Genomic DNA, 72089 nt, shown 5'->3' with positions numbered 1-72089 from the left:
TTGCTACGAGTGAAAAGTTATTTCAGATTGAAGACATACGAAGGAAAAAAATCTTGCACAAACACGCTGAAAATTTAGGGTGGTCAGGTACGACAGTCGCTAAAAATGTTAATATCTCCAAAACCATTACGTGTGATGTGCTCAGATGTTGTTAACCATGCCATGAGGAAGTGTCCAAGGAAGATTAAAGTTTATGTTCATGGATAAATCTGCTTGAAATTCCAAGATTTGCCAGGAGGTTCGAGCTCTGGACATCGTTTTCTCACATCACGATTTTGACACCAAATGTGTACAAAGATGATAACCTCAAGAATCGCGTGCTGCTTTTCAAAAATGCCCACAGGTTTGAGCTACTTTGGTGAGCTATCACGACAGCCTGAGATGTGCAGTGGTGTCATCATTGTTGGATAGTGTTTATAAACAAAAAAAAAACACTCAAATTTCGCCTCATTGGAATTCACTGATGAGCCCTTAATTTCGCAAGAAGAGAAATATTTGGTAAAGTTTCTTTGGATTCCTAATCAGACTGGTAGAGGGGCTCAGGGCACTACAGAGATGACCCGATTGTTAAACAAATACGCCGAAGGGGTTGATGTTAAAATCTACTACCATTGTGCATATTTTTAAGGAAGCTATCGCGGAAAAAATGAGAAAATGTATTAAAAATTAAATTTAATAATTTTAATGATATTTTTCCATGAAACTACAGTAAATTATCTCTGTTTTGAGGGCTTTACCTTTTCTGTTTGTAATTCCACCTCTGAGATATAAGTGATTATCTGCGTCCGGATTCTAACTGGACAATGCTTTATATCCAGTACGAATATTGGAGAATTTTGGTAGGAATCTTGAAGAGAAATCTTGAAGGAATTGTGAGAGAATTTCAAGAGATATTTTGAGAGAGTTCGAGGAAAATTTCAGCGCAAATTCAGATAATTCAAAGGAATTCATAATAAAATCTAGGAAGATTTACGAGAACATTCGATGATTAGTTATGATCTATTCTCAGAAGAAATTATGAGATAATTTTTGTAAAAAATTTGAGAAAATTTACGGCGGCGAGGATTTTTGAGAAAATCCCAAGAGGAACTTTGAGAAAATTCCAAGATAAATTACGAGCAAATTCCAGGAGCAGTTCTCCTGGAGGAGTTTTGAAGGAATTCTGAGAGAATTCCAGGAGAAATTCTGAGAGTATTCCAGGAGGAATTCTGAGAGAATTCTAGGGGAAATTCTGAGAGAATTCCAGGAGGAATTCTGAGAGAAATTCAGGAGGAATTCTGAGAGAATTCCAGGAGGAATTCTGAGAGAATTCTAGGAGGAATTCTTAGAGTATTCCAGGAGAAATTCTGAGAGAATTGCAGGAGGAATTCTGAGAGAATTGCAGGAGGAATTCTGAGTGAATTTCAGGAGGAATTCTAAGAGAATACCAGGTGGAATTCTGAAAGATTTTCAGGAAGAATTCTGAGAGAATACTTGGAGGGATTCTGAAGTAATACGTGGAGGAACTCTGGGAGAATTTCAGGAGGCATTTTTAAATAGCTACAAGAAGAATTTTCAACGAATTCCAGAAGGAACTCTGAGAGAATCGCAGAAGGAATTCTGGAGGAATTCATAGGGAGAATTTCAATTTCAAATTCAAGGAGAAATTCTGAGCGAATTCCAGGAGGAATGCTTAGAGAATTCCTGGAGAAATACTGAGAGAATTTCAGGAGGAATTCCCAGAGAATTTAGTAGGAGTTCTTAGTGAACTCCAAGACATATTCTTAGCGAATTCTTGGAGGAATTCTGTAAGAATGCCAGGAGGAACTATGAGAGAGTCCCAGGAGGAATTCCGAAAAAAATCCATGGGGAGTTCTGAGAGAATTCCAGAATGATTCTACAAGAATTCCAGGAAGAATTCTGAGAGAATACTAGGAGGAATTATGAGGAAAATGGAGGAACTCTGGCAGAATTTCAGGAGAAATTTTGAGAGAAGTTGAGGATGACATCTAATAGAAGTTCAGGAGGAATTTTGAGAGAACTCCACGAAGAATTCTTAGCGAATTTCAGGAGGAACTGTAGGAGAAATTCTGAGAGAATTCCAGGAGTAATTCTAAGAGTACTCCAGGAGGGATTCAAAGAGAATTTCAGAAGGATTGCTGAGAGAATTTCAATAGGAATGCTGAGAGAATTCCAGCAGGAATTCTGAGATAATTCCAAGAGATTTTAGTAGGAACTCCAAAACAAATTCTTAGCGAAATCCTGGAGCGAAATTCTGCGAGAATGCCAGGAGGAACTCTGAGAGAATCCCAGGAGGATTTCTGAAAGAATTCCCGAGGGACTTTTGAGACAATTCCAGGAGTAATTCTACAAGAATTCCAGGAAAAATGCTGGGAGAATTTCAGGAATAATTCTGAGAGAATTCTAGGAGATGACGCGAATGACCCGCGCGGTTAAAGCGTCTTTAATAAAAAAAAATCTAGGAGGAATTCTGAGGTAACACCTGGAGAAACTCTGGGAGAATTTCAGGAGAATTTCAGGAGGGAAGTTTAGGATGACATTTAAGAGATTTTCAGGTGGAATTTTAAGACAACTTCAAGAAGAATTCATAGCGCATTTCAGGAGGAACTCCGAGAGAACTCCAGGAGAAATTCTGAGAGAATTTCAGGATGACTTCTAAGAGAATTTCAGGATGAATTCATAGAGATCTCCAAGAAGAATTCTTTGCGAATTGCATGAGATACTCTGTGAGAATTTCAGGAGGATTTTCGTGAGAATCACAAAAGTAATTCTGAATGAATTTATGGGAGAATTTTGAGAGATTTGTAGGAGAAATTCTGAGAGATTTGTAAGAGGAATGCTGAGAGATTTTCAATAAGAACTCTGAGAGAATACTAGGAGGAATACTTAGGAGGAACTTTGGGAGAATTTCTAGAGAAATTCTGAGAGAATTTAAGGTTGATAACTAAGAGAATTTTAGGATGAATTTTGAGAGAACTTCATGAAGAATTCTTAGCGAATTTCCGAATGAGCTCTGTGAGAATGCCAGGAGGAATACTGAAAGAATTCCAGGTGGAATTCTAAGAGAAATACAGAAGAAATGCTGAGAGAATTTGAGAAAAAACTCTGAGAATTCCAGCAGGAATTCTGAGATAATAGTTGTACGGTTATCTATGTTCATGCTCATACACTTTTTTGGGGAAATTTCAATGAAAATTCAGATTGTATTCAATGTATTTACGGAAAACTCTGGAAGGATTTCTGTGAGAATTTTGTGAGAATTTCCATGGGAAATCTGAGTGTTTTGGGATAAATTTCTCACAATTTTTTAACACAAATCCAAAAAGAATTTTTAGTTTAGAGCTAAGTTCACGCTAAGATAATTACAATTACAATTTTGAGACAATTTCAATGGGAATTCTGCGATAATTACAGAAGAAGCACGCTCTGCGTATATTCCAGCAAGTATTCAGTAGAATTATTTGGGGGTTCTATGAAAATTCCTAAAGAAACTCTGAAATAAAAATCCAGTGGGAGTTCTGAGGAAATTCTAATATTGTGACAGAATTTCAGTAGGAATTTTGAGTGAAATTTTCTCTGAAATAGGAATTTAGAAACAGTTCCAGTTAAAATGTTCAGAGAGTTTTCAAAGAATTTCAAAAAGGAATTGGTCAAAAAGTGCAGAGAATGTTTTCAAAGATTTTCAAAGTGCATTTGAGTCAAGTCTAGCTGTATTTTTTAGAAAATTAGAGAGGAAAAATCGTGAAGAAATCCTACATAAATTAATTCTTGTGTCATTTCTATGTTAATTGGGATAAATATGATAAAATTGCTGAGAGACTTTGGAGAGAATTCCAGTGGGGATTAGAAAATTACTGAAGAAATTCTTAGAGGACATTCAATATCGAATGCTGAGAAAATTTCAGTGAATTTTGATATAATCTCATATGATTGTGTGGGATAAGTCTGTGGTGTGTCTAGGGAGAGTTTCTGAAAAAAAAAATCTAGACGAGATCCTAGTGAAACTCTTGAAAGAATTCTGAGAAAACCAGAGGGAAATTTTAAAAGGAATCCGATCTGAAAAAGTTTCGCCCGCATAATTGTAGAAGAAATTTGGTGTGAATTTCAACAGGAAGTTCTGAAAGATTTCTAAAAATAGTTTAAGAAAGCTTGCGTTAGAAATTATTCTCAATTTTTTACTAAATTTGATAATAAATTCAGAACAATTTTTTAGTTGAGAACAGAGTTGTGCCAAGATAATTGCAGTTGTAGTTTTGATAAAATTTCGATGATATTTTTACTTTTAGATAATTCCAGGAGAAACTCTGCGTATATTCCAGTATATGTTTTGATAGACTTCTTTAGAAGTTCTATGAAAATATTTAAAGAAATTCTAAAAAAATCAGTGGAAGTTCTGAGAAAATTCAAGTATTGTACTGGATTTAAGTAGACAAGAATCTCTGAAAGAATTCCACAGAACAAAATATAAAATTGTTTTTAAAACAATTTACAGAGTATTCGATAATGAATAATATAAAACTTTTTCAAGAAATTTTGAAAGAATTTCAAATTGAATTCTTAGTTTTTTTACAAAAAGTAAGTCCAGAGTGAATTCCAGAAGCAATCGTTAAAGAAAAGCAGGGAATTGCAGAGAGTTTCATAGGGAATTTTGTAAGCATTCCATTGTGAATATTGAAATAATCTCATAAAAAATCGCATAACAAAGTTTTGAAAGCAAACCTACGGAAGATTAGGAGAGCTGAAGGGAATGCCAAAATATTTTAAAAATAATCTCGAAAGTTTTCTAGAGAAATTTTGGGGACAGACCTGGAGGATATTCCGGGAAAAGAATGGGGGAAAATCAATAATAAGTTCCAGATGAATTACGTTATAAATTCACGGGGATTTTCAAGTAAAATGGTAAAGATTTTTATTAAAATTTTGACTTTTGAGACAATCTTTTCCGATGTTCTATTAGAAACCCATTCTAAGACAGAATTTCAAAGTGATTTCTCAAAAAAAAAAAAAAAAAAAAAAAAATTGCACTAAACTCGGAGAGACTCGCTCTGGAGGTAAAGCAAATAAAGGTTTAGAGGAGGTTATAGAAATTCCGGAGGAATTTCGAGTCGAATGAATTTTCGACAGAAGTCCAGAAAGTTCCGAGAATGTTCTAAATAAGCTTTTGAGAGAATTACAGAGGGACTCCCAACGAATGCCCTCAATGAATTGATACTCTACTGGATTGAAACATTTATTGAAGTGTTATGTCGAGCTCGCCGTCCATATGCAAAACATTCCAAATGGCAATCAAACTTCTAGCCGCGACATAACAAACCTTATTCCGCCCGAGCCACCATCGACCGACTGACCGGGGGTGTCAAGTTACCATTTATGGACCATATTTACTTGAAACACTCGAACAACAGCTGTTTCACTGGTCAGCACAGAGCAACGCCGAAGGTGATAGATTTGCTATAATGCCCACCTACCGTGTGCTGTTCGGTGTTCGGTGCTCACCGGGGTGACGACAACGACGACGATATCCCAATTAGGTATAGGCACCTGAGTGCCAATCGAGGTACTTTATTCCTAAAGAAACAAGTATTAATTTAGGAATTATGAATCCAACGTCGGTCGCCGTCGCCCAGCGATCATCTGGCGGTCGATTGCGTATGTGTCCTTGCACCGAATCAAGTAGGACTGCCGGTTGTTGAATTGATAGTTACGGGTCTATGTGGCGTCGTAGCAGCCTAGACGGGTGCCATGGGAAAACTGTTGCGATTGAAGGGTGCATTTTGTCCTGAAAAGGAAACATATCTACGACTGCCAAGGGCTGCTGACTGGCACTGGCTGTGGCTATCGGTCGTCGTCAAGTTCAACCTTAATTATCATGACCGTGAATTTGAACTGCTGTACAGTGGGAAAAGAGGATCGGAATTGCAATTTTCAGATATCGTCATATGTCGAGTAATCGTTGAGGGAATTTCAACGAAATTGTAGGAGGAAATTTGAAAATATTTCAATAAATTTCAATAGAAAAAAAAACATAAATTTCAATAAATTTCTTATCTTGTACCGACTTTTTGAACCCTCTAAGCAGAATACCCTTAACGAATGAATGTAATCAGTTTTGTACCTTTCAATTCCACCGTATTCTGCTTATCCTTTGACAGATATGCGTATTTCTACTACCACTTGTAATCTACCTCAGTGTCAGTTATCCACTAACGGCTAGTGGCACGGACTTTAGCGACAACTTCAGTTGATGAAAATTCTTGAAGAAATCCTAAAAGATTTGTAGGAGAAATGTCAATGAAATTCCAGAACGAATTTTAAAAAAAAATTCTGGAGGCATTATATTCTAAGAGAAATTCAGCAGAAACTCTGAGAGATGGACAGAATAAATTCAGAGAGAACTTCAAGAAGGAGTTTAAGCAAAATTCCGAAAGGATTCCCTTAGAGTTCCAGTGTGATCTCTGAAAAAAAAACTCTAAGAGGAGCTCTGATAAAATTTCAGGAGGAATTCTGGGAGAATTCAAGGAGGAATACTGAAAGAAACCTTGGAGGAATTCTGAGAGCTATCATGAAGAAATTCTGGCGAAATTTTGAGAAAATTCCAGGAGTAATCCTTAAAGAGTTCTAGTAAAAATTCTGAAAGGATTTCAAGAGAAATCCCGAGTAAATTCTGAGAGAATTTTTGGATAATTTCTGGAGGAATTGTTAGCGAATTTCTGGAACAATTCTGAGAAATTCAGGCAGGAACTTTGAGAGAATTTTCAGGAAGAATTCCGATAGAGGAATCCTTAGAAAATTTTAGAAGGAATTCAGAGAAAATTCCAGGAGGAATTCTGAGAAAATTCCTGGAGGAATTCTAAGTGAATTCCTGAAGGAATGCTGAGTCTATTCCTGGAGGAATTCTGAGTGAACTCCAGGAGGAATGCAGAGTGAATTCCAAATGGAATTCTGAGTGAATTCCAGGAGGAATTCTGAGACAACCCCAGGAGGAACTCTGTGAAAATGGCAGGAGAAATTCTAAAAGAATTCCAAGAGTAATTTGAGAGAATTCCTGGAGGAGTTCTGAGAGAATTCCTAGAAGAATTCCGAGAGAATTCCTGGAGGAATTTTGAAAGAATTTCAGGAGGAATCCCTGAAAAAAAATTCTGAGAGAGTTCCAGGAAAAAATCTTAGAGTTTTACAGGAAAAATTCTGATAAAATTCCAGGAAGAATTCAGAGAGAATTCCAGGAGAAGTTCAAAGAGAATTCCAGGAGAAATTCTGAGAGAATTTCTGGAGGAGTTCCGAGAGAATTCCAAGGGAAATTTTCAGATAATTGCAAGAGGAATTCTGAGAAAAATCCAGAAGGAATTCTGAGAGAGTTCCAGAAGGAATTCGTAGAGTGTTCCTGGAAAAATTCTGAGAGAATTTCAGGAGGAATTCTGAAAGAGTTCCAGGAGCAGTTATTCGTGAATTCCAGGAGAGTGAGAATTCCAGGAGGAGTTCCGACATAACTCCAGGAGAGAACTCCAGGAAAATTCTGAGAGAATTCCAGGAAGAATTCTGAGAGTATTCCAGGAAGAATTCTTAGAAAATTCCAGAAGGAATTAGGAGAGAATTCCTGGGGGAATTCTGAGAGAAATTCAGGAGGAATAATGCGAGAATTCCAGAATTGCAGGAGGGATTTTGAGAGAATTCCAGGAGGAATTCTGAGAGTACTCTAGGACAATTTTGAGAGAATTCAAGGAAGAATTCTGAGAGAATTCCATGAGAATTTCAGAAGGATATCCGAGAAAAATCCATGAATAATTTCGAGAAAACTTAAGGAGAAAATCTGAGAGCATTTCAGAAATTTGCGAATGAATTTCAGATGGAATTCTCAGAGTATTTCTGAGTGGATTCCATGGGGAGTTCTTAGTTACTTTCAGTAGGATTTCTGAAAGAGTAAAAGGAGAAACTCTGAGAGAACTCCAGAAAGCATTCCGAGAGAATGTCAGACGAATTAAAAAAAATCTGAGAGAATTTCGGAAAGATTATTCCGATTCGTAACAAAAACTTCTGGTAGAATGAATTGCTGGAAGTTGCTATTGAAGGAACTCCCGAAGAAACTTTGAAAAAAATTTTTATTTACCTTCAGTAAGAATAAAAAACTGAACGTCTTTTCACTTTTCCAAGTTCAAAGTCTGTCCAATTTACACGCTTGCTACTGAATTGACCATTTCTATGCAGCACTGGCTCCGTTTACAATCGAAAGCTCAGCTGAGGAGAAATTAGCCGATCTCCAGCCAGGTTGAACCACTTGGTAGCTCAGATATGGCACTTGCAGTCCACACTGACTCCGTACGTAACCGCTGCGTCAGAACTACGGAAGTGGAAAATTAATGCGTGAAAATGGTCATCAGGTGGCCGATGGTGGTGGGCAGTGGAGTTTCTTGCGCTGTGTTTATACCCCTGCCCGTCCATCCGTGTAGCCACACCACATCAGAAGGCAGAAGCTGAACCTAACCGGCGGTGGTGGTGATGCGGTGCAGCTGATGCATATGGATCAGTGAAAGGAGCCCTCCGACGTTCCGACTGATGACCCGACTTGCACGAGTAACTAGGCCCCTAGTACCTAGGTAGGTTTGTGCTCGGTTGGCTGGTTATCCACCCAACTCCTCCTTGGGGCACCTGTCTGTATAGGCAACCGGACTACTAATGAGAGTTGGCGCTCGAATAGAGCTACCCGTTTCGGATGAATCCTCCTCGCTCAAACAACGGGTGCAGAATGGGTTAAAAAACGGACGCATTAGGAAAACTAATTTTCCGAAACTAATAATTGGGCGCATGTGCGCGGCTCGGTGTGTAAGGTTTGTTTGCAAGGTGCGTGAAGAGCCCTAACGATCGATAATCACACTCATTGCCGCAATATGGGCGCAATATGATTAGAGCTATTTTACGGCTGGTATAGAAATCGAAATCAAAGGGCTGATTTTGTAATAAACGTTATGGATTCGATAATTTATTACTGCGCGATAGCGGGTCGAAGAACTGTCGATTGTTATTGGCAGTTAAGGGGTATTTCCGGATGCGGCGGTTGCCACGCGATCATAAAATTGTAGATTAAAGACGAGGAAGCTCTATTCAGGAGGAAAATTAGTGTATGGAACTTAAATTGTTTTAAATGTTATTGAAACTCGCCCTGGAATTGTTTATACAAGTACATCAGAATTTATTCTAAAAATCTCCCACAACTTCTCATGATATCCTCAGATTTCTAACAGAGTTCTTTAAGCAAGTCTTAGAAAGTCTTTTAGTATTGTATTGGTGTTTCACTATAATTGTCCCTGAATTACTTCTAGAATTATTTCAAAACTCTCTAAGAGTGTATTCATCCGGAAACTCATCACTGGCTTGAAACCCATCAGAGACTCCCTGAGGGATCCGTAAACAAACCTTGAACTCTACTGACGCCCCATGAAACCCTCTGAGTTTCGCTGGAACACCTTTGAAACACTGACGAACCGACGCGACAGTTAAAACAAAAATAATCAAATTTGTTGTCCGCGACGCCATAATGAAAAAATAGCTGAAGCCACCTCTTTAGCGATACGCGTTAATTTTCTACCTGGACCCCAAACCCCCTGTGTTCATATGGGAAGCGGTTCGACAGAAGCGATCGCTCGCATCGTTAGTCGACCGGGGGACAGTTTTGAAACACTACTGTCACATCGGTTCGTCGGTGTTTGAAGCGCCTTTAAAATCCTCGGAAAAATCTTTAAAGTCTTGTAGACTGCCCAAGTAACCATATGCATTAATAATAGGCCTCAAATCAGCACCAGAAGTGCTCTTAAGTACCTATTCAACATTTTGAATGCAAATAAACTCGTTGCTAGCGTTTGAAATACGTAGAAGCCTTTTAATTCTATTATTGATACTTATAATGTTGGATGCATACAAGCAATCACTAAGAACTATATGAGCATTATATGTGCATACAGGACATTCATACGTGCTATCCAATATTTTGACAGATCAACCACGTGAACAAAATGTTGAGAACGGCATAGAAACATGTCACTGGCTATAACTATCACAACCGCTTGATTGTGCTGAATTACACTGCAAAAATGATCAGGTTCCCACGGCTACTCAATAACACGAACGAATTAATCTTCATTGAAACACAATGCTACTAAACTGAACTTCTATGAACTTGGAAGTTCCGACAAAGTTCCGAGTAGAATCTTAAGCAGCTTTAAAGTTCAGCGAAGTTCAGATAAAGTTCCGAATGGACTTTCTGGCTGCTTAAGAGGCTAACAATGGGCCTTGCCGGAACTTGTGACCGATGTTCCAGCAATGCTCATCGTAAGCCTCTTAAACAGCCAGACAGTTCCATTTGGAACTTTATCTGAACTTCGTGGAACTTGAAAGTGCATTTTGCAATGGGAAGCGGAACTTTTGTTTACTTGGGATTAGTTTATTCTTGCTTATTGAATTGAATACGACATACATATGGCCAACACAGCTCTTATTGTGGAAGAAGACAAGAATAACATAACCGAATCGTCTCCCAAAGGCGCAATCGTGGTCAAGTGCATTCGTTTGACATTTTTGTTTCATACGGTATTTTGATTGCTTGTGTTGTGAATGTCCGAGACAACCCAAGTAACATTTTATGTTTTGTTCGGCTCTATAAGAGATCTTCATAACCAATTTTATAAAACTTGCAATAAAACTGATTTATGCATCAAAACCTCTTGATAACCTTTTTAAGAGCATCTTCCGGCTAAGTGGACCACTCTCGAAGAGGTTTTGCACGAAAGCAAGTTTACTTTTATGATGACCACAATAAACCTAGCAATGTCATAATTTCTGCTTTTCCACCAACAGATGTCGTTACTGACGAACGGATACCCAAGTAACAATTTTAATTTAATCAAAGTTTTTTAGCGATTCAAAAATCCTAAACATAAAACCATTGATGCCGACTTGAAAATGCTCTCGAGTTCTTGTATGCCTCAATAAGCCCACGTTCTGGCTAGTTGGCCCAGTCTTATTAGGATCTACAGAACTTCGTATGCAAACCGGCTTAGGATTTCGGGTTGTATCATAGTTTTATCAATCTTCTAAATAAAACCATCTCCTGACTTGTCAAATAATTGTTTTGATTATTTTTCACTCTCAATGTTCGATCGTCAGAATAAATTATGCTTGGTTGTTTATCCAGCCATCAATTGGAAAGATGCAGATATGGAATTCAGATTTGTTTTCCTATTTAATACGTGTCAGGAGATATGCCACGGAAAATTTGTGGTGAATGTAACTGTGATAATGACAAAAACTAAGTGCGCCACACAAACTATGCATAATTTGGAAGTTAAATGCATTTAATTTACTCGGTGGAATTGGGTGCAAAAAAGGTTTTTTCAACACAGCGGAGTTTAAAAGACATTATGTAATTTTTCAGACAAAATAAAATGACGGAAACGTGTTGTATGGTTTAACTTGATCTTAAGCTGTACGTGAAATCATAAAATTGAGTAATAATTTTTCTGTATTTACATAAATTATATTTTTCTGATAAAACTCTGTGTTCTTGATGATTCCTCCAATAGGGCTAACCCTCCTGAGGTAGTCATAACTGAGCTCATGATAGAACTAGCGGTTTTATCACAGCATTTTTTTGGTTTATGTTACGGCCACGAAATCTTTTGTTGGTTTTATGCATTGCCTCACAGTTTTGTGTATTTGTTTACAAAAAAAATCTCTCCGACAACAACCGCAAATGCAAGCTTTATTGAAATGGTATATGATAGGTGATAAAACCAATTCATGTCTACTTGAAAGTCTTTAACTGAAGATGTTTATAGCAGAAGTTATATGATAGTTTTATGGAACGCAAAAGGTTCAAAGTAAAAAACTACCACATAAAACTAGTTTAGAACAACTAGCTTTTTGACATGCTCGTATAAAACCAGGATAAAACATGAATAAACCTTCAAGGCATGCTGATTGTTACTTGGGATAGCCATCTGTTGAGAGTTTGAACTGTTTTATTTTGGTAATAATGAATGCCAAATAGTTTCTATATCGGAGAGTTTTGTTTACTCTTAAAATCTGGCTTAATGGATTCTTCAAGTATACTAAAAACATTTCATCAATGGTTTTCTTAAAAGTAGTCATAATACTGTGAGTTTTAATCATTGCTATAATAAAACCCTAATAAAAATCAAACAAAATCAATCAGCAATGGAATTGTTACTTGGGAAAGGCAGCCGAATATTGACAAAAAGGTGTCAATGACTGTGATCTCTAACAAGACTGGAAGGGGTTGGTGCTAAAATTTACTGCAGATTTTTAATGAGGTTAACACGGAAAAAGTGAGAAAATGTATGAAAAATAAAATCAAATAGTTTCAATGATATTGTTCCATGAAAGTACAATAAATTATCTTTGTTTTGAGGGCTTTACCCGTCTTGTTTGTTATTTCAACTCTGAGATATAAGTGATTATCTCCGTCCAGATTCTAAATGAGCAATGCCTTAGCCCATTAGTCCAGTTTCCTAATGATTGAAAGTTTAACTGAATGGTTCCAACGTACCTCTGGTTAACACTTATCCAGTAACAGATGTTTGGAGTACATAAATACCGATTTTCTATGAGATGCTTCCAGCTGTGTAACTGTTTTTCGACAGTTGTGATTGACGCTCCAGGTAGTAGAACATTTACTAAATATTTAAAAATATTACTTCAAGAGTAATAGACGTCTAGCATCTTTCGGCTCTAAATCAACGGATTTATTCGCTTATCAGCTTTGAATATCTAACACGGGTGCAATTAGTCGAACCACCTGCAGCAGCATCATTACCTTCGCCTTCATCTCTTCGACAGCACGGCACGCTACGCCTTTTACCATATTCCATCACGTCCTCGCCGCCATTATCATGTGTAATGCACGTATCGCATGCAGAATACATAAAAATCGTATGCTCGCGGTTCCGCCTTGAGAGTTTTCCACGGAACACTCACTCCTCGCAATTACAACAACAGTTCTTGGATTTCGCAGGAAATCAATCTTACCAGTTGACGACAAACGCACAGAAATGCCACTGACTGCTTGCACACCATTCCATCTTCCTCAAACTGTCAGAAATTCACACTTTCCTGCTGCGTTTGATCCATCTGTATCTAAGTCGTCGTCACTGCATATGGATGCATCGAGCGAGCGCTTATTATGCACGGAGGTGAAGCATGAATGTGGAGAAGATCAGCATATCAACGGCGATGGCGCGGCGTGGCGGCGCTGCTGCACTTATGGGGCTGCAGCAGCAATTGGCCCATTAAGTCTCTCACGCGCGCGCGTTCATCCATCGGTAACACCATCACCGACCGCCGCCCGCGACGTGATCGTACTTGGTTCGTTTGTTCTTCGACTCGGCAGGCACGTTTCAAATTAAGTTCAATTTTCCAGACGATAGTTGCACTGGCACTGGAGCGATGCACCTCCCAAACCGTTTTTTTTACGATGGTCTTTTTTTTTTTCTGAGAAATGGTTCTGATGTTGGTCCCAGGTCTCCGAAAATACGGTAAGCTAGGTAAATAATGGGCCGAATTTGGTGAAAGAACCTTTCTCTTTACTGTGAGTACGTCGCATGGCGTTTCATGATTTTCGTTTAGATTCAGTCGACCGACGCAATGTGTTGCACTTTATGCTGCAGTTTCAGTTGGATTGTTTGTATCGTCAACAACTGCGGAGCAAACATTCACCTACTACTTTTCGTTATTTGCTGTGTATACTGGAGTCTACTGGAGGCTGTTTCACAAGAAGTGGCATGCTCTGAGGTAATTTGATAATTGAGTTCAAATTTTGGGTGGGTTGATCCTACAACTAAATCGAGATATGAAGAAATTTTTGGGTCCACGCGTTTTGAAAGCAATTGAATTCATAATATTATGCATTACTTATTTCTTTATCTGACTTAGAGGTCTATTTTTACCCTCATCGAAGGAGAAGTTTATAGCAGAGTTCTTGGAAGAATTGCAGGCACAGAGCATAAACAAACAATCATATATAAATACTTGGCCGATTTCCTGAAATACTTTTGGTTGTGCTTTTGACAGGAAGCTCGCACTTAAGCCCTAGATAAAAATCCACCGATTTTCACCTCTATTTTACGAAACCCATGTGAAAATGTCATAGAAAGCACGATCAGCTTGACAAACACCCTCTTTTTTCAACATTGTACAAAATTTATACACGTTTTCAATATTCTTAATGCGGCAAAGCATGCCTTTGGCATCTATTTTGAAGAAAAGCGGCAGATTTACCCTTGGATGTAACAAGAAAATGAGACGCGACACATTACTGTATAAGGTGAGTTTATTTTTCCAAAATGCATAATTATGGAGAATTCAGAATGCGGGCCATTTTGGTAGAATTTCTCGCTGAATTAAAAAAAAAACTCTGTGACTACATTTTTAGATGAATATTTTTCGAATTCCAAGATTGCTGATGTTTTTTTTTGTATTTGATTGAGTTTGTTTTACGGGATTCTTGAAAAAAATAATAAAAAGTTGCCTTGTTAAATATGTACGCAAGAAAAAAAAATCTAATACGATGTTTCAGGAGTATTTTTACTAATCTGTCACGCCCGTTGTTGCAGAATTTTACCATAATTTATAACAAAAACAATCATCAATATTGTATGGAATTGGACTAAAATTGCTTCAGAAATCGTGAAGTAGTTACTAAACAGTTCCGCCAACAGTTAACAACTTATCTGCCGTGTGCAGCATTGTTGTCCCATGTTCTATGGGAATCCCTATTCCCTGTTGCTCTTCGTTCTACCATCGACGTAGTAGAAGAGAAGCAGCATCGAAACTATCAGTGGCAAGGCGCCAATCAACAGTATTAGTGAAAGTAGAGAGTGATTCTCAAACTCAGCACGGTTCTGCCTAAATAACAATTGCAGTGCTAATTGGGTTTGTTTGATTTTTCTAAGGGTTTTACTTCTGCAATAATTAAAAACTCACAGTTTTATGACTACTTTTATGAAAACCATTGAAGAAAGGCTGTATAGTATACTTGAAGATATCCATAAAACCAGATTTTAAGAGTATACAAAACTCTCAAAACCTTCTGGCATTCATTGTATCCACAATAAAACTGTCCAAACTCTCAGCAAATGGCAGTCCGTTCGATTAGTAACAACATCTGTTGGTGGCAAAGCTGAAATTAACAAGCTGGTAGGTTTATTGCGGTCATCATAAAAGTGAACTTGCTTTCGTTCGATTATCGCTAATTAAGGTTGTCGCCATATTGAAGAATTAGACGACGTGAATGGAAAATAATTCATTTTATTAAAGTGAGCAATGAATTAATCATTTGCCGTCCTTGCCATAGTATGTTCACATAAATAGACTCTCTCAGCAGAGTTTTCTTCTAATTTGAGATAGTTTTACTAAATTACCAGATTAATTTATTTCATTCCAAGATAAAAGTATTCTCCATTTCCGAGGCGCATTAATTTTATGCTTTTACAATCCCAATATTCACGTTAAAATTGAATGCGCATACGCCTCGTAGCATAATAACTAATAAAATATTAGAGTAAGGTGGGCCAAAAGTTCGACCCTAGTTGAAAATTCAACTTTTTCAAGAAATCGAAGCAGATAAATATAAATAAATACCGTGTGGTGATTCTACCATCCATGAGCTAAAAGTTTGAAGTTTGCTGAACAAAGTGACGCCAAATGTCTTTTCAATTTTGAGTTACAACATTTTTTGTATGTGTGTGTCTAATTCGAACTCGAATCTAGTGTTTATGGTATTTCGCTAACCGTGGCACACTATTTCGACACTTTGGTAATTGAAATACCTAAAACCAATTAATATTTGATGTTGAAACTGGAATACACTTCAACGTTCGATCTGGATTTTACCTAAATCAGGGTTAAATTTACTTCACCAAGAATCATTAGTTTTCTGCCAAATTTAGATAAAACAACATTTTTTTTCAACTTTGATCGAATTTTCTCACTAATTTCATCATTTTTAGAGATAATATGGACATTTTGCAGAATTTTAGGTTTAGGTTTTAGGTTGTTGCCACATGACTCGAACTTTTGCCCCACTATGTGTAAAATATGATTTCCAAATATTTTTTGCAAAAAGTTATACATGCTAAAGCATCTTTAAAATATACCTAGTAACGCCCCAAAATAAAATATCGAATTCGATTTCATTACAATTCCATTCCATGCGTTGGAAGGACCATCGCATATTACAATTTTTCGATAAAAAACCAACATTTTGTCATAACTTTTCGAAATATTGATCAATTTTCATAATTTTTGGAGTGAAGGACACTTTTTCAAAAAGGCTTCGAACAACCTTGACACCCGAAAGATATAATTTGAATTGAGCTCAAAAACTTCAAAAGAAACTCTTGCCCCACTCGAACTTTTGCCCCACTTTACTTTGAAATCATCGCTTTCTACTTGTGAATGGTACCTATCTCTTCCTGAACTTTACGTGCCATTGAAGAACCTTCTCTGCATCTTGAGCTGTCATAGTTTGTTGAAAAAAAAAACAACAATCATCCTAACCGCTTTTCGAGTCATTCTTTCAACTAGGTTATAAAACAGTTTTATTGCTCCTCTTAATACGGTTTGCAAAACTTCTCCAAGAGTGGTCTACTGAGCCGGAAGATGCTCTTAAAGAGGTTATCAAGAGGTTTTGATGTGTGAATCAGTTTTATTGCAAGTTTTATGAAATTGGTCACGAAAATCTCTTATAAAGCCAAACAAAACTTATATAAAAATCGTTCAATACGTTAAATTAAAGACATCAAACGTAAATTTAGTTAATTATCTTTGAAATGAGCAAAAAAAAAAAATTAACGATAGATGTCAAAGATGTCACCAAATCACTTTTCCATGTTTTACGATAGTGACCCCAAACTTTTGGTCGATGACATCAAGGATTAATTTACTGAATAAATTTTTTTTCTAGATTTTTTAGCTAAGTTCTGTAAAAAGCAGTTGAAAGCTAATAGGAAATGGGTTATATTAGCGCTCTCACCTTAAAATTTGATCGACCCAATTTCCAGCGACCTGCCGTAAGTTTATATTCATTTTTTAGAAAATTTGGCAACTTTGGGTTAAGTTTACATACAACACTTTTTGAAAAAGTTTCTTTTAAATCATGTTTAAAGTTTCTTTGACTTATTATCTTTTGAATGAGACCTAGGGTTTTGAAATCGGACGCAAATTGGCGGAGATATGGGCCTAAGAAAATGACATAGGGGTGACCCCAAACTTTTGATCAGGAGTGTATCTGGAGAATACTTCCATATCAAATGTCTTCGAATTCGGATTGCCAGTGAGACATTTCAGCAAGGAAACCTTTTCAGTGTCTCCTCGATATTTGTGGTTCATGCAAATATGTCAGATGAGATATGTTAGCATCGAATTTTCCCACGAATTAGTTTTAGGTGTGGAGAAAACTGTACGCTCCGCAATTTGTGTCCGTTTTCCCGGTGGAATAAATAATTATTGAAGCTTCTACAGTATGACCCATAAAAAATGCGACATTCCACTTTTTTGCGGTATTTGATGATTATTAATGAAATAATCCTAATGAATTAAACTTTTTTGGATTAGGATACAATAAGGAGGTCATTGTCATACAGGATCTCTATTTTTTTGTCCAAATATTCATTGGTTACGTATATGGGATACCTTATAATTGTTAACAATTTCTAAATAAAATCAAGTTTTCCTCTAATTTTCAGAGCAAAATGAACTATGTTAAAAACATTGAAACACATGTAAACCATGAAGAAATATGTACTCTTTTATACGCCCATGTTTGAAAAATATTTTAAAAATAATTTCAAATGTTTAGGAAACAAAAACTAAAAAAGGTGCTACATATTAAAAACCGTATTTAAGATAAATTAATAAAAATCTTAACACTGTTTGAACATTTTTCAAAACATATTTTTTGTCGATGAAGGCATATAAACCTACCTTTATGATGATAGGTACAAATACTAAGTACTTAAAAACAATTTCATCTTGTATCGACTTTTCGAACCCTCTAAGCAGAATACCCTCTTCGAATGAGTGTAGGGGTATTAGGGGCATAATGGACACCCTAAGCAAATGAGTATGTTAGGCCTGTATAACAGACAAAACTTAACTAATTATCAGTTGGCTTACAACTTTAACTTGTTTTCTACGTATTTCAATCATTTACAGCAGATAGAATGTCATTAATGTGAAGAAATAATGAATTGTAAACCGTGTGTATTTTGGGGCTGGCAGGAAAAGTACGGGGCGAAATGGACACCCATCGGGGCATAATGGACACCCTTGCATATTGTATGCTGTATCTATGAGAATATCGACCAGTTAAGTAATTTGCCAACAGATATCAATACCACAGATATAATACTCCATCTTAGACGAGTTTACATAACTTCAAAGTTAATTAAATAAATTATAGGCTAAAATAATCGGTTTAATTTTTTTCAAAATCTCTAAAACGCCTAACAGTATGCAACGTGCGTATATCCATTCATAATTGCGAGTGTTCATTTCGCCCCGAATAGACTACAACATTGAAATTGCTATTTTCAGTGTGTTCTGATCAAAAATATAATACTTCATCCATTGCTAAATCTACGTATACATGTAGATAAGCTAACAATTCACTTGTTTGTATGGTGGACACACTCAATCACTCGCAATACCTTATTTGCTGCTGCTTCGAAATTATAAGAAATCCACCATATGAAAAACATATTTCAATTTCAATGATATTTTGGTTATTTTGAAGGAATATAAATGGTACTTTTGATAAATAGAACAATGATTTGTTCCTTTACACTTATGCGTTGAAAGTTTTACATAAAAGTCAACGGTTTCGGCAAAAACAGTGGTGTCCATTTCGCCCCGGGTGTCCATTATGCCCCTAATCCCCCTAATCAGTTTCGTAACTTTTAATTCCGCCGTGGTAGTAGAAATACGCGTATCTGTCAAAGGATAAGCAACATAGGGCGGAATTAAAAGGTACGAAACTGATTACACTCATTCGAAGAACAATTTCATGCTTAAAACATAATATATTCTAAAAATTATCATTTGTCAAATAATTCAGTTTTCAGAAAATGTTAATATTTTTTTCGTTCTTGTCCGACAAACCAACGAACTCCTGAAGGCCTTATCCAGTCATAAAAGTATTGTTTTGAAAATAAAATTTGATTGAACATGATTGAAAGCAATTGAAAGAAAATTATATCCTTCAAAAACGGTTTCTGTCGCGTGGACGATTTCGACATCCTTCCCAGACAACCAGTAATCGTATAACATGTTACATAAGATGATAAAGTGGAGGCCATATGCGTGTATGCCTGCTTTTAGGCGCATGTAAAATGTACGCATATCGCCTCCACTTTAACATCATATACAACATCTTATACGATTACTGGCTGACTGGGATATGTTCAACGTTATAGTTCCAAAGGTATGTGCATGAAATCAGTCTATGTTCCTTTACCATTATCAGATTGGTGGCTCTACTATACTATCCAATAGATATGTACATGCAAGGTTAATCAGTTCCAAGTAGGGGAACGATGACTTTGAAACCGTCGCATTTTTTTATGGGTCATACTGTACTTGCATCAGCTTTGGATACTACTGCTGTACTTTGAACTATTGAGGATAAAGAGATGGATGTCAAGGCAACCATTTTAACAATAACCAAAATAAATAATAAGTAAATTTCACTAACACTTTGGAACTTTTAGTAAAACTTTTTCAGTTGAATTACTAATTTATATTTAAAAACATTTATCTACTACTTCACTTTTGCAAAAAAAAAACTAAAAAAATATTTATTTAAAAGAAGAAAAACTAGAAAAGGACGAGCAAATTCATTTCAACTCCACTACTTTGCTTATCATCGGACATATAGGCCTATTTCGTCTGCGACTTACTAATTTCTTGAACAATCATTAGAAATTCCATTTCAGATTCAAAATTTAACTTTTATTTAATTTTTATGTTTTTTTTTATTTTGATGATTTTTTTTTTGCAAATCAATTTCTGTTTTCATAATACTTTCTGGATTTTCCACAAATCTTTGAACAAACTATCTCAGTTTTCAAACAACTCAACGTACATATGTACAGACGGATACATTATTAGTGAAATTGCTAAAAACTCCACTGCTCAGGTGAGATTTGAACTAACGACCCTTAAACGCTAGAAATGTGCTTTCCAATTAAGCTGATCATAAGAGATCGATATATTTACGGTGCAGCTAAGGGAAAGATGAAGCATGATCGGTGAGATTTGAATTACCTTGTAACAATTAAAAAGCCGTGTCATTAATTGACTCGGTAGCTTAGGTGGAAAAGCACTTGCCTAGCGTATAAGGGTCGTGAGTTCTAATCTCACCTGAGCTGTGGATTTTTTTCACAATTTAACTAATAATGTATCCATCTGTCCATATCTCGCGCTCAGTATCATACGGGCGTATCTACAATGATCGATTTCTCTTCATCGATTTTCTCTTTGGTTAATAACTTTGCCGGCAAGACATTTTCGGTTCTTTTTGGTGTTTTAGATGTTAGTCCTAGTCGTCCTTCACCGAAACACACCGAGAGGTCATCCGAAAATTGGTCGTATTTTCCGGCATAATCCGAAGAGAAGATCGATGAAGAGAAATCGATCATTGTAGATACGCCTGTATGATACTAAACGCGAGATATGTACGTTGAGTTAATTGAAAAATCATTAATTTACAGATTGAAGAAACATTTTCTGGATATTGAGAATTTTATAAGAAGTTTTCATCGATCATTTTTTATATTTTTTCATCTTGAATCAACCATTGTAAAACATTTGGAGAAAACTGCTTACGAGAGCTTGTCTTGCTCCTGTGAATTTGAGATGGGGTCTAGGGAATTTCCAGGAAGTTCACAGATATCCGAAAAACAAAAGGTTTAAAACCCCGTCGGACTCTATGATCTGAGGGATGCGGACTCATCTTTTTTGGTCATTCAATTTGAGCACGTAATTTTTCTTCCAGTGCGCTCCGTTGTTGAGTTTCTTATCTCTATGGAGATCAATTTCAAATTACACGCACAAACTACTCCACACATAGTATAAACCAAGGCTTAAACATATCGATTATACCAAAAACCACAATAAAACGTATATATTCAGCTGATTTGGTCCTATATGGTTTTGGAATAATAATTTGCAAACTTTGGGCAAGTTTTACACATAATTTTCAAACAGATTAAACGTTGGAAAAACGCTTTCGTATCTGATGGCAAAGTGTGTGTGTGTGTCATTGAACGTTTTACTCGTTTTAGCGTGACTAAGCAAATCAAACTTGTATCCAGGCACACTCTGATCATTTTGGAGGTTTGGCAGCAGCCTGGCTGCTGTCAAATTTCAGTCCGCAATCCTCAGTCTATGATACACAACTGAGACCCTCCGAAACAAGGTTGTTAACCGATAAATTATCGACAGTTAACTCAACGCAAACTCAATAACGATAAAGGTTGCTCGATAATCCCTCGATAACGATATTCAAACGATAAATCAACGCGAAGATCAACGTTCCTTCGATAATTTTGCGATAAATCTAGTTACCGTAGTGACGGCATCAACAACGGTTCAGATCGCGAAGAAAATTTTCTGGAGACGTTATCGAGTCGATAATTCCCACAGTTAACTGTATCGCCGATGACGAATCCGTCTGAAGACGTTATCGTTATCGACGATAAACGATAACAGACGTTAACTTTATCGGCGATAACGATAATTTATCGATTAACAACCTTGCTCCGAAACCCCTCGGAAACGCTTCAATAACGCCTAAAAGAAACCGAAATTTCTCTGAAACTTCCAGGTATACGTTTGAAATCCGCCTAAAATCCCCTCGATCCCCATGTAACGCACTGGAGATACTACAAACCCCCCCGAAAACGCCTCTCAAAACCTCCGAAAAAGATTTGAAACTGCCTGAAATACTTCCGAAATAACCTAAAACTCCGGCCATGAAACCGAGCATAGCAAACGTGTTCAAAGACTGCAACGATAATTGGACTCTAAAGGGCCTGAGATCTTCCCATACCTCCTGAAATGTCCCTGAAATCCCCTGAAGCGCCGCTGAGACCAGCTGGAGCTCCCTTTGAACGCTCAGAAACACTCTTGAGACTCCCTGGAATCCCCTGAAGATCCCTGGGACTCCCTTGAAACCCCTTGATATCCCGTGAAACGTCCCTGAAACCTTCCTTTGCTGTCCCCTATACGCGCCCCTTGGCCGCCATCGCCCTAGTTACCGCCATTATTATATTTTCTAATGCACCATATTGGCTCTCAGTAGCATCCATTTTTTGTACAGGGCATAAAAAGGTGCATACTTTATGAGTTCAAAAAAAAAAAAACCTGCATATAAAGAGGTTTTAGTGTGAAGGGAAACCGCTCGTGTAGCTGCCGGCTTAGAACTACACTATGGACCCCCTGTTTCGGGAGTAAGAGTTCACCAAACAGGTAACCCCAATCCAAGGTATCAGGTAAGGAGAATTCAGTTTAAGATGGGAGGAGTTTTGACAAAAACTGATTATTGTATAATTTAAAAATGGAAAATAATATAAACAACTTGTTTAAACTATTTGTCAGATTCACATGAGACATGTGGAAATTTTATTCGAGAATTGGTAACATTTTTGGTTTTGGTAACACGACTTATGCATTATATCCAGTATGGGATACAAACTTCTAATCATTTCACAGAAAGAGAAAGCTAAACCGTGGTTACCATTTGAAGCTAAATTATTTCCATATGAAAAATCAATTGAACATTGAAGTGACTGTGCACATAATTCAAATTATGATTTTCTCCCCTTCTTATATTTTTACTTACGTTCATTTGTACAGGATTAAACTTTAATACATTTTTTTAGAATGATATAATGCTTTAGTTTCTGAACAATTTTTACGTATTAGTAAGAAAGTTTACAAACTAATTACCGCTATTGAAACACTATTGTATGGCTGACTTTCTTGATTAACGGCTACGCAGTCTTGGGATTAAAAATAAACGAGTTGTTTTATTCACTCGACGTTTGGACACGGGGATAGTGTCCTCCTCAGGGGGAAAATAATTACTTTTTTGTCAATTGTTTTGTCTAACTGTAACTGTCACTTTTTGCAGTTTCATTAGTGAGCCATGATACCCAAACCCGGTGTTACCAACTAGTGCCAAAACCCTAGAACCCCCTTTTCCGAAAAACAACTGATTGAAAAATCAAATTCAACCGTTTGAGACATTACGGTAAAGACAGACCGATGCCCGTTGTGGAGAGGAATCAACCCTTTAGCTACCGACTTTTTATATTTTATAAAAATAATTTTAACTTGTCGTCTTAGTACCGAGCTCTGAAGAAGGCCCCATCCCGGGTCGAAACGTAGGCGAAGATAACAAAGTAGTCGTTGAACTAAATGTGATTCCGAGGTCATGTAGCAAAAACGACACAAAAAGGGACAAAACAAGTTAAACAAAACAATTGACAAAAAACGGTAGTAATTATTTTCCCCCTGAGGAAGACACTATCCCCGTGTCGAAACGTTGGGTGAATAAAACAACTCGTTTTTTTTTTAAATCTCAAGACTGCGTAGCCGTTAATCAAGAGGAACTAATTACCAAAACCAGAAAACTAAAAGTATAAACCAGGGGTTTTCAAATTTAGAGATTTTTAAAAAAACTGTCCGAGAACATGGCGGGTTTATGGAGAAATGACTAGCAGGTCCTTATGAAATCATAGCTTAAAGTCTTATGCAAATTTTCAGTGTGTAGACCTTGATCAGAAAGCTATGGATCTATTCTGCCATGACCGTTGGATTCACATTTGACCATGTACACGCATTGAAAAATATAATTTCCATTAAAATATAATGTTGAACTTCGCCTACAATCTCTCTGGAAATCCCCCAAACGTTTGCAAATGATTTGAAAAAACTTTACTTGAACTTTGACTAAAACTCTTGACAAGTATGAGCTAAAACCTTGTTTGAGTTTACAATTTCCAATGATTTCTCCAGCAAGAAAACAATGTAGATTGAATAACCATGGTATTCCTAGAAAGCTACAATAAGGAATAAATAAAAATCTCAATTTGATGGGAGAACCGACTGCATTTTGTGCAAGTTGGGTATTATGGCTACGCAGTCTAGAGGAATCAAAACGAGTTATTTGTCTAACCCGAGCATCCAAAGTACTGGAAAACTTCAAGGAAGAATGTAAACATCTAAAAGTACATCCGCATTTTTTAGATAATTCAAATTGAAACTTAATGCACGGGTGCACCGCGCAAGAATTTCTTCTCAAAAAGTGCACCACGAAATATAAGAACTGAAATCCTCTGGGATAAACAAAATGCAGTCAATTTTAAAACACATATAATATGATGCATTGAATATTTGACAACAAACCGTGAATGTTTTTGAAATTGAAGTAATGTTTCAATGATACTCAAATTGAGCTAATTTATGAAATACGTTTTCAAGGTTGTCCAAATTTGGAAACATTTTCCACACAATCTAAATTAGATTTAGGTGTAACAACAGTTTACAAAATAAAACAAAAGTCATGAACTTATGCCATTGATCAAAATTTTCCATGTGCGATCACATGCATATTTTTGAACCTTGCTTCATGTAATGTTTTTATTCACGATTTAGTTAGTACTAAAAATGATCATCATCTATCAGCTGTAACAATACAAGATTTTAGAACATGTTACAGATAACATTATTTATTGCCAAAGATGCAATAGGAACGTCATGATCACATTCTGTGATCAAAACAATGCCAGTCCTTGGGAAATTCAAGTTCAACTCTGATGGAACTCGTTTGTTTTGAAAGATTGCTGAAACGATAGTTTCGTACTAGGTTTCGTATTTTGCAATAGTTTGAGTGATTGAAACTGAAAATATCACGACACAGAGTACTGGGCGAAATCCTCTCACTCCCACAATATTTTGACATCCGAACTTTCCCGAACTTTTAAACAGGTGTGCGTGTACCCGAGAGCACAAATTCGCCCGCTCTCACCTAGTAAACTTCGGACGCAAATGAGTGCCGAACGCGACCCACTCATCTTACTCTCTCCCAGCTCGTCACGGGTAACGGACGTTCGGCAACGGAGACGCCCGGTCGGTTGTTGAAAATTTTGTAATGAAAATTTTCAGCGGGAAAAGTCACAACAGCTAGGGTGGGTTGTGAACGTGCAATCACAGTAGCGCTGCTAGCACAACGAGCAGACCTAAAAATAGCGCACCCGCGCGCGCTCCGTGTCTGTCTGAAGCCGAAACGCGCGAACATATTTTTAGTGACACAGCTCTCTCAGTCAGTTAGTGGGCTGCGCTGATGGCTGCCACATTGGTGAATAGCTGTTAAAGCTTGAGCGTGACTCCATTTTCATTGGGAATTTTTCGCTCCCTCCACACTACTTCGCGATGCAAAAATGTGCAAAAATCTAATTTTAACTGTCGCCCAAAACGGTTCCAGTGTTTGTGTGGATCGTGCATTCCATTGGGATGAATCACGAGCCACGGGAGAATTTTCTTTTTCTGCGAGTGGAAGAAGGAAAGGATGGGTGGGGATGAAGATCGAGATCGCGCTGGCGCGCTCGTTCGATCAGCCCACGCACATTTTCCTCGACTGCTGCGCGACCAAGTGGTGGTTATATAAGAAGGAAAATTTTTCGCACCAACGCCCATATTGCTTTAGAGGTGGGAAAAATGTGGATAAATGAAAAATGTTCTTGGATAATTTTAAGCGTTGACTCATTTCTAAGAGTTGCGAAGAGCTATGAAAATTTCAAAGTCTGGAAGCAGACTGACCTCTTTGCTGGGTGACTTGACGGCTGACCGAGGAGTGCTCGGTCACCTGGCGGCTGCTCATCATTTGCTGCTGCGAGGAAAACTGCTGCTGCTGGGAAAATTGCTGGCTCATAAATTGCTGCGATTGCTGCTGAACCGACGAAGAAGAGGTCGACGATTGCTGTTGCATAACCATCGACGATTGTTGCTTCTGCTGCTGCTGAAATTGCTGCAGCTGTTGATTGGGATTAGGTCGTTGCATCCTTGCGGCTTCTTCTGCTTCCTGCTTCCTAATCCAGATTGAAGCTGCTTGCAATATCCAGGCTTTGGCGAACTATCACTTGCGCTATGATTTTCTTTTTCTTTGGTGGTCGTTTACTTGACTCTCTTGGAATTCAAATCCACTTTTCACACGGACTTTCTTCTCTAATAGCAGAATACACTCACTTATTTCGTATAAATGAAAACTTTCATGCGCAAAAGAAAACTGAACACTATAAATTATGAAACTTAACAAAAACTGCCTTAAACTAAATCCTCTTCGTTTTGTTTTCGGGAGCGTTGATTTCGATCAGCTTCCTTGATTCTTGATCCTTTCTGCTGCTTGACGATAGTTAAGAGTCCGCTGAATTTCACTGACTGAAACTGATGTGGTGGAAAAAAATTGCATTCCATTATCACACTGAGTCGGTGAAAAGCTTCGGGAAAATTCACTCGATCCTGGAATGCACACCACTCGGCAAAGTAATCCTAGCACGTGTTCTTCATTCGGAGTAATCCATACTTTTCCGGCACTCCAAAGCTTTCTTATCCAGGATTCCAGAATTTTCCGCAAAACAAATTCACCAATACCAAGTCTTCCGGGCGTTAAACCACAAGTGTCGAACAGTATTCCCGAGAAAAGTAACGTTTCTGGTTTTATCGAAGTTTTAAAACAGCATGGAAATCCAATTTAAGTCGTAAAAACCGCAACAAAACCAGAAAAGTCACTGTGTGTGTTCTGGATCAGTAACATTTCATTATTTTTCTTCTCTAAAAAAATATTCGTTTCCAGAATTCCAAAATTTTCCGAGAAAATTTTCACCAAGTCCGAAACCGATGCACAGATAAAAAATCACAAGTCTCGGATAAAATCTCAATTTTCGGCCAGTTATCCTAGAGTATGTTCTTCATCCGGAAATATTCGTCAGTTTTTCTTTTCACGAATCTCCAAATTTCCGAATTTTCCGCAAATATTTTCACTGCATCCGAAGTTTTCCAGAATTTTTCTCGAAAATTTTCACCAAGTCCGGAGCTAATCCACGCGAAAAATCACAAGTCCCAACCAAAACCGCACGAAAAATCACAAGTCCCGGCCGAAATATCACGAAAAATCACAAGTCCCAACCACGATCGCCGAAAAATCACAAGTCCTCTCGCGAAAATCCAACTTTAGCTTTTTCACGCGCCGCGCCGACCCGAAAAACCGACAAAGTCCCGTTTTAGCGGGGTACTTTGAAAATTTTCACACGAGCACGCACCTCCTCTAAGGAAAAACTTTCCAACTGTTCTTCTTCTGACTGGGCTGCGGTCGCACAGAGTTTCAAGTCATCCCCGAGACAAATAACTTAAGACGTCGGTCGTGTTTGAAGAGCGAGCGAAGAGTGACACCCAAGTGGCACCCGGACTGGCGATCGAACCGCAGATTTTCCGCGACCAGACCTCACTCGAATGTGTGGGTACGTTGTTCTCGTGTCGCACAGGAGATCGGATTTTCCGCCCGATGATCGCGCGTCGGCGCACTTCTGGGCACATCGGTGGACCCCTCGACCCAGAACGCAGACTTTTCTCCTGGCTGTGTTATTGTTATTGTCGGAAGCTGCCCGGCTGCCTCGCTCTCTCACCTCCCTGCTTCCGAGATCAGCTTACTCTTTTTCAAACGCGCGCAGCACACAGAGGATCTCTTGCGGGACGCGAACTAGCGCGATCGATGTTGATCGCTTGACGGCGACTCTGAAAATGCGGGAACACCGTCTCGATCGACGCCGACTAACCTGATGCTTGTTGGTTGGTTCGACTAATTTTCCTCGCGCGCTCTTGGGGTGGCGATGCACACTGGGCAAGGAGCAGAAAATAGCTAAGTAAAGCTCTAGCGTATTGGAGTTGTGTTTTGATAGTTTGGCGGTTTTGGTTGAGTTGATTGATCTTATTGGCGTAATAAACTGGTTTTGGAAATTGGAGACCTGGTTTGCTGTTTTTTGGTATTTTTTTCCCTTCAGCACAGAATAGTCGTTCGTGTTAGACATTAAGGGACATGTTCTCATAGATCATTGTATCTTTTTTGTGATATTATTGGCATTGAATTTTGTGGGGAAAATGAAAACTTCACGCACTCAAAAGCTCATCGCTTCATCCATACAAACAATAAGTGTATAATAAATAAAACAATCTAGCGTCATCATGAGATTATTTGTGTCTTTCTCAACCATGATTTTGGACAAATTTATTTAATTTTGATCCAAACATCGGTCTTGTCTTACATACACATTAGCTGACAGCATTTTTAACTCTGACAGTTGATGATCAATTGTACAGTAGAAATACAATAGAGCAGATTTTTCCAATTAATTATTGAGCACTGGTGATTAAAAAAAGTTTTTATTATTTTGTTTCTAGGCGTAGTAAATACTTTCATATATTTCTTTCTCTATAAACAATACTCCGATTACACCGAAATTGTTAAGGTATACTGAAGCAAGTTGAAGCGTTTGATGTGAGATGGAACAGCCGGTACGCGTGATGCTGTCTAACCACATTAAACATTTTAAATGTCATAACACACAGATTGTGAATCAAACAAGCTTTTGATAGAGGACAAAGTTTTAAATTTTATCAAAAACCCCTGAGAATCAGAATTATTTTTTTTTATTTTACCCTAACCGTTTCAGTTTACCTTGATGTACCTTAATATTTCATACAAACTACTTAGGGACAGTTTATGAACCACGATGACTTTTAGGGGGTAGGGGGTGGTTTTGAAGAAAGTGTACGCTCCATAGAACCCAGGTTAGTGAGGTGGGAGAAAAGCGGGCCTGAAATGTCTTGAAGTTGATCTATGTGGTTTTTAAAACGTTCATTATGCGAAGGATTCCTCCGATTTGTCTGAAATTTTTTTCAATTTTTGCTTCAACTATTCCACCACGATTATTGCCGTAGTACCATTAGCCATTTAAAACATCTTCATTGCATTCTGAATCTATCTAAGAAGATTTTATAAACTCTCCAATGAACTATTAAAACTTTTTCAAAGAGGCTAAATTCAGAATTGCTTTCAAGATTTAATTGAAATTATATTTCTTAAATTCATTTAGAAAATATCTGGACCCGTTTGTCAGAATTTGCTGATAATAAATGCTGATTAATAAACCATTTTTCAGGGTAAACCCCTTCAGAAATCCTTTTTGAAACCTTCTTTTAAATTTTACAATACAATCCACTGTTTTAACAACCCGAACTTTCAACCAAATTATCCAGGAACCTATGTCCACCGAAAGTTACCTCAGAAGCGACACGAGAAAAGCCGTTAAAAATGACTAGCTACAAAATATCTGAACACTACCAAAAAACAAGAATTATCTAAAGTTATTATGCTTTACACAAGTCTATTTTTTGTAAATAACTAGAAATGTTCCTAGAAATATGCATCCTTTTTATTGAAGATGCTTTAACCACCCGGGTCACCTGCAGCTGCAATTATTTCTGCCATTACTATTACAAAAATAAAAAAAAAATAGATCTCAGGGCTGATAGACATTGCACACACAGTACGAACAAAATCTGTAAATTTATGACGAACTGAATGTAACAAATTGACCTCCATCGTGTTCGATATAAATTTATGTGTGATCTTAAAATTACACTGCTGATTGCTGAGAGAAAAGTGTTAATTTAGCACCAAATTTTTTGAGAAACTTAAAAAAATCTTCATACGAGAATCGAACTCAGATCTTCCGAGTGAGAGTTCACGCCTAACCCCTCTAGGCTGTTTCATCAAGCTTAAGAGAAGGCAATCAAAGATAAACATGTTCCACCATAAAGGAACAAACTGTTGTACCACTTCGGCCACAGAGAGCGAGGCAGGCAACTGAGCGTAACTGGTCTTCGTTTACGTTACTGCATGTAAATTTCAAGCGAATATGTCTCAAAAAATGTAAACAGTACGCATGATTGGCTGATTACTGAGCGGACAGTATCATCTCTCGGCAAATGGCTGTAATTTTGTAGCTTCTGCTATAATTTTCAGTCAATGCTTAACTTACGTGCTGTTTAATTTTCATGATTTCTTTCTGTGTGGTTATAAACTTAGTAAGATAACGTAAAGATCTTAGTAAGATCCTGAGGGCAATTAACGAAGGTTATTTCAATAAAAATTGTTCAAGTGCTTATAACGGAAGTTTCGCCATTATAAAAAAAAATATATATGAAACAAATTAGTTTTTTTCGAATTCCGTCCTTCCTATACGGCAAACAATGATTTTCTCAGAAAAATTGACTTCAAGTGCTTAACATTGGAAGAAATGGCATCCAAAGTATTCAAATTTTGTAGCAAGAACTACTATTACTAAGATGTTTGTTTGAATTAAATCATATCGAAAACAAATGTGCATAAATATAAAGCCATTTTTGACCATTCCATGCGTTTATTTTCGAACTTCTATTTTGAGATAAACAGGGTACGATCATTTTGTTTTTCTCGTGTGTTTTTTTCTTTTTTCTTTATTACTGGATTTTTAGCCCGGGGCTAGTTCATCTTGGGACCCACGGCGTTACTACCCTACTTGATGGTCTTTCAATTCATTTAATTGCTGGTAATATAACTTAAGTATAACAAATCTAGCTAACTACCCAAGCAAAGGCAGATAACAAATTGATAGCACTTTGATAATAAACTGTGTTATCAGTGTTACCATTTTGTTATTTTTCTTATCATCTTTTCTAATTGATGATACCCAGATGATAACCAGATGATAACAAATTTAGTTACCGAAAATTTTGATCTATAGCGATAATATAAAAATACTTAACGATAACAAAATATGTTATCAGTTACCAAACGCATATTTCAAAGCTTACCCAAAACTGAGAGTCTGATGAACCTCAAATCTAAAAATAGATTCCGCTTTCCACTTTCAATGTGGCTGTAGTACGAAGGTGTAGCTTTCAATTACACTCACTCTCACTGAGTCCCGTTGGTATAGTGGCTATAGGCTGTGACCAGTGTTTGGACGAAAAAGTGATCAGTGAACCACTCGGCAGTTTTTCTTCCCTTCTGTTGGTTCTGTTTCAATGAGCCATTTTACGAGACGTTTCGGATCAGCTGATCGCTCATTTCATGAATGAAAATTTGACAGCAGGTTGCGCCCAAGCCCGTGAGTGTTAATATCAATATCAACACTGTTGTCGTTTCGTAAAATAGACTATTACCAAGCGGTGTATGTTCTCTCGTCGAGTCGCATGGTTCACGAAGGAACACAAAGAGGATACTCCGATATAAACAAGCTGCGGCGATGAGCGGGCATCGCTAAGTGTAACACTTACCGATGATCGCTCATCGTTGGCTTGGGGCAACTGTGAATAATCGTTATTTTCATCAGTATTTAAAAACGTTTAAAAACGTGAAATACTATTTAATTTAACTGTATTCATGACGTTGCAGGTTGTGTAGTCACAATAAAAAAAGAATTATGGCAATAAAATATTCTTACCGAATGCATCGCTTTCATTAGCGTCATCGAGCATCTTCTCTCTTGATTGCGCTCTCGTATCGAACCGGGCAAGAGAATGAACAGCATTTCGGGGAGCGTTCCCGATCATGTTGGTTCATGAAATTTTACATTCGCGAATGTATCACTTGCTGAGCATGGACCATTCAGTGGTTCGCGATAAAAATCCACACACTGGCTGTGACCGGCAATCACTCGATCAAGATTCGAGACCCGCTGGGGGCAGCAGTTGAAAACATAGGTTGTGATTTATAAGAAACTTTTTTCAATTGCTGACGATGTCGGTAAAGTAGATTTTTGCTATTTTCGTCGATAAAATAGCTCTGAATGATAACTAATTGATAACAAAAGTAGTTATCAATCAGCTGTATTTTTGGCCATACGTTCACTTCATAAGTGGATGGTCATGGGTTCGATCCCAGCCTCGGCACTTGCAATTTTTCGTCAGTTGCTCTTCCCCCCTAATGTGGCTAACACCTTGACCCTCTTCTGAGCATATGCTCTAACGGACCCGGAAACTTAGATATCGGCGAACGGCAACTAATAATGGACCCCTAATTGGACTGGAAATGGAACAAAAGCCACACAGCAACTCCCCTCGTGCTCAACATTCTACCATGGACAGGGTAAAAAAGTGACAACAGCGCAAAAACTACCAATGAGAATTAGTGGAATTAGAATAGAATGCATTTAGGCGCTGTACAAAGGTAAGTGCAGTCGCCAATTGGAATCGCTTACGCAGTGCCCTAGTGAACAAAAGAGCTGTAAATTGGGTTAAGTGGTTGAAGAATAAAAAAAAAATAGTTATCAATTTGAACTCAATGAAAACTTATCTTGTTATCATTTTGTTATTCGCATTTGCTTGGGTAACTAATCTTTGAGTGTTTACAGTACATATTGTCTTCGAACAATTTTGTCTCTCTTTGTGCTCCATCTGTGCTGGTCGGCACTAAAGCGTACTATCAATACTTATAAATACCTCCCGTATTTGTTGCAGGAAATATTTTTTCTTAGCTTCTACCCTCTCTATTTATCACATTATATGTGTTTTATTATGCTTGAGCATTTGTGGCTACCGTGAGCCGCCTAAACTGAGTATTAGGGTTGTCCACACTTACATGAAAAACAAAAATTTCGAAAAATACCAAGTCTTACCTCCTATATAAGTTATTTTGGACTCCCAGACTCCCAGACTCCCCGTTCGAAATTTGAGCAAAATTGGTCAAGCCTAGGGGGCGCTCAACAGGCTTGTACCCAAGTAACACGACTTGCCATCAACAGCTACCTTAGTGCAATATATTCACTGTCCACTGGCGTAGCCACGGGGGGGGGGGGGGGGTTTAAGGGTTGAAACCCCCCCCCCCCCCCCCCAGAGCCAAAATTTGTGGAACAAATTTTCAGTATAAAGCGCTTTGAAACGAAAAAAATTTTCGGCTGCGCCGCTATTTTCAAACTACGAATACAATTACTCCTTACTGTTTACAAAATGTGAGAGTAAAAAAAAAAGGTATCAATGACCGTTGAAAACCCCTCCCACAGACAATTTCTGGCTACGCCACTGTCACTGTCTGTATTATAGACGAAGGAATACAATTGTTTTTTCTTTGAAACGCAAAAAGTGCAGATTCTGAATCGGTATGCAACTTGACTGAGAGGGAATGATAAAACAATGGAAAAAAGATTTTGTTCAGACTCGAACCATGGACACCAGGAGTATTAACTCAACACACCATAAAAGCTCCTGAAGTTACTTTCTACTATCTAGAACTTATCTTACTAGAACTATCAAAATGAAAAGACGCGCAAATTTTTCGCAACACATTTGGAGCATAATATGAGTAAACAAACCAGAGTAAGATGTTGCATGACTGTAACATAGCACATTTAATGCAAGCTGACTGTTTTATCATTTGTGAGGAATATGTAAGCTCCGCTTCTATACTACAAGGTGTCAGTGTGGGGCCCTGGTGATGCTACCTGGTGCCGTGTTCCCGCCCGATCGTCCCAACCTCCAAATGACTCATGTGGAGTTACATTATCAGCCGGAGTTGCACTATGCGAACCCGGAATACCTTCACTTAGTCCTCGTGGTCTTGGTGCCCGAGCAGAGGAAAATATCAAAATAATAACAACGGAATCACAAAACCTGTTTTTATATCTCGGTTTGTTATTATTAACTTATTAAGTCATCACCGTTCCATAACATGTTCTGTTGGGCAATCTTATTTTGTTATGATCGTGCTCTTGGTATATATTCTTTAAATTACATTTCAATAAAATGTTTTGTTGTAGCACAAGTTCAGTTATTATTGTGTCATTGAGACTGTACAAATATTTGATCATTAATATTACAACATAACTAGCTTTGCAATCAAACTACACCATTCGAGATTTTCGTTGTTCACAGCATTCCGTAAGGAACTGTAAGAGAAAATATTATTTTATCATCAGTTCCTCTTTTTACTGATATTACGTTTTAGCTATGACAGTGCCAACTTATCAGCCTTTTGTTTTATAAGCACTTTGAAAAGTATACCTGTTTTTTGTCCCAGTTTCAGTTAGGTATGAATACGAAAATGAAGAGTGTAATATAGTGTTAGCCATTTTATGAAACATTTTGGATCAACTGGTGGAATTCAACGACGAACAACACATTTTCGACAAAAATGTAAAAAATAAGTCATCAAGAACTCCATCGATCATTTTTAAACATTTTATTTTTATTGATTTCACTGCATCGAGCCCACTTACACAGCTAGCCGCGTTCGGTAATTTTTATCGAAATCTCAACAGCAGAACGTTCGGTAATGGTTTTTTACCGAAATTCTGTAAAAATTACCAAATTTCGTTAAAATGTTATCGTTTATCTGTCAAATTTTAACGAAGTTCGGTAAACGTCACCGAATTTATCCGGTAAAAAACTTAACGGTCGAGATTTCGGTAAAATATTACCGAAGCCGGTGATTTTTGCTAAGTGTGTAGATTCACTTGGATAAATGTGTCAATCAATGAGGTAATAATGTAAATTAATCTTATAAACAATGAACCACCTATTAAAGGGTTTCAAAACGACGGTAGTTTTTCATCGTAAGTTGTTTGGAAAATAAACGAACACCTAGACGAACACTATTGTTTCTCTCTGTTTTCGATAATAAATCGCTTGCGACAACAATAGCGTCCCAATTATGAATGAAACATTTAGCAATAGATGCTATTGTTGCGTATTCCATTGAATGCATATGGGACTCTGGAGGAGTTCCTATCCGCAACAGAAAAAAAAACAAATTTTGTTTTCAGATTGTTATCAATAACGTATTCATATCAAAATTTGTTATTGAAATATTTTAAAAATTCGCTGTTATTAAGTTGTCATTGAAACTAACAAAACATGTTATTAAATAGGTCTTCCAGGAACATTTTTTTGTTATAATTTTTGTTATTTTGCCGCTTATGACAGACAAGTTTATAACAGGATATGTTATGTAAATAACATGAAAATAACTCTTTCCGCTACTCAGTTATTTTTTCAAAATAACACATTTTATTATGCTGATGCTATTCTCTTCTGCTCGGATGTGGCTTCGCTTCACTGCACAATGGTCGGAAAAAGATGAAGTTCGGCCAAAACTCTTTTTATGTGTTTAATCGAAGTTATAAGTTGTCTAGATATGTTATATAGTATTTTTAGTGTTTAAAAAGGGGTATTCAAAAATTACGTAACTTCAATAATTTCAAAAACGGTAAAAATCAGTAAACCCCACATTTTTTGCGTTTTTCGTTAGAAAATCAATTTGAATTTAATTAAATGATCAACTTTCGATCAAATCCCATCAAGTTTGTTCAAAACGTGAGAAAAATGTGGGAAGATAAATGTTATTTCAGTCAAAAATGGAAAAATAACGTAAAATATATGAAAAAACATGACTTTTTTTAAAAGCTCTAATTTGAAAAACTGCAAATTTCTGCAAAAAGTTTAAACGTTTTTATGCAGCCCTAAGCATGATGTTTAAGATGTACTATTCGAAATTGCGGCGACACGTGAAAAATTACCAAAATTCCTTAGGTACAATATATGAAAATTTGAAAAGTTTTGTGACATATTAATTTTGCACCATGCATGCATTCAAACATTCCAATAACAAGCTTTCATATGCTGGATAACATAAAACATATATTCCATTCTCAAAATATTATTATTTTTACTTTTTCCAAATAATTCATTTTTCAATCTAATGACTTAGGCCACTTTGGCAGTGAAAATGTCATTGAAAAACAAAAGCTGGTATGCTTTTAATTAAGAATCATAAAACTACAATGCATTATCTTTGTTATATGGTGAAAAAAAGTTTAAAAATATCAATTCCGTTTTTTGAGAGTTTTGGCCGCCCCTTTGTATGGAGCCCGACCAATGTGCACTGGTAGAGGTTACACGCGGGGTTCTGGGCTATTCTGTCTGGTTCTATATGTCCGCCGGGATCACCCTACGAATCCGGAACACCTTCGCTTCCCATGTCACCAGATTCCCTTCCGAAAATCTGATTTTCTTTCAGTTTCTGTCTAAAGCTACGGATACACTCCGCTTCGTCAGCGGGTTTTGGGTCGTGTTGGTGTCCGTATAGAATTATTTCAGGAATTCCCACCGATAATTGCACCTGGAAGTCCCACCGAGGAATTTATGCAGCAATCCCTTGTTAGAGTTTCTGGTGAAATCATCGGTGGTAATTCTTGGGGCAATCCCCTGTGGGAATTCTCGGAACTTCCTAGAGCAGTACTTAGTGAAAATTGTTAGAGCACTCCTGGAGAACTTCTCGGAGGACATTACTGGAGGAGTCTCTGATGGGAATTCCTGAAAAATCTCCGGTATTATTGGTGGAATCTCAGGTGGGAATCCCTGGTGTATACTTCAAAGGGAAAACCAGTGCTGAAAATTTCATTTCGTCATATCTAAATTCAATCACCTATAGCTCATTTTAGAAGCTGAACCTGAGAATATGGTATACGAAAAACTTGTTCGGCTGAACCGGTTCTGCTAGAAAGTCACGGAAAAACCGATATTTTTCGAATATTAAGGGTAAATGTCACGGAATACCTTTGAAAAAATGCCAAATGATTCACCGTGAATATCATTTGCATTTTGCGAAGGTAGTCCGTGACATTTACCATAAATATTCGAAAAATATCGGTTTTTCCGTGACTTTCTAGCAGAACTGGTTTAGCCGCACAAGTTTTTCATATACCATATTCTCAGGTTCAGCTTCTGAAATGAGCTGTAGGTGATTGAATTTAGATATGACGAAATGAATTTTTCAGCACTGGGGAAAACAAGTTCGCCATTTCCTACCTAAAAATCTTCAGCAGTTTTCCTCGAGGAATTACAAAGTAGGTCCTTCTGAGAATCATCTGGCAATTTTCCCCACTACTCGTGAACCTAGAAATCCCTCAACAGTTCAGAATGTATAGGCATCTCAATATGTAGCTCCTAGCGCTCCCGTAGGAATATTTGCAATGAGAAGTTGAAGCATCCTGCAGTTGTTTCAAAGGACTGCTCCACCACTATCATCCGAACATTCTATTGGGAACTTGCCCAGCAAATTTTGAACCATTCCATTGAATGTTCAAGCAATTATTTCAATTCTGCAGCCATTTTAACGAACAATGCATTAAATTTGTTGTACTGGCAACAATCTGGAACAGTGAACTGAAATTTTCGGCAACTGTGATGCTGCAAGGGCTCTCGGCAAGGATTGTCAAAAATTAATCACCCCTCATCATAGCCTAAAAAGCTGGATAGGTGTGAACCACCTTACTAAGATGGATAACACTGCTCGACAAAAAATGAGAAAAGTTCACGCTATGGAATGAAATTAAAAGTAACAGGGGTTTGGGACCCCAGAAGTGTCATAGTGAAGGAATTTTTGAAAAATAATGGACCGCGGCCCCACAGTTCAAAACCGAAATTTGTATGGGGAACTAGGGGTGTTCATTTCTGTAGGACAATCCTTAACCAGCCGGGACTTTGTGGCTTCAAATGGCTCGTTCTCCGAAACTAGGCCACCAAATTACAATCGGTTTGAAGCATCATCAAGGGGAAGAGTATATCTAAAGAATGATATGGTGGGGATCCCCGCTGACCCTCCCCCTTTTTGCTGCGGGCGGATCTAAGTGTGACATGATACATAATTTTCGCACATCATAATAATTTCGACTGGAAACAGTGTTTTTGAATCGCTGTTAGTGACAAATCATTATATAAATGTTGTTCCGGACCTGATGAGGCCATTTGGTTGGCACGGGTTATCCGGTGGCCACGGAACAGGTTCTGGGGACCACAGGGTCTCAGGCGGAAATGGCCAATTTTTTATTTCAAAAGAACACCATCATGCGACAACTCAAAATCTGCAAAATTCCGTGTGTAATCCAATAGAACCAAAAATTATAGATTTACCCAATGCTGGACACCCGGTGGCCATGGAACAGGTTCAGGGGACCCCAGGGTATCTGGCAGAAATGGTCAATTTTCGATGATAAAAGAACCCCATCATGCGACACCTCAAAATTTGCATAATTCCGTGTGTAATCCAGTAGAACCAAAAATTATAGTTTTACCCAATGCTGGGCACCCGGTGGACACGGAACAAGTTCTGGGGACCACAGGGTCTCCGACAGAAATGGCCAATTTTTGATTCCAAAATAACCCCATCATGCGACACCTCAAAATTTGCACAATTCCGTGTGTAGTCTAGAAGAACCAAAAATTTTAGTTTTACCCAACGCTGGGCACCCGGAGGCCACGGAACAGGTTCAGGGGACCCCAGGGTATCTGGCAGAAATGGTCAATTTTCGATGATGAAAGAACCCCATCATGCGACACCTCAAAATTTGCATAATTCCGTGTGTAATCCAATAGAACCAAAAATTATAGATTTACCCAATGCTGGACACCCGGTGGCCATGGAACAGGTTCAGGGGACCCCAGGGTATCTGGCAGAAATGGTCAATTTTCGATGATAAAAGAACCCCATCATGCGACACCTCAAAATTTGCATAATTCCGTGTGTAATCCAATAGAACCAAAAATTATAGATTTACCCAATGCTGGACACCCGGTGGCCATGGAACAGGTTCAGGGGACCCCAGGGTATCTGGCAGAAATGGTCAATTTTCGATGATAAAAGAATCCCATCATGCGACACCTCAAAATTTGCATAATTCCGTGTGTAATCCAATAGAACCAAAAATTATAGTTTTACCCAATGCTGGGCACCCGGTGGACACGGAACAAGTTCTGAGGACCACAGGGTCTCCGACAGAAATGGCCAATTTTTGATTCCAAAATAACCCCATCATGCGACACCTCAAAATTTGCACAATTCCGTGTGTAGTCTAGTAGAACCAAAAATTTTAGTTTTACCCAACGCTGGGCACCCGGAGGCCACGGAACAGGTTCAGGGGACCCCAGGGTATCTGGCAGAAATGGTCAATTTTCGATGATGAAAGAACCCCATCATGCGACACCTCAAAATTTGCATAATTCCGTGTGTAATCCAATAGAACCAAAAATTATAGTTTTACCCAATGCTGGGCACCCGGTGGCCACGGAACAGGTTCAGGGGACCACAGGGTATCTGGCAGAAATGGTCATGTTAGGGACGCAACTTTCTCGGAATGTAATCAAACCTCTCGACAGCAGCTAACGGTTTCGAGACTGCAAAGAATTGGTATTTTATTTCAATAATTCACATTTTACTTAGCTTATTACTTACATTATACTCTCATGCCTGAATTCTCCGAGACGCGGCTCTCCTAACCCTTCTAATACTGTAGTTCGTTACATTAAACTCTTACACTACATGTTCTCGTAATTTCAACTGACTCCGTACATTTAGATGGTTAAAGGGAACTCGGAACTCATTAGGCACGGAAGGAAATTAGTCTACAATTTCCAACAGCTCAATTTTCTATGATAAAAGAACCTGCGACACCTCAAAATTTGCACAATTCCGTGTGTAATCCAATAGAACCAAAAATTATAGTTTCACCCAATGCTGGGCACCCGGTGGACACGGAACAAGTTCTGGGGACCACAGGGTCTCAAGCAGAAAAGAAAAAATTCCATATCTCTCGAAGAAATTTTTAAATATTTGGTTTTCTGTGAGAAATTCTTAGGAATATCAATCTAAGCTCCAAATATATATCTCGCGTTAAGTTTCATAACGACGTGTCTGCAATGATCGATTTCTTTTCATCGATTTTCTCTTTCTATTTTTACGGGAAGTTCAATAAGTATACTTTCACCTTTTTATACGTTCATCATTGGCTGAACGATACAAAATTCTGCCATTAAAACAATGGCTTGTTTTAACAAAACTTTTATATGTTTTAACACTTCTCTTGAATATGTAGATGTGTCAAAGAAATGTATAAGTTTTGAGTTTGCCTATTCTATTAGCGACAGATTTTTTATCAATCAGCCAATGATGGACGTAAAAAGAGGTTTAGGTAATTCAGTAGGAGACGTTACTGGCTTGCAATTTGAACAAAAATTACCATGGAAAATGTTTTCTCGTCTTTCTGATACATTTCAGTCTCTGCTAAAAATCCCGTTAAATTTTGTGGTATGCTAACGTATGAACCTCATCTACGAGTACAAGAAAGCAAAACATATTGTTCTTACAAACCTGTTGCAAATATTGGGTTGGAGTACCATTCTATATGCTAACTTGGTATGATGATACTTTTTCAGCAACGTGAATGCCGAATTAACCGTTTTTTTTACTATTTCAAAAATGCGAGGCAAACTATTAGAAACAAGCATAAAAATCATTGATTTGTATTAAAGTTCAATGGCACAGCATGTTACCTTAAGCTTCATGAATTGCTATTCAGAAATTCCAAACAAATTTACAAAATCTGGTTTTCTATGAGGAATTCCTAAGAAGACCAACCTCAAAACAAAATATTATCAAAATCTATCTGTTTTATGAAACAAATTCGCAATATTCGTATGATAATTAACAAACTACACAAGCTTATTCAAAATATTTTTATAATCTATATTTATGATCAAAACTTCGAATTTTCATGAAACAAATTCACGTAATTCCGTAAGTTCAAATCAATCGTAAAAAATGTGTTTCTCAAAACTAACTCATATGCACTCTTTACCGTATCATAAAAATCTTTATTTTTGATCTAAGGTAAACAAATCCAATAAACTACCGCATTTTAATTAATTCTTCATAAAGCTCGGAAGTTCATATGAATATTAGTCTGATATTCTGAAAATGTGGGAAATGTGTGCAGATGGTTTTAAATTTTTTGTTTCCTGAAAAAAGGTTTATCACACAATACCGTATTTTTACAATGAACCTCACAAATATTATATTTTCGTTGGTTGTTCGACCATGAACTCTGCCTGGATTCGAAGGTCTTTCTTCGCTGCCTTTGCAATCACCGAGAAGTGCACAAAGTCCGGGAAACAAACCGGGGGCTTGGGTCGCCAGGCGATTAGCGACAGTATCATTTTTCTGAAAACAGTAATTGAAACCAATCACATTACACTAAACGCCAGAGTTTCTCTTCATTACATTGAAAGGCCCTTCAAAAACTACTTGATTAGAAACTCCAGAATATCTTTCATAAATTCATCCAGATATCCCCCTTTAGGGTTTCTTTAGTTCATGGAATCCTGTAACAGTTGTCGATTTTTTGCATGGAACTTCTCTATTTTATTCTAAAGTTCTTCCGAGATGAAACATTCGATATTATTCCAGAGAACCATTCACGCATTGCTTCTACCGGTTATACCAAAAAAGTATTTCATGATACCTCTATTCTATGTTTTTTCATTGATGTTTACAGGAATTTCATCATAGTTTCTTTAAAGATCCAAGATTGTTCGTAAAAATTTTTTTAACAATTCTCCTTTAACTTCCTTATTCCTATAGAGATCTAGATAAATAAATAAATAAATAAATATATATATATATATATATATATATATATATATATATATATATATAAATATATATATATATCCCTAGTTAGAAGTATATTGGAATATGCCATTCAAATTTGGGCTCCTAGACAAATTATACTCGAAAGTGTCCAAAGAAGATTCATTAGATATGCGATGCGATCTCTACCTGGAATGATTCCATTGGCTTACCGCCTTGTGCAAACAGATGTAGGCTGATCAATCTAGAAACTTTGAGCGAAAGAAGTGAAATGTTACGTATATTATTTATTTTTGATTTGCTGCAAGGAAATATAGAATGTAGTCCTCTATTGGCAATGCTGAACATTCATGCTCCATCCAGGACATTGAGAGAGCATGATTTTTTAAGATTACCAAATGACGGCCATAGGAGCTTTTTTAACCCGTTTGTAGAATGTTGTCGATTAGGCTGGAACAAATTTCCATTTCTTCTAATGTCACCCCCCCCCCCCCCTCGCAAAATTTTGACCAGATTTCACATTTTTGAGGGGGGGGCAAAAATAAAATTTTAACGAAAATGAAATTTTTTTTTACGAAATCTGGGCTACTCACAAAATTCCTTAACAAATCCGATGAGTTTTGTGATTTTGCCTAATTGTTCGGGTATTTTCTCACAAAATCCATTTATTTATTATTGTCCCCCCCTTGACGAGTCAAACAGCAAAGTGACAAAAGAAGAAAATGATATTTGTTCCGGCCTTATTTAATTGTGATTATTATATGTATGATTTTAGTATTAGCAAAACTATATTTAAGAATAGAATAAGAAGCAATATTCACTGTTTGATAGGAATATCTTAGACGGTGTCCAAATATATATATATATATATATATATATATATATATATATATATATATATATATATATATATATATATATATATATATATATATATATATATATATATATATATATATATATATATATATATATATATATATATATATATATATATATATATATATGTGTATATACAGGGGGTAGACAAAATGTTTGGGATAGGCAAAATTTTTTTGTCTCAAATAATGTTCAATGAACTGTAACTTTTTGCGTAGTTTATCAAAAATTCTCAAATTTTCACTGCAATTTGTCCAGCTAGTAAACTATAATTTGTACAGGTTTGGGTTTTGTTGGTTAACCCTACATTGAGTAAGAGCAATTTCAGCAAAATGCTTCTTTTCTGAGAGCTGTTTTTAAAAGTGTTATATCTCAAGGTACAGTTAACGTAATTTAACGAAATTTTGAACATTCATTACTAATTTATTGGTCTTTGAAAAACATTTGACTTATCTGAATTTTTTTTATAAGAAAGAAAGTTAAAGCGGATTTAATTTTCAAGTGAGAATTTCTAAACATTATACGATTTTGACATATTTGCATTACCTTTTCTATATTATGGATGGCCGTTTTGTTACTTACGTTTCAAATATATTTATATTAAGATGTATTGGAGGCTTTTCAAGTAAACAAAAATCACTTTCATAAATTTTCATACGATGTCAAAAATTTTGCTTTGGTTGTATATATTGAAAAAAATATTTCAATCGCTTTAACTTTCCTTCTTGTGTAAAAAATTCAGTTGAGTCAAATGTTTTTCAAAGATCAAGATATTAATAATGAATGTTCAAAGTTTCGTTAAATTACGTTAACTATACCCTGAGATATAACACTTTTAAAAATAGCTCTCAGAAAAGAAGCATTTTGCTGAAATTGCTCTAACTTAATGTAGGGTTAGCCGGCAAAGCCCAATTTTGTACAAATTATAGTTTAGCTGGGACAAATCGCAGTGAAAATTTGAGAATTTTTGATGAACCATAATAACCAAAAAGTTATAGCTCATTGAAAATTTTTTGAGACGAATAAAATTTGCCTATCTCAAACATTTTGTCTACCCCCTGTATAAATATATATATATATATATATATATATATATATATTTTTTTCTTTATTATCGAGATTTTCAGCCCTTGGCTATATATAATATATATATATATATATATATATATATATATATCTTAAGTGATTTCTTCCCAGTAATGTAGCTATTTGGATGCGAATGAGACATTTTAGGAAATATATTTCGAATATACACATTTTGCACACATTTTTATTTGAAAAATAACATACTATAATATACTTAAAAATGCAATTTCGAAATAGGTTGACGCGTATACTCCGTTGTTGTGTCTCGCATGAGACTCCACACATAATCACCCATCATTTTCGATGTTGCTTGGCACTGATATCGTTGCTCCATATGTTTTATATCTTGATGAAAACGTTCGCCTTGTTCCTCTGAGTATACACCCATATTTTCTTTAAATTTATCCAAATGAGAATGAAGAATGTGCACCTTTAGTGACATTCGACACCCCATGGTTTCAAAATTTTTCATCAGTTCATGTACTATGGCCTCATATCTTGGATCACGATTATTCCCTAAAAATCCTTGAACTATATCTCGAAAGCTTTTCCAGGCTGCCTTTTCTTTCTCATTCAATAATTTCGGAAACGATTCCGATTTTATAAGTTTTTTTACTTGTGGTCCTGTAAAAACACCGGCAGTTATTTTTGCCTCGGAAAGTTTCGGAAACAGTTTTGTTATAAACTTAAATGATTCCGAATCCTTATTCAATGCTTTCACGAATTGCTTAATCAAACCAAGTTTTATATGAAGAGGTGGCATTAAAATTTTTTCCATGTTCACTACTGGATCGTTTTTAACATTTTTTTCGCCGATTTTGTATTGGGCTCTGATTTCCCAATTTTTAATTTTATAGTGGTTCTCTGTGTCTCTGCTGTCCCACAGGCACAGGAAACAAGGGAATTTAGTATACCCTCCTTGTAATCCAATTAGGAAACCAATCATTTTAAAGTCGCCTATTACCTCCCAACCAAATTTTTCATACTGAATTTTGTTGAATAACAATTTTGTTGTGGCATAACTTTCTTTCAGGAGAATGGAGTGTGCAATGGGTAGAGATGGGTACTGCTCGCTTTTTACGCGGTTGTGCAGTAGCACAACCTTCAAACTTTTTGAAGAGCCATCAATAAAGAGCCGCCAGTCTCTTACAATCAATGGAATGCCGATTTCAGAAAATAGACCTGCAAAAAAAGAGATACAGTTTTCTTCGTTTTGATGCTGTTGTCATCCGAATAGATAGAAATACCCACCCTCGATATCTCTACAAAAGCAAATTCCATCTTCGCTGGTGTAATAGGAGGAAAACTCTTCATCGCGAGTTCTCTGGGATGTTATTCTGACGGATTCATCCAGCAAACTCCATTGCTTCAGCCTAGATAACAATAATTCGCTTTTGTTTTTAGGGAGTGCAAGGTCACGAATCAAATCATTTATTTCCGTTTGATTCGGATAATGTGGAATATTGAGCACTCCTCCTTGAAGTTGTAAAGACTCACTACTTGGGACAGAACTTCCACTAACTGTCGATATTGTAGTGGTACTAACAGCCGTTTCACAGGTACGTTGAGGTATGGGGCGTTCAGCGGAATGTGGAATTGGCGCACGTGATGAAGGGATATCAGGGTAAGTTGACTTTTTTTGACCACTAGCCAAATTCACAACACAAAAATAACAGTCGGTTTGATGATTTGAAGGTGAATGCCAAATCCGAGGCACAGCAAATTCCATTAATCTGTTTTCTCCTTGGTACCAACCTGAAATTTGTTTGAATATTTGTATTTGAATAATTGAGAATTTAAAAGGAATCAATAAATAGTAAATATAACATAAACATTCTGCTAACAGTTTTTGATGGTATAAAAATTGTACAAGATTTTGTTATGACAAGTATGAAATAGTTTTCATTCTTTCCTGAGTAAATCTATAATACAACACATAGAAATATTTAAAAAATGGTAATGCTGCTCAGAGAAGATTTAAGTTTTACAAATTTCTAAAATGACTAATAAATAATACCTTTTCTCCCAAAAATATTTCAAACCTGAAGTGCTTATCTTGATATACCATATTGCGTTGAAAATACATGTTTTACCATACTAAAGTTTTACGATACTTGATACATTTTGTATTCATCCAAATAAAATGTGGGTCATTCCATGTCAAATCGACAAATTTTTCATATGTTTTTGCCACTAATCTTTCAAATACTAATTTATATATTCTAGTTGAATAGAGCCTGCCTTAAAAAACTCTCAGCTCGATTTCTAACACTCGGAGATCATTCGTTCAATCCACAACAAAATTTGAATTTTTAATTATTTTTGAAAAAATCTCGTAAAACGCAATATGCATTCACTCATATCTGGTCAGCCAGAAGTCACTCTGTTTATCTTTTTATGTCCCTAAAAAGCTTTTTCTGCGTAGAATCTGATAGAAATAATCACAACACGGATTTCTTGAAATTTATCTATCATTTATGTGTTTTAATCCTATTTTGAAAGATTTCTCAAAAACACCCCTCTTTTTTGTCGATTTTTTAATTTTAAAAGATTTTTTTGACAGTTTCCCATCTTTTCCGCTTCTTTGTACAGAGTAATATTTGTATTAACAACGATAGACAATTTTAAAGTAGTGCTTCGAGTATTTAGGGAAATGTGAACCTACAGTATGACATTCATTGGTTAATATTATTATCGTCATGTATTACATATATTATATCACCTATCGAGCATATCATTCGTAATAGTAAAAAAACTAAATTACATAAACATTTAATCAATATAATTAATATACTACCCTAAACAAGTTTGATATTGTTGTGGGATTGAATTTTCAACTTACTAGACCAACATGTGAGAGGAGCACCTGTTGGTCTAGACTCTAGATCTTATCAAAAATTCACTCTAATACATGACAAATGTTTAGTCTTTGAAATCACCATAAAGAAATGTTTTCCATCCTCCACCCAACCATTCGAACAAACGCTCTAGTCGTAATTGTACATTGATTCTCCTCTGAGCTACACTGCCTGTAATCGCTGAACAGTCCCAACGGACTCCTATAATGAACTGGCATAGATAGAACAATGATAAACAATAATAAGATGTTGTGCTTATAGTTCTACCGTAGATAAAGTAGAAATAAAAGTCAGTATTGTGAACTATCTGTTTCAATTGAGGGGCCCCCAGATACATAGTGGCTTAAGTGACATTTTGGTCAATTTTTAGTTGATTATAGACAAATATTCATCAGACTTCATGCTTTTCAGCACTATTTTTAGATGTAACGTCAACTAGAAAAAACAGTAATTGGGAGAAAATTTAGTTAATTTTGGAACTCTTAAACAATTTGTATTGGAAGAAAAACTTTTGAGCTTAGTGGGTTTTGCGCAGAGTTTGGTGCCTACACGGTACAGTTCCTACCTTTCAACATGGTGCTCCCAGTTTAGTCCTACTGAAGGCAAAGTTTCAACTGTTGTTTTGTCTTTTTTGTACTTTTTTTCAGGAGTGAGCACCCATGATGTTAAAATGAACTGAATTAATCGGTGCCGTAACAGTCTGTTTACGGTTAGGATAAATTTAGGCGCGTAAGATTTTTAATGGTACGCTGATCCTATAACTTTTCTCTAATAACGAAGATTTCTTCATGATGAAAATATTTATATTTATATTGTTTTTTATTTATTGGTCTGTTTTTTAGACTACTGTCATCTATATATGTAAGGGATTCTGATTTTGAAACAGTTAAACGCAATAAATGACTATTATAAGTAAACAACTGAATATTATTCAATAGGAGCTAATTTTTCTGATAACTCGAAACCCAACTTTTACAATATCCCACGAAGGTTATACTTATTTTACTCTGTACAAATAAGCGAAAAAAGTGGGAAACTCTCAGAAAAATCTTTTAAAATTGAAAAATCGAGAAATAAAAGGGGTGTTCTTGAGATATCTATCAAAATCGGATTAAAACGTATAAATTTGAGAGAAATGTCAGGAAAACCATATTGAGATTATTTTTATCAGATTCTACACAGAAAAACCTTTTTAGAGACATAAAAAGATAAGCGGTATGATTCCTGGCTGATCAGAAATCAGTAAATACGTAATGCGATTTACGGATTTTTTTCAAAAATAATCAAAATTTAAAAATAGTGTGTAGGTTGAACGGATAATCTCCGAGTGTTACAAATCGAGCTGAGGCCATTATAAGCCATTTCCGACCTGCTGAAATTACTTTGAACATTACTTGGAATATCATGTGCCAATCGATTTGTCGATTTGGTATGGAATGACCCATGTTACATTTCATTTTATTCCTCTTTCATACAATAATTCTCTTTCATTGAAACATCACCCTGGTGGTTAGTCGAAAAAATGTCTTCATGTTTCGTTGGTTCATCCATGATCATTTATTTGGTCCAACCATAAGCAGCAATGGTCCACCAAGATCAGAATCTTTTGCTCATAAAAGTTAATTTATAAAATAAATGTGCTAGTTATTTCATGCTTCTATGTCGTTTTTTGAAAATTAGATGAGTAAAGCTTTCAGCGAATCACAACTTGGCTGTATAAAATTGGCTACTTTATATATAAAAGAGGCTTCTATTATGACTAAGTGTTGGAATCAACGAAATTGGTCCATTCATCATCATAGACCCAACTACTGTTTTGTTTTTGGTTCAAATACCAGAAATTTTTCGAGTGAAATAAAAACAGATTTCTGACACAACCATTTGTTAGAAAAAGCAGTAAAACGTAAACATATGAATAAGTTATAGAACGTCTATTCTGCCCTTTTAAGCATATCTGAACTATGTTGAATTCAATGCAAGTAGCATTTTTCTCAGTTACAAAGCCATTTAAAATTAATTGGATTTTTGTTTTCATCAGGTTTCATAGCTTAATATAGCACAATAACGTTATGTATCTTTCTGACATTGATTTTAAAATATTGTTTTTGTTAGAGCGAATGGGTCAACCTCGTTGAAAAACAACATGGTACAGATACGCTTAGAATGGCAGTATTGTATAGATAAAAAAATCATTCTAAATTAAATACTGTACCATGCAACCGTCTTGTGCAATTATGACAGGCATAATGTGGCACCCACTGTTTATCTTGATGTTCGACTTCGATGTTGAAATATTGCTTGTATGCTTCATATAACTTGGTATCTTTTCGCAATGTATGTTTGGTTGTTGTCCTGGTAATAAAGTAACCACAAATGTAACAAAAATCATCTGGATGATGATTGCAGTCATCAGATCGCCAAAGCATCTGAAAAAGTGAACAGAAATTTAGCTAAAGCTTTTCAAGCACATTTAGTAATTTACCTCTGGTTTGCCATTGTCAACAGGCCGTAATTTCTGATTAACACTTGATGCAACGTTTTCTGAAGTATGATCGACGATCTGTTCAGCTGCTGCCACTTGTTGTTCTTCCATATCTGAAGTTGAAACCCTTCGAGCATCACCAGTTGCAGAGACATTTGTGCGACTTAGACCAGATCCGCTTGGTCCAGCATACAGGGTTGGAGCTTGTGATGAAGGAATATTTGGATAAATATTTAAGTTCCTCCCGCGAAAGATTTTTGCCAAACAAAAATAACAGTCATTTTGATGGCTAGTTGGCTGACTCCAAATTCTTGGCCTGTCAAATTTCAACCTTGCTGATCTATCTTTTGCTGGTTCTTTGAAGAGAAAACATATTATATTTTTTTTTGTTTCTATTGAAAAATAAGCTAGAAAGCTCAAATGCGGTATCAAAATTTCAACAGGGCATAATTGCTTTTGAAGACGGCCTTTTCTGTCAAGTCGTATTTCAGTCCTACCTAAAATCCATAGCCACTATATAAAAGAGGTTTATACTAATTCTAGTAGAAAGAATTTTTAAATAAATTCATTATTTAGATGGCTGAAAGCATCTCTACTTTTCAAATAGTGAATTGTATAGTAGGGCTAAAGTACGACCTACGGCTTTAAAATAGAGTTGTTTTCAAAAGCAATTGGTCAGGGTTCTGCTAAACCGAACTATTTACCATATGAAAACCATCGATGGTGGCAAACATACTAGACCTAACTGATAAGAAAGTTGTTCATCCCAATTAATTGTGAACTATATTACTAACATTCTGTAGAAGAAATTCGTACCCACAACACATACGGAAATTGTTTTCCGGCAATTTACGGATAAAAACAGTGGAAATTATTCAAAATGGCAAATAGTTCGGTTTATCAGAACTCCAACAAATTACGCGCGTTTGAAATATTGTTACTAATAAAATTGTCAATTTATCTAAAACCTACTAAGCAATCCAACAGCACAACTCTGACAAACGAAATGTGGAACCCAATATTTGTCTTGGTTTTTGATTTCCAGGCCAAAATATTCTTGGTATGCTTGTCTTAATTTAGCTCCATCAGAAATTGAACACTTTTTCACACGGGAGCTTATAAACTCTCCACAGACGTAGCAAAATGAGTCAGGTGAGTGGAGACATTCGGTCGATGACATTTTTTTTTGTATTTCAGTTCTAGGCACTTTGGATTCTTATTACTAAGCACACTTGAACTCAAGTACAACTACTGATTCAGAAACAGAAACTGTAATTTTGCCGAGCAAAGCATTCGTATAAGGACTGTATCGAAAAGTTATTAGCAATGATGAAAACGGCTTCAAAAGATTAGGTTCAACATACAAGTAATTTGATGTTTAACCTTTCGCTGATCGCGCTGTTGTATTGTGTAAAACTCGCTTAAAAAAGCTCGTTCGTTGTACACAGCAACAGCGCGGTGCTGCAGAGGACGGCTGATCGCGCGATAGCTGAACGGTTAACTGGATGATCGACTGTACGTTGGATAATATTTTTGGGTTTTTGGCATCTCAGTCTGATTTATTGGACCTTAAGAACCGAAACGTCGGACTAAGAAAACATATAGTTGTTTTTGATTGACCAAATCAGACTGAGATGCCAAATACCCAAAAATAGTAATTTGATGTTTAGAAATATAGTATAAATCATTGAAAAAGAAATCGAACTGCAACTTTCTAGAAATAGTCATTTTACTTGAGCTTTGCTCGAAAACTAAACACATGTTTTAAAAATTCGGCACAAAAAAATTAATTTGCAAAAAAAATGTGGAAGCAAGTATAAGAAAAAACAAAAAACCCGGCTCATTAAGCAAATACATACATAGGTACAATTCTCACGATCACCAAGGACAATTTCCTCTGAATTTTAAAGTATTTCGAATCACTGAAAATAACGCATTTTTCAGGTATTCAGTTTGATGGTGTTCCATCTAATCACGTTGATGTCAATTAAAATTATACAAAGCGAAAAAACCTTTTTTTATTATTCGATGTACATAATAGAGGAGTAGTTATAGCAAAGAACTAAATTTACGCTTTTTTTACAGTCCGATAATAAGTTGATGATGTTTTTTGTATAGAAAATATCTATTTCGAAAACCGGTGTTATGTAATATATAAAGTGTGCGTAATCCCCAACAAGATGTTTTTTCCACATTTTTTTCATTACAAATTTTACTCGCTACAAACTATTTAATTGCGAGGAAATATTTTAAGAAACCGAATTTTGATCAGATTTTTATTTTGTGACATGCATTAATCTATCCATACTTCAATAATACTTAAGATTCTAAAATAAAGAAATGTTGGACTCATATTTAACTAAATCGTAAAGATTTGCTAGTAGAACCGAAATAAAAAGACTTATTTAATTCAGTGTTGAGATATAACGTCATAAACATTGCTAATTATTTTACGATACAATCCATATAAAAGCTTTTTTCTTATATAAACTGGTTTACTTAACTTTACTTAACAATAAAAACAAATCAAATCGTAAGTGGGGTGATAAATCTACTTTTTTGTGTTTAATAATTCAGTCTTAAAATGTAGAACTTCAGTTGCTGATTGGATTTAAATGGTATTCTGTAAGTCATAACAATTCGAATTTTAATTCTCGAGTTGTTTCTGAAAAGCAGGTTTGGAAAAATGTGCAAAAATGTTGTTTTGTAAGAAATTTTAGTATTTTCTATCTGTTCCTAGATTCCAAACCAGGCATGCATTGTGTTTTTATGTTGTTTTGTACAATTCACTATTAAAACACAATTTTTTTGAACTAGAAATCAATTAAAAAAATATCTGTTTTTTTATTCGGACGCAGTAACGTTTTGTGTTCAACGTTTGATTTCAGCGTTCTTTTCGAATACTTTTTATATTAGCGACGCACTTAGAACAGCTAAAACGACATGGAATATTAGAAGTAATCAGCCAAAATAATTCATAACAAACACTGCGCAACATTTTTTAGGCTATCGAAAGTAAACAAAATTTTATCATTGGTTCCTGAGCATCAACCAAACAGCCCAAAGTATCAAATGCAACAAAACCATATTTGAGTTTTAAAAGTTTACAACGGAATTTTGTTTTAGACAAAAATTATTTTCTTTAGATGAAAGTTGGCCATGTCCAGTAACATTTTCATTCTTTCGGAGTACTGTTCGGCTGTCTAAATCTCGGTAGAAATAAACCGAGATTAAGCTTTTAAAAATAATTGTATCTTTTTCTGTAAAAAATAAACTTTTTATGATATCGACACGCTTGAATTAATTTAATGTTAAAGAAAATGATCAAAACTTTAAAATATTCGCGTATTTTTTGCACTGTGAAATAAAAACAACCGTAACTTTGTTATCGGCGCGAAGAATCACGACCACGAGTCCGACTGAGACAAAGATTCGAATAGCACTAGGCAGTGCGGTGTTGCATTGTTGATCTACTCGTAAGCCATTATCACACACTATCGCATGATTCCATATAGGGTTGGTGTTCGAGAATTCGCCATGTAGCAGTATTCGCCACCCTGTATTATTCAGCCTTTCGCTGTATAGATCGATATGAATGATTTTTTTGTAAAGTAAAACACATCCAAATGATATGAAAACGCTGGATGCTTTGGATGCTTTAAGTTTACTCAAAAAAATTAAGAATAAAAAAGTTTTCATAAAATTTTAGCTCCATAAATCAGTATTGCCACTCCTGCTCCAGTATTCACCACCCTCCATAAGAATTGCTTGGGGGCAGCGAATATTGGAACACCTACCCTATCGCATTATTCTCTACCATCTATATCGAATTCTTGATAGGGAGAAGTACCGTAAAACGGGGTAACATTGATCAGCGGGGAACCTTTGATCACCTTGACTATTCTTCAGGAAAAATCAAATCTTGAACATTCCACGACAAAAATCAAGGTGAGTTACACCGCTAATCAATGATACCCAGTTTTACGGTAATTATTGCTGCATAATTGTGTGACATCCGTCGTAGGAAACAATCGCAGCACATTTAGTGATGATATTAGTAATGGAAGGAAATAGAAGAAGAAAGGGGGGATCCATAAAGTACGTCACGCTTATAAGGGGGAGGGTGGGCTCGGAAAATATATCAAATATACGAAAACCTCGCACGAATGGGGGAGAGTGGCTAAAAGTCCTAAATTGTGCATGACGTACTAAATGGATGCTCCTTAACATAAATCATGTCCATTTAGAATCCGTACACACGGAATCACGAATATCTCTGGAATAAACTGGCTTGTGAAAATGTCAACCTTTCAAAACATGCATATTTTAGAGCGCCTTCATGAAAAAATATCATTAAAATTATTACTTTTATTTTTTAATTTTACTAATGTAAACTTCCTTCAAAAGTTGTCTAACTGTAAAATTTGTAGTATCAAGCTTTTTTGGAAACATATTTTATAGTGCAGTGTCCGGAGTCGGTTTTCCTGTCTTTCTTAGATTCCTAATCGTTTTGACCAGTATTTTTTTCAGTTATGGAAATGGGGGCGTTTGAATGGATGTAGTATATTGGAGACTATGAAAGAGTTATTTTGAAAAACACTACTCAATTTTTGCGTTGCCTCTGAAAATCTTTCGACTGTAGTGACAACTTTCGAATCCAAGCCAAATCTTCTTTGGTCCTTTGCGGTGTTTTAAAAATGGCTAGTGATTTCTGAGGCTTTAGATCTTGTACAATTTTGAGTTGATCATCATGTTGTTACTAAAACGGTGTCCAAAGGAGGACTACCCGCCATGCCATGATATTCGTAGTAAATTTCTCCATGAACACGAACTCCAATCGGCAGGGGACATCTTCTCATGTCATGATCAATAACATTTGAGCGCGTAACAAATGATAGTTTTGGCGATATTTAAGCTTTTTGCTATAGTCGCGCTTGAAAATGTTGAATTTTCAAGGCGTTTGTGCTAGATTTTTTTGTTCGTCTTATTTTCATTCTGGTATATCTTTTGATTCGTTGTACGAAAACCGGTGAAATTTTCACCATTAAAAGAGGAATAGTTTATGAGTAAACTAAGCGTGTCACTAGAAAATATGCAGCGCGTACGGATTCTAAGTGGACAATGCAAACACTTACACACTTGATCTTCCGTAGATTTTCTCACAGAAAATCAGAGTTTTGTTACATGAAACTTTAAAGCTTAGAATGAATATTTAGATCTTGAATACATTTTAGAGAGGATTCCGTTTGGCGTGTTTGGTGTTTGTGGTGACGTTCCAATGAACTTCTCGTATATAAATTCCAACTTTTGAAGATATATATATATATATATATATATATATATATATATATATATATATATATATATATATATATATATATATATATATATATTTATATATATATATATATATATATATATATATATATATGAAGATACGGTATTTTGTGAATTTATTTTATGTTTTTTAAAAACTTAAAAGAAGCGAATACACCTTGAGGATAAATTCAAGAAGACTGTTCATATACTATGATGTATCCGGGAGATGCTTTTCTTGAAGGCATACTGATTTTAAAATATTTATAGGAAGATACAGTATTTTCTGAAAATAGATCTTAAAAATATAAGGTAGAATTCAATTTCATTATACTTACAATCCCAGATACTATTTAAATTGCATACTTGAAAAAAGAAGAATCGGTTGAGAGACAACTAAATTAAAGTGGAAAGTTGATAAGCTTGTTTTAACCCTTAATCACAAGGGACAAGACATTTCTGCCAGAGATCCTGTGGAGTTCCGTGGCCTCCGGGTGCCCAGCGTTGGGTAAAACTATAATTTCTGGTTTTACTAGACTACACACGGAATTGTGCAAATTTTGAGGTGTCGCATGATGGGATTCTTTTGGAATCAAAAATTGGCCATTTCTGTCGGAGACCCTGTGGTCCCCAGAACTTGTTCCGTGTCCACCGGGTGCCCAGCATTGGGTAAAACTATAGTTTTTGGTTCTATTGGATTACACACGGAATTGTGCAAATTTTGAGGTGTCGCATGATGGGGCTCTTTCACCATCGAAAATTGACCATTTCTGTCAGATACCCTGTGGTCCCCTGAACCTGTTCCGTGGCCACCGGGTGCCCAGCATTGGGTAGAACAATAATTTTTGGTTCTACTGGATTACACACGGAATTATGCAAATTTTGAGGTGTCGCATGACGGGGTTCTTTTATCATCGAAAATTGACCATTTCTGCCAGATACCCTGGGGTCCCCTGAACCTGTTCCGTGGCCACCGGGTGTCCAGCATTGGGTAAATCTATAATTTTTGGTTCTATTGGATTACACACGGAATTGTGCAAATTTTGAGGTGTCGCATGATGGGGTTCTTTCATCATCGAAAATTGACCATTTCTGCCAGTTACCCTGGGGTCCCCTGAACCTGTTCCGTGGCCTCCGGGTGCCCAGCGTTGGGTAAAACTATAATTTCTGGTTCTACTAGACTACACACGGAATTGTGCAAATTTTGAGGTGTCGCATGATGGGGTTATTTTGGAATCAAAAATTGGCCATTTCTGTCGGAGACCCTGTGGTCCCCAGAACTTGTTCCGTGTCCACCGGGGGGGGGGGGCATTTACCCAGCATTGGGTAAAACTATAATTTTTGGTTCTACTGGATTACACACGGAATTATGCAAATTTTGAGGTGTCGCATGATGGGGTTCTTTTATCATCGAAAATTGACCATTTCTGCCAGATACCCTGGGGTCCCCTGAACCTGTTTCATGGCCACCGGGTGTCCAGCATTGGGTAAATCTATAATTTTTGGTTCTATTGGATTACACACGGAATTATGCAAATTTTGAGGTGTCGCATGATGGGGTTCTTTCATCATCGAAAATTGACCATTTCTGCCAGATACCCTGGGGTCCCCTGAACCTGTTCCGTGGCCTCCGGGTGCCCAGCGTTGGGTAAAACTAAAATTTTTGGTTCTACTAGACTACACACGGAATTGTGCAAATTTTGAGGTGTCGCATGATGGGGTTATTTTGGAATCAAAAATTGGCCATTTCTGTCGGAGACCCTGTGGTCCCCAGAACTTGTTCCGTGTCCACCGGGGGGGGGGGCATTTACCCAGCATTGGGTAAAACTATAATTTTTGGTTCTACTGGATTACACACGGAATTATGCAAATTTTGAGGTGTCGCATGATGGGGTTCTTTTATCATCGAAAATTGACCATTTCTGCCAGATACCCTGGGGTCCCCTGAACCTGTTTCATGGCCACCGGGTGTCCAGCATTGGGTAAATCTATAATTTTTGGTTCTATTGGATTACACACGGAATTATGCAAATTTTGAGGTGTCGCATGATGGGGTTCTTTCATCATCGAAAATTGACCATTTCTGCCAGATACCCTGGGGTCCCCTGAACCTGTTCCGTGGCCTCCGGGTGCCCAGCGTTGGGTAAAACTAAAATTTTTGGTTCTACTAGACTACACACGGAATTGTGCAAATTTTGAGGTGTCGCATGATGGGGTTATTTTGGAATCAAAAATTGGCCATTTCTGTCGGAGACCCTGTGGTCCCCAGAACTTGTTCCGTGTCCACCGGGTGCCCAGCATTGGGTAAAACTATAATTTTTGGTTCTACTGGATTACACACGGAATTATGCAAATTTTGAGGTGTCGCATGATGGGGTTCTTTTATCATCAAAAATTGACCATTTCTGCCAGATACCCTGGGGTCCCCTGAACCTGTTTCATGGCCACCGGGTGTCCAGCATTGGGTAAATCTATAATTTTTGGTTCTATTGGATTACACACGGAATTATGCAAATTTTGAGGTGTCGCATGATGGGGTTCTTTCATCATCGAAAATTGACCATTTCTGCCAGATACCCTGGGGTCCCCTGAACCTGTTCCGTGGCCTCCGGGTGCCCAGCGTTGGGTAAAACTAAAATTTTTGGTTCTTCTAGACTACACACGGAATTGTGCAAATTTTGAGGTGTCGCATGATGGGGTTATTTTGGAATCAAAAATTGGCCATTTCTGTCGGAGACCCTGTGGTCCCCAGAACTTGTTCCGTGTCCACCGGGGGCCCAGCATTGGGTTAAACTATAATTTTTGGTTCTACTGGATTACACACGGAATTATGCAAATTTTGAGGTGTCGCATGATGGGGTTCTTTTATCATCGAAAATTGACCATTTCTGCCAGATACCCTGGGGTCCCCTGAACCTGTTCCATGGCCACCGGGTGTCCAGCATTGGGTAAATCTATAATTTTTGGTTCTATTGGATTACACACGGAATTTTGCAAATTTTGAGTTGTCGCATGATGGTGTTCTTTTGAAATAAAAAATTGGCCATTTCCGCCTGAGACCCTGTGGTCCCCAGAACCTGTTCCGTGGCCACCGGATAACCCGTGCCAACCAAATGGCCTCATCAGGTCCGGAACAACATTTATATAATGATTTGTCACTAACAGCGATTCAAAAACACTGTTTCCAGTCGAAATTATTATGATGTGCGAAAATTATGTATCATGTCACACTTAGATCCGCCCGCAGCAAAAAGGGGGAGGGTCAGGGGGGATCCCCACCATATCATTCTTTAGATATACTCTTCCCCTTGATGATGCTTCAAACCGATTGTAATTTGGTGGCCTAGTTTCGGAGAACGAGCCATTTGAAGCCACAAAGTCCCGGCTGGTTAAGGATTGTCCTACAGAAATGAACACCCCTAGTTCCCCATACAAATTTCGGTTTTGAACTGTGGGGCCGCGGTCCATTATTTTTCAAAAATTCCTTCACTATGACACTTCTGGGGTCCCAAACCCCTGTTACTTTTAATTTCATCCCATAGCGTGAACCACTGTTGAACGGTGTAATCTAAATGAGTTTGATGTTCCTTTGAGGCAACACAACTCACGAACGGATGAACCGATCGGCTTGTCTCTTGCTTGGTTCGATTCGTATTCGTGGTGTCTGTGTTTATATGTACAAACAATTTACGTAAATCAACTACAATAGTAAGAAAATTGGTGAAGTACTGATTTTTCATGAGTTGGGAAATCAACACTATCGAAATGAAATCAATCTAGAGTGCGGCGATTTTATAAGCTCAACAGTTATCAAACCACCACAGCTTTGCAAGACAACGTTTGCCGGGACAGCTAATTGTATATACAAATCAGTTAATAACCGGATCTACAAAATAATGAATTTCGGCTCCGTAAAGCGAATAACTCGATTGAGCCCATTTTTAATACGTATTTTAATACAAAAACGCATTTGGGATGCTAATATACACCAAATTTATTGATTTCACCACGAAACTAGCGATTATCAAATTTATAATCGCCCTCATATGAGGGTGGAACAAGTGTGTACTCTATGAAAAGTTACAGCTTGTAGAACTTTTTTGCGAGAGAAAAAAATTGCCTATACCAAAAAAATTGACCATGTAGATAAAGGCTCAAAATTTCATTGCACTCTGTACATTGAACCCAGAGATATAACAGTGCAAAGTTCACCAATGAATGATTATGCCTTCTACTAGAATCTTTCTAACTTCATGTAGAATAACCCGATCTTCCTCAAATTTGGTTGATTAATTGATTAACTCACAGCGATTTCTTTAGAATTTTTGATGTACTTTTCGAAAAGATACAGCTTAGTTCTTAAGATTTGTGGTCCCGAAAATTCGAGGTGTAGTTTCGTCATTTATTAACATTAAAGAGGGCGACTGGCTGGGGAGTTATGTGATGTTTCAAAGAGCTTTCGAGGGAGTTTAACAAGGAGGTTTTGAAGGGTCTCAGGTACGTTACATGGGGTCCGAGGGCATTTTAGGCGGTATATTAGGAAGTTTCAGAGAATTTTCAGCCTGTTTTAGAGGCGTAACAAGGGCTTTTTTGGTTGTTTCGCAGGGTTTCAGGTGCGTTAGTCAAGATGTTTCATGGGGTTTTTCGTGATATTTCAGGAAGTATCATAGAATTTTGAGCGAGTTTTCGCAAGGCGTTTCTGGGGTTTGAGGGGGTCTCAGGTTCATTACATGGAGTATGAGGGTGTTTCATCGGCGTTCGGAGCCATTTTAAGATGTTTCAGAGGGCTTTCATCTGGTTTCATAGGCATATTGGGGCTGTTCAAAAACCACGTAGACCAAAATTAGGCCGTACCAGACCCCCTCAATCAACTTTTTCACAAATGCGTGAAAGTAAACTATGAAAATATTAACAAGGCAGTTGCTCCACAATCACTACAAAAATTACTAGTTACACAGATCGAAAAAATAGTGTAAAATTCTGTGACATATGATGCACATATTTGGAGCGTGAGATATCACAGAAGTTTACATGACATATCATGTAAAAGTCATAAAATGTCATGTAAATTTACATTATATGTCATGTAATTCCACATGACTCTGAGTGTTTACATGACATATAACACAAATTTACATTATATGTCATGTAAACCATCATAACACTAAGTTTACATGACTAAAATGAAGTTTACATGACGAGTTAATCTCATTATTTTTATCTGTGTACTACGTTCCATTTTCTAAAGCATTACATTTTTTTCATGAAAGAACTGTGTAATACCTTCATAATAGCCAAATTCTGATTGCCGTTCTTATGACCACCCACTAACATGCAGGTATCCCACAATGCTGCTGTGCTTGGCCGCAGAGAAGGTGGTGAAAATACCGCTACCTTCGCTCCGGTTCTCTTCCCAGACTAGCCCAGCTGGCTTGCCTGGCTGTCGCTCGGTTCCCCCTCGTTGGACTTGATCGACTTGATCATGTAGGCATGTAAGAAGGCAGGCAGGCAGGCAGGCAGCCAAAGCCAAAGCATCTCCGCGTCCGACCGGCTCGACTCGACTCGGCTTGGTTTGGTATAGACATATAATTCATTGAGGTTTCTTGAGTTTGGCTTCTGGTTTGGTTTTTCTTGGTCTGGTCTGGTCTGGTCTGATGGTGCGGTATGCTGCTGCAATGCAGGTAAGCAACCATAGGTGCTCATGCATGGGATATGGGATATGTTGGGCTGGCGAGGTGGATTAGACGCGGTTTGGCGCGGCGCTATCTATCGCAAAACGGTAACGGAGGTGTAGATATAGTTGCAAGTTCCACGGATGTTTTTATGATTGCAATCGCTGTTAAACGAGCTACGGACTACTCATAGTTTTGTCTCAGTTTCATACTACACAGTCATACGTTATTTTTTGACTTATTTGTCTGCCTATACCATTGGAATGTACATACACATTTAATTAATTAAATTTCTGTTTTACGAGTTGATACATACTGTCTATCAGATTTCAACTCAAATGCTTAAGTTTGTTTGCAAATAAACATTAGTTTATTTATTATTAGCTCGGGGCTGAAAAACGGTGAGTTGATAAGGAGAGCTATTACAAGTTTTATTTTTGTGTTAAATGTACTATTTTAACTTGGAATTTTCTATTTTAATGCACATTTATAAAGATCTGAAGTTAAATAGCACTATGAGATCTCAGCAATCTCATTTTTGAAGGCCTATTTTCCGGTCATTTCGGGCAGAAAACAACTGTCAGATAAGTGAATCGTTCCATATCAGGGACATCAAAATGTAAACGTCTAGCATTAAAACCTGAATCTGGAGACCCCCTTAGGATTAGAAATTCCTAGACGAAACTCAAGCTATGAAAGCAACTAATGTTGCGAACCAAAGGCAACCTGTCAGAGAAAATACGATTACAGGATTGACTGATGGACCAACAACATTACTGAAACCTCGTCATCCTGTCATCGGAAATTGTTATCCAATAGGGTAACAGGGCAAAATAAATGTTTTGTGTTGCGTTTGGCCATTTGTGATGTCCCAATTTATTACGCATTTGTAAGGTTCCACTACAATATGCTATATTTTCATATGCATTTGTAGTGCTTCATTATTTTTTCGTAAGAGAGCGTCCAGCATAGCTTTGGTCCTCACAAGCTCCTTTCTCATGCTTCCACGGGTCAAACGATGACAAAGACCGCCAGCTAAGAGTTGTGTGCTTAGCTGGTAGTGCAGCCTGGGCACTGTTGTCCTTCTGACTTCAGCTAGTTTGAGGAGGTACGTCTCGAGCGTTGGTTCACCAAAGAGGTGCGGCTCAAATAGCCGTTGTTTTGGCATCCAACGGCTGAATATGAAATTATCCTTCACCGGAAGCTATACCTAAGGTGGCAGCTCCACCATGGTGGATAGGGGATCTTAGGCCAACCTACTGTTCTCGAAACCCAAAAACTCGTTCCGTGATTCAGCGGCAACGCCTTTAGCGCGAAACAATGGACAAGAAATGAAACTTGAAATGTATTATTCCTAGCCCAGCAGGGTAAACTGGCACAACTTGCCAATGAAGCATGCCGTATGAAGCTTGAGATCCTAGGACTGAGCGAAGTCCGTTGGCTGAACTTTGGGGAAGATTGACATCGGGTCAAATTCTGCTATACACTGGATTATAGGGTAAACACGCCCACGCTGCGCTCATGAAGTGGGAACCTATTAATGAGACGATAATTGTAGCCAGATTTAGAACACGGGTTCAAAACCTCACCATAATCCAATATTACGCGCCAACCGATGCTGCTGAAATGCAAGACAAAGGGAACTTTTACAGTCAAGTGAATGCTGTCGTGGACAAGATTCTGAAAGGTGATATCAAGATCCTCATCTCATGGGCGACTTCAATGCGAAAGTTGGTTTCGACAACTCGGACTATGGGCACATCATGGGACGCCATGGTCACAGAGAAATGAGCGAGAACGGATAGTTTTGCAGAGTTTTGTTGCAACAATGAAATGTTGATTGGGGGATCGCTCTTTCCACATCGACTAGTGATGGCGTCACGGTAAATTAAATCGACCACATCAGCATAAGCCGAACATAGAGACGGAGACTTGTTGATGTGCGGAAGCGTTGAAGATCAATGGAACACCATCAAGAATGCCTTAATCACCACCGGTGAGAACAATTTGGGTGAGTTACTCGGAGAAAGCGGTGGATTACGAATGATACCAGGAGGAAGATACTTAGAGGAGCGGAGGAACGCCAAGGCCCCGAAATAGCGAGCGAAATCACGAGGAGCCAAAGCCGTCGTCAGCGCTATTCGGCTCTCGAGAAGAATGTGAAACGCTCCTGTAGATTGGACAAACGAGCGTGCGCGGACTCCCTAGCCGACGAAGGTGAGAAAGCTGCTAACACCGGTGACATCCGCCTCCTCTACGATCTTTCACGTCGTCTTAGTGGGACTCAGACTAAGACTACGATGCCCGTGAAAGACACGTCTGGACAGTAGTTATTGACCGACTCGGCTGACCAGTTGAAAAGCTGGTTCGAACACTTTGGAAACCTTTTCCAAGTGTCGGCCACGCCACCAACACCTCAGCATGATCCGCCAAGAGTTGGACGCATTACCCGTGTCAACACCGAAGCTCCATCAGTGCAGGAGATAGAAACAGCCATCCGTAGCATGAAATCGAACAGAGCCCCAGGGGTCGATCGCATATCAGCTGAGCTGCTCAAAGCTGACTCCGTGGTATCCGCACAACTACTGCATCAATTATTCTGCATCATATGGGAAACCGTGAAATTCCCGGCCGACTGGATGCAAGGCGTCTTAGTAAAGGTACCAAAAAAGGGCGACCTGACTGTATGCGATAATTGGCGGGGCATCATGTTACCGTGTATCATTCTCAAAGTCCTCTGCAAAGTGATCCTTAACCGGATACAGGAGACGATTGACGCAACTCTTCGACGGCAGCAAGCAGGATACCATGCCGGACGAAGCTGTGTGGACAATATTGTCACGCTCACGCTGATTACGAAAAAGCTTTCGGCCGTCACAATCACGGAAACATGTGGGAAGCACTCAGGCGCAAGGGTCTCCCTGAGAAAATCACCGGCCTCATTGAAGCACAGTACAGGGCATTTTCGTGCAGAGTACTGCACAACGGTGTTTTATCCGATCCAATCCGGGTCGTTGCTGGAGTGAGGCAAGGATGAATCTTATCATCGCTACACTGTTCGTAATCGACGAGATCCTGGTAGGTACGATTGACCGTGAACCAAATCGTGGATTGCTGTGGCAGCCCATTACCATGGAGCACCTAAATGACCTCGAACGGGCTGATGACGTTGCTCTCCTAGCTCACCAGCGCTCTGATATGCAGAGCATGCTCGATGATCTTGCCGATTGTTCCTCATCGGCAGGTCGTACCATCAACGTCAACAAGACCAAATCGTTGGATGTAAACACGGTCAACTCTTCCAGCTGATTATTATTATAAATATTTATTAAAGACACTTTACCACTTATGTGGCATTCGTGTCTGGCTTCCAGCTGATAGCTGGGCAAGCAGTGGATGGAGAATGTTGAAATTTACAATATCTTGGTAGCCAAATGGCGGCCGATGGCGGCACCAAGAACGAAAGAAAGATCGACATAAATGCACGGATCAAGAAGGCAAGGGTTGCTTTTGCGAGTTTAAAAAAATGTATGGAAAATCAACCAGATTCAGTCGTCGCACCAAAATCCGATTTTTTAACTCGAACGTGAAATCTGTGCTGCTGTGCACCAGTGAAACCTGGTGTGTATCATTGGAGAACATTCAATGGCTGTAGATGCCTGCGGTATATTATTCGTGCATTGTGGCCTCACAATTGGATCTCCAACGTAGAGATCCATTGTCGATACCTGAACCAATAGGGGAGGTGGGTCGGCCACACTACGCAGGGGCGGGAACGAAATCTGCAAGCAAGCGTTAGATTGGAACCCAGCATGACATCGCAGTAGAGGCAGACCCAGAGACTCTTGGCGTCATGGCCTCAACAAAAAAATAAAGCTAGTAGACAGAAATTTGACCAGGCCACAGGTGACCCGAGCAAAGTACAATAACTGACCAGTAACAAGCTGATAACTAGTGTTCGCTCCAGAACTCATCTTACAATGTTGTGTTATCAACTTGATTGTTCATGCTGTACCATACATGTCAATACCAGAAGTTAGTTATCAATGACCGCTGCAAATATCTGTATGATAACAAAATGAGTTTTCAATTGGATGAAATTAATTTATTTACTGAAGTTGTTATCAGGGTGCCTTTGATGTTGACCTAATAAGATATTTTAATGATATCACGGATATACTTGGTTGTTATCATGTTTGTTATGTTGCCTGCTTATTCAGCCAAAATGAGAACAAATTTAGTTTATTATTTTTGATATCAGATAACACAGTATGTTATCTGGTTGTTATGAAACTTTGCTCGGGGAAGGAAATGGTGGGCAATTGCCCAGGATGATGATCTTTCAATTTGGCCGTCTGCACCACCATGGGTGCTCAAGACTGAAAAGGGGTACCGACGACGGTCGCCTCGGTATAATCTGGAGCGACTGAAGCAACCGGACCGGGTGTCGCCGTGACAGCGATGCCGGATTAGGGTGAGGTCAATGGGGATTCATTAATTCTCGGGGACTGCTAGAGTTCGATAAAAGCATGTCTAACGTTGTGTATGATGAACGAAGCTAAGGGAGCGATTTGTTAGGCGATGTATGCAGTGACCTACCTCTCCCGGGAGAAAAAGTGCCGCCTGGAAGAAGCTGTGCTGTTCACAAGAAACACGGAAATTCTACCATAAGCTCAACGTATCTCACAAAGGCTTCGTGTCACGCGCCAAAATGTGCAGGAATATGGAGGGGAGCGTCTTGACGGACGGACGTAAGGTGATCGATAGGTGGACACAGCACTTCGATGAACACTTGAATGGTGCGGGGAGCGCAGACATGGAGGACCAGCTGAAGAAATGACTACTAAGTATGCTATTCATCAGCTTAAGAACAATAAGTCAGCTGGTAAGAATGGTATCGGAGTTCAACTTATCAAGATGGGCCCGGAAAAGTTGGCCACTCGCCAGCACCGGCTAAAAGGCCTGATATGGGACACCAAAAAGCTACCGGAGAAGTGGAAGGAAGGAGTCATATGTTCCATCTACAAAAAAGTGACTATATGGGATGTAAGATCTTCCAAACGATCGTTATTTCGAACTTCGAACTTCGTAGACGGAGTTCTATCCCAGAACCATTATCTTTCACTCGAAGAAAATAAGAAATTATGAAGGCGGTTTCGTCGACGGCTACTCGACAACGGACCAGAGATATTCACCGTGTGGCAAATCCTCCAAAACTGCCGCGAATACCAGGTAGCAAAGCAGCCCAATAAGCCACTCTCGAGTCCCTTCGAATCTCGCAGAGGGTTACGCAAAGTGATGGTTTTTCGTGCTTGCTTTAGAGGATGTAATAAGGAGAGCGGGGATAAACACGAGTGGAGCGAATTTCCCGAAGTCCGTTCAGCTGCTTCGTTTCTCAACAAATGTTAGTGAAATTTTGACAGTTGATCACAAAATCCTTCTAGTTTATGGAACCGGGATCATGGTTCCGGATTTTTCCGTTGTTCCGGATTTATGGCCGGGGGTACTAGGATAACCTAACAGATAGAAGTGCAACCTATAATTCGTCTTCGAAAACTACACTCTAAAGAATTTTCACATCCGATTTACGTGAAATATCACGTAGCTCATCCTTATTCACGAAATCTCAAAAGGGACCTGACGTTAGTAACTATCACCCGATAATCACGGCGTATGCACCGCCTCGTTTGGTAAAGTCCACCTAATTTTCACGTAAATCGTTTGAATGCGTTTGTGTTTGTGTTAGTGAACTTCTGACTTCGAAGTTTCCGCAAAGCGAAAGTTACGTGAATTTCAGGTGTGAAAATAATATTCAATATGGCGTTGAGAAGTAGTGTGGTGCACAAACTGCTTGCTGATTTGAGTTTCAGTGCAAGTTGCAGCAAGTATTGAAATAATTTAATTGTGTAAGACAATAGATAGTTATTTTATTAAAAGGAGTTATGACTTTTTTTATTTTCATTAATTTCAGAAGCTGGAAGAAAGTGTTATTAATCACTGACGGTGACGGAGGTCCTACAAAGTTTTTGCGTCAAAATCCATAGATTATTTGTATTAAATTATCCAATCTTAGAAAATCCAAAGCGTATATACATTTATTAATTATGAATGAAAGTGTAGATTTATGAACTCCAAAATAAAAGATTGATAGATTTTTCTTACATTTTTAAATATTGGTACCAGCTTGTAGCGCATTTGAGGAGGCAAGAGTCTTTATCTCTGTAAAATGCATTGATATATTTATTTTACGATTGCATAATTAATTATGCTTTTTTCATTGCATTTTCTAAGAATTTAAAATCTCTTGTCCCTTCAAATACTTTGCAAGCTGGTGCGACAGCTTTATTTTCATTTAAAGTCGTGTATGAATTACGTGAAAATCTCGTATAACTGATCATGTTCTCCCGTAAAAGTTACCGGAAATTCCAGCAGCACTCACCCACATTTCACGTGAATACTTGAAGTTTACCTGATTTATCACGTCGATCAACGAAGCTCAAATTTATCCAGCTACCTGACATTCCGGTGAAGGTTACGTGAAAAATATAGTGGACGAAAACTACCTACAGTGTATCAAACAATTGTCCGTACAGCAAATTTTTTGTCAAAATATTTTTTCCATCAAATGTTTATGACTTTTTTATACGTCAATCAAAACTGCTGAAATTTTGACCAATAATGAATCATATATTACTGCTCTATTGGTAAAGTTTTGAGCGAGATCGAATAAGTTTTCTGAAAGTTATAGAACTTTTAGTAAAATTTATAAGATTTTTGAACACATTTTTAAAACATTATATCTCAATATGTAGTAGATAAAACTTTTTCAATCTTTTTTGTGTGACAGCTTATACCTAAGGCTTTCATATGCAGCTTTATTTGAGGTTTTATATTCACTACAAAAAATATGAAAAATTTGCTTATGCAGTTGACGGTATTTAAAAAATCACCATATTTTGAACATATAATCTGCCAAACGTTTTCTACCAATAAAAGTGCATTAACTGAACGAAAAATGCATAGGACCTACTCTTCATATGTTGTTTAGTAGGTCCTGTATAAAAATATTACATTAAGAGAGTTTAAAAATGTTGAAAACACTTGGCACTTTTATTGATCAAAATATGATAAATTTCCAAATAATACTCTGAATATATACAGATTTTTCATATTTTTTGTGGTGAATATAAAACCTCAAACGAAGCTGCATATGAAAGCCTTAGGTATAAGCTGTAACACAAAAAAGATTGAAAAAGTTTCATCGACTACATATTGAGATATAATGTTTTAAAAATGTGTTCAAAAATCCTAAAAGTTTTACTAAAAATTCTATAACCTTCTGAAAATTTATTCGATCTCGCTCAAAATTTTACCAATGGAGCTTTCATATATGGTTTATGATTGGTCAAAATTTCAGCGTTTTTGATTGACGTATAAAAAAGTTATAAACATTTGAATGAAAAATTATTATGACCAAAAAATTGCTGTACGGACAATTGTTTGATACACTGTATCTTTTCACGTAAATCGGACGTGAAAATTTTTCAGAGTGTAGCTTGCGGCATTCCAAACTTCATGATTTTGCAAAACAAGACTATTGAACCATCTTTCTAGAGATTTTGAATACACTGGCCACTTGTCCGGATGTTCCGGAAACTTGGTGCCCCCAAGGAAGTGGCCACTTTCTGACCAGTTCTTAAACCTAGCTTGCGACATATCAAACTTCATAATTTTGCAAAACTGGACTATTGATACATGTTTTGAGAGATTTCGGATACATTGGCCACATCTCCGGATGTTCCGGAAACTTGGTGCCCCCAGGGAAGGGGCTATTTTCCGACCGGCTCTGGAACCTAGCTTGCGACATATCAAACTTTATGATTTTGCAAAACTAGACTATTGGTACAGGTTTTGGATAAATTGGTCGCTTCCCCGGATGTTCCGATAATCTGGTGTCCCCAGAGAAGTGGCCACTATCTGACCAGTTCAGAAACCTGGCGTGCGATATATGAATCTTCTTAATTATGCAAACCAATACTAATGGCTCATGTTTCTATAGATTTTTGATACACTAGATGAATTGGTAACTTACTTGAAAAAGGTTTATTGCAAGAATCTGTTGCATACACCAAAACAGTTTTCTCTTCTATTGAAATGCCTTTCACATACTGGACGAATACAATAAAGGCAACTAATCATTGTTTTCACATCACGGTGTCGTGGACAGTAACCGCACCCTCTGATTTTTTATACGTATTTCAGCTCCAAAAAATCAAGCTGATTGCTCAAACCAAGGCTAAAACAATCCGAATGTGATAAACAAACAGCCGCTTTCCTAAGGGCATCAGATATCATCCGAAGAAGTGACCAGAGTATCCAACACTTTAGAAATATGTTAAAATACTCTTGTTTTGAACATCATGAAGTTTAATATGTCGCAAGCTAGATTTCAGAACAGGTCAGAAATTGGCCACTTCCCTGGAGCCACCTGATTTTCGGAACATCCAGAGAAGTGACCAACGTATCCAAAATCTCTTAAAACATATACACATCAATAGTCTTATTTTGCAAAATCATGAAGTTTGATAGTGTATGTCACGAGATGTTTCAGAACTGGTCAAAAAGTGGCCTCTTTCCTGGAGAAACCAGGTTTCCGGAACATCCGGAGACGTGGCCAGTATATCCAAAATTTCTTAAAATACAGGGGATGGCCAGACTGTTTGGGATAGGCAACTTTTTTTTCTCCCACAAAAAAAATTAACATGCTGTAACTTTTCATAGAGTGCATAAAAAAATCTCAATTTTTGACTGTTTGTCAACCTATTATATGTGCATCATTGGTACAAATTTGGGCTCGATTGATTAATTTTTCGCGAATTTGGAACCGTTTGGGTAAAACACTATTATTCAGACAACTAATTTTTGAACTGTCATATCTCGGAAAACAGTGAACCGAATTGAATTAATTTTATAACGTTTATCAACAATATATTGATACTTAATACGACGTTATAAAATGTAATATTTTCTCACGACGAATTAAGTTATACCGCATTGAAATTTTTAACCATATAGAGGAAAATAAGTCTAATTTACAATACCACACAAAAAATACTAAATGTGTTCTTCCTTCAATCTAAATAAACTCTAATATATCTAATTAGAGAGCACTTGAGAACAGAAGTGGAAAATCTTTGGATATCAACACTAAAATTTATTGACATTGATGTAAAAAAAATACATTTTTTCGAGAAAAATCCAACAAGTGTCAATTTATGATAACTTTTTTCAACGTTTAAAAAGTACCTATGTTTTAATAGTTTGTGAAGCATTTACATATTGTTAGTGTACGTTCAAAATTTGATTCAATTCGGTTCACTGGTTTCCGAGATATGACACCTCAAAAATGAGTTGTTTGAAAAATAGTGTTTTACCCGAACGGTTCTAATTTTGCGAAATATCAATCAATCGAGCCCAAATTTGTACCAATGATGCACATATAATAGGTTGATAAACAGTCAAAATTTGAGATTTTTTGATGCGCACTCTGAAAAGTTATAGCTTGTTGAACATTTTTGTGAGAGAAAAAAAAGTTACCTATCCCAAACATTTTGGCCATCCCCTGTATGTATCAATAGCCTTGTTTTGTAAAATCATGAGGTTTGATATGCCACAAGATAAGCTTCAGAACCGCTCAGAAAGTGGCCACTTCTCTTGGGATCTCAGGTTTCCAATGTACATATCTGAAATCTCTTAAAACATGTACCAGTAGTATAGTTTTGCAAAATCATGAGGTTTGATATGCCACAAGATAGGCTTCAGAACCGCTCAGAAAGTGGCCACTTCTCTGGGGACACCAGGTTACTGGAACATCCGGGGAAGTGGCCAATGTATCCAAAATATGTTCAAACATGTACCAGTAGTCTAGTTTTGCTAAACCATGAAGTTTGATATGCCGCATGCTAGGTTTCAAATCCGGTTAGAAAGTGGCCACTTCTCTGAGGACACCAGGTTTCCGGAACATCTGAGGAATTGACCAATGTATCCGAAATCTTTCAAAACATGTACCAATAGTCTGGTTTTGCAAAATCATGAACTTTGGAAAGTCGGAAAGTGACCACTTTCCTGGGGACACTAGGTTTCCGGAACACCCGGAGAAGTGGCCAGTATCTCCAAAATCTCTGAATGGCTAGTTTTGCAAAATCATGAAGTTTGATATGTCGCAAGCAAGGTTTCAGAACCGGTCAGAAATAGCCCACTTCTCTGGGGGCACCAAGTTTCTGGAATATCCGGACAAGTGGCCAGTATATCCACAATCTCTAGAAATGCAAAATCATGAAGTTTGGAATGTCGCAAGCTAGTTTTCGAAGTCGAATCATAGGTTGCCTCTTTATCTGTTAAGGAGGTTACCCCAGTACTCCCCAGCCATAAATCCAGAACAACGGAAAAATCCGGAACCATAATCCCGGTTTCATAAACTAGAAGGATGTGATCAACTGTCAAGAAACGGCTGAGAATCAGAGTGTTCAAGTTTTGAAATTGGGTGCAAAAAGAGGCTCAGGCACATAGGTGTTAGGACGATGGCGGAAACGTACATCAGACTGAAAAATGAAGGCAGGCGATTCGGATTAGCCATTAATGTGTCGAAGACTAAAAACATGATGGCAACTTCTATCGACGGTGATGAAATTGAGACTGTTGAAAAATTTGTGTGCTTGGGCTCCCTGGTGACCTCCGACAACGACACCAGCAGAGAAATTCCGAGACGCATTGCGGCAGGAAATCGAGCTTACGTTGGACTCTGCAGAACTCTACTATCGAATAAAGTTCGCCGTCGCACAAAGTTAATTATCTACAAAACGATGATTAGACCGGTAGTCCTCTATGGGCACGAAGCATGGAGTCTACGTGCAAGTACCAACGCTCCCTAGGAGTTTTTTTTTTAACGGAAGGTGTTGCGTTACCATCTATGGCGGAGTGCAGATGTAAGACAGGACTTGGAGAAGGCGAACGAACCACGAACTGCATCAGCTGCTGAAAGAACCAACCATCATCCACATCGGGAGGCTATGGTGGGCGGAACACGTCATCAAGATGTTGGGTAGCACTAACATGGTTCTTGAGAGTCATCTGTTCGGTACAAGAAGACGTCGTGCGCAGCGAGCTAGATGAGTCGACCAAGTGGAGGACGATCTGCGAACCCTACTCAGAGTGTGGAACTCGAGACACATAGCCATGGACCGAGTAGAATGGATACCACTCCTATGTACAGAAGAGGACACTCAAACACGACTAAACCTTCGAAGCATTCTCATTGCTACTTGGGAAAATTATCGATTTCTTAGTGCACCAGGTTCAATCATGATTTCAAGAGTACTTCAAACACGAACACCAAAATAGTTGACCGATCTGGACTGTAATGTCAAAAGGGGCTGTCCATAAATAACGTTGTCTTTAGGGGGGGGGGGGGGGTTTGGCCAATGACCATTTAGTATGGACAAATAAAAAATTTTGTATGGACGACCACGCGGGGGGGGGGGGGGGGGGGGGGTTGAAAAGTCCCAAAAAAATGACCACGTGGTTTATGGACAGCCCCAAAATACTTTGGCCATGTATCATAACATTCAAAAGGAAGCGGCCATTAAATTAAATTTTCCTCAAAGCAAAGAAATATTTCATCTTCACCTAAAATCTAAACTGCATTCCATCGCTCACCTTTTCCATCCGTGTGCAAAGAGCTAATGAACACCGACGGTCGAGACGACGACGGGCCAAAACCTTGCAGCAGAAGCAGTGTAGCGGTTTCAAATTCGCTTTTCACCTGTCTTGTGGGCAAGAATTTTCCAACGTGGGAGGTTTCTTCAAATGACTAAACACCATTTGGCACACATACCGGTACTGCCCCGTGGAGGATATAACTCGCGCTCGCGGTTGATGATTCAATTTACGCCGGTTTGCGTCGCCCCCTCCCTCTGTACCGTATTAGTCCATCTAGGTAGGTATAAGCTAGAGTCGTCGCCGTAAGTGGCTTGTGTGTGCAAAAAGGTGGAAATCGTCAGAAGCACTTTTCACCGGTTGGGAAATATGAGCTATGGGCGGTATGTAGAGTCTTCGCGCGGATGGTGGGAATATCAAGGAAAACAAGGTGAAATATCACGAATTTTAGTTTATTATTGCTTAAAACGTTGGGGTGCTATGCGTCATGGATATTA

At 37.6% G+C, this 72089-nt stretch overlaps 1 protein-coding gene across 1 annotated transcript; it reads right to left on the bottom strand.

Moving 5' to 3' along the window:
• Nucleotides 1-43677: 43677 nt before the first annotated feature.
• LOC115256435 (uncharacterized) lies at nt 43678-54207 on the bottom strand. The gene is made up of 4 exons (XM_029855009.2): nt 48890-54207; nt 48620-48833; nt 44801-45304; nt 43678-44731 (listed from the first exon to the last, which is right to left on the bottom strand). The coding sequence occupies exons 1-4, from the start codon at nt 48998-49000 to the stop codon at nt 43764-43766; spliced, it is 1797 nt and encodes a 598-aa protein (XP_029710869.2). The 5' UTR covers nt 49001-54207; the 3' UTR covers nt 43678-43763.
• Nucleotides 54208-72089: the final 17882 nt, after the last annotated feature.

This window comes from Aedes albopictus, chromosome 2, assembly GCF_035046485.1.
Source record: "Aedes albopictus strain Foshan chromosome 2, AalbF5, whole genome shotgun sequence".
NCBI lineage: Eukaryota > Metazoa > Arthropoda > Insecta > Diptera > Culicidae > Aedes > Aedes albopictus.
This window is presented reverse-complemented; position numbering and strand designations above follow the sequence as displayed.

Excerpts from the sequence above, each read along its gene's own strand:
- LOC115256435 (XM_029855009.2), bottom strand. The coding sequence starts at position 49,000 with ATGGAAGAACAACAAGTGGCAGCAGCTGAACAGATCGTCGATCATACT. Across the intron at positions 48,834-48,889 it reads TTGACAATGGCAAACCAGAG|ATGCTTTGGCGATCTGATGA; the intron begins GTAAATTACTAA and ends TCACTTTTTCAG. Across the intron at positions 45,305-48,619 it reads TTGCACAAGACGGTTGCATG|GTTGGTACCAAGGAGAAAAC; the intron begins GTACAGTATTTA and ends AACAAATTTCAG.